The sequence below is a fragment of the Tetrao urogallus genome (assembly GCF_951394365.1).
Source record: "Tetrao urogallus genome assembly, chromosome: 1".
NCBI classification, from domain to species: Eukaryota; Metazoa; Chordata; class Aves; order Galliformes; family Phasianidae; genus Tetrao; species Tetrao urogallus.
The window spans coordinates 162,650,522-162,722,610 of record NC_136813.1 but is presented as its reverse complement, the minus strand read 5'-3'; the positions used below and the strand labels follow the sequence as shown (position 1 = coordinate 162,722,610).

General features: G+C 37.5%; 2 protein-coding genes across 2 annotated transcripts; one reads left to right on the top strand and one right to left on the bottom strand.

Annotated features, from left to right (window-relative positions):
• Positions 1–26,759: 26,759 nt before the first annotated feature.
• On the bottom strand, positions 26,760–40,869 carry RPAP3 (RNA polymerase II associated protein 3; the record flags this gene model as incomplete). The annotated part of the gene is made up of 16 exons (XM_079544268.1): positions 26,760–26,851; positions 27,912–28,012; positions 29,198–29,295; positions 29,936–30,125; positions 31,455–31,666; positions 33,534–33,650; positions 33,815–33,885; positions 34,343–34,464; positions 35,846–35,973; positions 36,807–36,935; positions 37,811–37,881; positions 38,243–38,364; positions 38,730–38,857; positions 39,326–39,448; positions 39,945–40,085; positions 40,717–40,869. 16 exons carry the CDS (start codon positions 40,867–40,869, stop codon positions 26,760–26,762), a joined length of 1,998 nt encoding a protein of 665 aa, XP_079400394.1.
• Positions 40,870–41,968: 1,099 nt separating this feature from the next.
• Positions 41,969–49,224, top strand: ATP23 (ATP23 metallopeptidase and ATP synthase assembly factor homolog; the record flags this gene model as incomplete). Its single annotated transcript, XM_079532759.1, has 6 exons — positions 41,969–42,143; positions 42,580–42,625; positions 42,723–42,804; positions 43,384–43,521; positions 44,723–44,806; positions 49,021–49,224. The coding sequence occupies 6 exons, from the start codon at positions 41,969–41,971 to the stop codon at positions 49,222–49,224; spliced, it is 729 nt and encodes a 242-aa protein (XP_079388885.1).
• Between the last annotated feature and the right edge of the window lie 22,865 nt (positions 49,225–72,089).

Sequence of the window (72,089 nt, the reverse complement as noted above, 5' to 3'; positions counted from 1 at the left end):
TGCAGCGTGGCCTGCAGAATAGTTGGAGGACAAGGGAGGACAGAAAGCTTCTGCAGTGGTGAATGAGAAAAGCAAGCTACCCCACACAAGGGTGGGAGGAAGAAGGAGGGGGAAAACACGCTTCACCAAGATATAAGAAAAGATAAGGACATTAAGACCAATCTGCAAAAAACATCAAAATACCTAGGTAGAGAAATTAAAAATTCAGGATATGTCTAATGAGAGATCCACCGATGCCCACAAATCTTATCCTGAGCAAGCATTGCAGCCAAGTGACTTGGCTCCTTTTTGTTGGAAAACCAAATGATTCCAGTTGTGTAATATGAGATCAACACAAGGAGCTGAGCTCTTCAGATGCCTTCATTCAAATGTCTCATCTGAACATGAAACACAACCAGAATTCAAAGAAAGCAGAGTCCAACAACCTACAAGGTTAATTCCATGCTTTGATGACAAGGCTCAGAGCAAATCTCCCTCAGCTGATTCACTTTGCTTTGCTGAGTTAGTGACACAGTATTCAAGGGTATCTCTGGTGCTCAGAAATCAAACCCAAGCCAGAGTGAAGATCATTCAACCCTCCCCTTCAAAGATCAGAGGAATTGGCTGATGGCTAAATCCCTCTGAAGCTGGAGGTTGGATACAGACACACTGTGGGCAAGGGGAGGGAAACTGCACTGATGCAGATGAAATTTGTGAAACAAAATGTAGGCAATGTTCTGAAACTCTGGTGAAAAGTACAACTTTCCAGTATGGAAGCTTCTTTTCCAGTATGGAAGCAGATTTTAACACTTCCTCATGCTTCACTGATGTACAACAAAAATCAGATAGATGGATTCTAGAAAGAGACCACATCATCATCTTTTCTCTCGGCATGAGCAAAGCTAGATGCCACGACATTCTCTGAGTTAACTTTCCCTTTCCGCTTTTTGATTATATTGATAATACAAGGTAGTATAGAACATATGCTGTCACTGACAGATGCTTTTCAATCTTTCATTGACAAGGGCAAAACTGAAATTTATTTCTTACATAAAACACTTCCATAAAGCTGAAAGAGGCTTAAGATACCATCGCATGTTTAGTTGTTTTTTTTTCAACGTACCATTATGTTGCAATTTTTGGTGGAACTAGACTATTTCTGAAGCAGAGACCTTGTAACATAAGGCATTGTTCCAGGGGTTTAGTCCCCTGTGGACTGCCCAGATGTTTCATGGAAATCACTTTCAGGAGATGTGCAGTACTGGATGGCATCTAGCTGTCTTGTTGCCTATTAGGAACAGTTGTAGCTTTGAAACATTGAGGGAACATCTGGATGTAAGGGGCAGTGGCCAGTGCCTTTAGTACATGCTGACACTGGGCACACGGGACTTCAACTATGGACTTCTGTATGTAAGTCAGGATTGTAATACTGGAGTTGATATCCAGGTTGAGATGAATTCTGAACTTAAGCCATATAAATGCCGTCTGTCTGAACTAACATTTCTAAAGACTTTTACTAGTTCTAGTTCTTCATGCAAAGGAACATGATACATACTATGCAATGCAGTTTGACTCCTCATCTATCGCACTCTACCAAGACAGCTCTGCTATTTCTATATTTTAATAACTCTGCATTTCCATGTCTCTTGTTTGTCTGTACCCAAGCCCTGTGAATTAACAGTCTGATTAAAGATGGTGCCAACTGTATAAATTCAACTTTCACATCCCACTCATGAAGAGAGGGAGGGGTGAACAGCCAAAAATCCCCTCAGTTAGAGTAGGGTGAAACAACACTCAAGGTCCATACATAAGAAGAAACAAAACATCAGCTTTTATTGGAAATTTCTATAAAAAATATTACCCTATATTCGTTGACCCTCCCGCAGTTATATCTACCTAAGCTATGCAGTTTTATAGGAAATTCAAGTAAGTCTTGTGTTATTTAACAAGAGAAAGGGAGAGAAAGATCCCCAGTCCTGAATCCAGCATCAAGCCTACTCTTGGGAGTGTTCCATGTGGTTTAGAATTAAGAAAAAAAGGGAAGGCAGGCCCCCACTAGCCCCTACTTATAGCAACAAGGAAAAAAATAAAAGGGAACCTCTGTAGTTGTAGATGGCTTCACTTGCAGTACTTGTTAGGACACTGGACATCAGACAAATCAAAGGAAGTGGTACTAGGCCTCCTCCTGTGACTTGACCTCATCTCAAGCACTTCTCTGGGCTCTTCCAGAGTGGCTGAGACAGCAATCAAATTAAGGGAAGAGGCACCTGGCTCCTCCCTATAGCTTGCTTCTCAGGTATTATCTGGGCTCACATTAACTGTCACTTGGGGCTCATCCCTTACAGCAAAAGCTGTAATGAATAAACACTCTGGAAGAAAAGGTCAAGCTCCAATAGAAAAATATCCTAAAGAGCTTATTGTGCAAACTAGATAGAGCTCTTACAAATTGCTATAAAGTATATATTTAGACTAGATATGAGGATGAATTTCTTTAATGTGAGGGTGGTGAGAAACTGGAACAAGTTGCCCTATCCCTGGAAGCAGGGATGAATGGAACTCTGAGCAATCTGGTCTAGTGGGAGGTGTCCTTGCCTATTGCAGGGGGGTTGGAATAGGTGTCCCTTCCAACCCAAAATATTCTATATGTTTGACATCCACTCTTAGACTCCTGATTTTATAGACTTCTGCATGGCGTTTCAAGAAGACTGGGAATCTCTCATCAGGCTGTGTATGCATCTAGGATTAACTGCAGGACTGATGATGAAAGACCAGCAATTGCATCTAAAGCTTCTCTGGAGTAAATTCAATGTTTTTGGGAGGTTAGTCGTAAATTTTCTGCAGCAAATTAGAGAAATTATGATGAGAGATACAGTGATGCTGCTATATCACAATAAATAAACACTCATACTTGATTTCCAGTTTCATGTTTTTGTGTCTAAGCTGAAGTTAAAACAGTTTCTCCTACCCTGTTAGGTCAGTAGACTATTTATTCTCTGTAAGACTTTGTGGAATAAAAAAAAAATTCATTTTCTTTGAGAAATGCAGTTGCATGAGAGCTTGATGAGGTCTTAATGACTTAAGTTGACCAGTGTTGCTTCTTGATGAGACAGCTCAACAATCCATTTTATTTTCAGTTCATAGGAGCTAATTAAATTAATTTAAAGACAGCACCAAAATGTAAAGACAGACATGATTGTTCCCAGAGGAGAAGAGATAATATTCACAATGCCTTCAGCCGAACTTTAGAAATATTCAGTTAGTCTTTGATTCAGATCCATGTAGAAATAACTAATTATTTCCAGAAAGTCTCTACCTGAATACTGATGAAGGTGTCACTTTTTAAAAACCTAGTTTTTCATTTAATCTCTTAGTAACTGATTAAAAGTTTAGAAACTGTACACATAATAACAACAGAATCAATAGAAGGGTAATTTATTTTTATTGTTTGTTACTGCTTTGAATCAAAAGTTCTGGTTGTGCAAGCGACTTCAGGCCAAAAAAAATCACTATTTTCTAGTCTGTTTTTTCTATTTACCATAATAGATATGCAAGTAGTAGGTTTCTGACAGCTTGGAAATTCTTGAGTCGTCATTACTGGTCATTGCTTCAATCTAGTTATTAGCACTTGCAGGTCTATTCAGGTTAGTAAATTCATCAAACCCCTTTGTTAGTGAATAGCAGCATAGATATGAAATCAGCATTCTCTCCTAATTTTACAGCTTCTTGTGTTCCTTCTTAACAATGAAAAACCTCCTAAAGTATACTTCTGAGGAAATTACCTCAGCACATTCAATTTGCAAAGAAAGGAAAGAACAATTCAGTAAGTCCCTTCAAATACCCTCTGGAGTGTTTCTGTTATATACATATACCTGACACCACATGCAAAGGCAAGGAGGGATTCTGTTATTTCTTGTGCTTGTTAGAGATCCCAAAGCCAACAAAATGCTAGCTTAATACCCGTTTATTTTGTGCTCTTATGCACAGTGTGCAGTGAAATTAAATGCTGAGTAGGTGGGCAGGTGGTATTTTGAATCCACCTCAAGCAAACGTATGTGATTGACACAAACTGCTATGATTAGACTTTGAATGAGGAAAAGCATCTTACCCCAAGTATCTTTATGATTATAAAGCAAGCAGATGCTATTTTTCCGGAGCCTATTATTATTTTTTTCCCCAGAGATTTCCACAATGTGTTTTAAGTTATTTGGAGGGAAGCCTCTGTAAAAGTCATCACAGGAGAGGATCGTGGTGTGAGTTTGGAATAAAAGTCTGGATCACTGTCTTGAAATATATCAGGAATTCAAAAACAGATAACCAATCAAGATTACAGCATGACTGTGAGAAGTTTTCTCAAATTCTAGATTTAAGGTGATGGCAGAAGTGTATATATTTGCATATTTACTGCAGGGTCAAACTGGGTCATTTACTGCACCATGCATTTGATAGATATTTATTCCCAGTTACACTCAGAAACAAAAACAGCACAAACATGTAATATTTTTAGCTCCATCTAGGTTGGAAAAGACATCCTAAATCATCAAATCCAACTTTCAAACTGATTTGTCTAATCACTAAATCTTATTGCTCTTCATGGCATATTCACCCATCTGTTAAATACCTCCAGGGAGCGAGACCCCACCACTTCCCTCAACAGCCCATTACAGTTCTTCCTGTTCACCAGTTTAAACCTCCAACTGTGCAACTTGAGAACATTTCCTCACATCCTAACTCCAGTCTTCTGAGGAAAGAAACCATCAGCATCCTCACTGCAACCTTCTTCCATTTGAAGACAGTGATGAGGTCTCCCTTCAGATTCCTCTTCTCCAGACTAAACAGCTTCAGTTCCCTCAGACACTCCTCATATCAGTCTTGCTTTCTAGTTCCTTGCCAGCTTTGTCTCATTTCTCTATACACACTTTCTGCTGTCTTGAGCATTTCATGAATTTCACTAGCTGAAGTGCCCCTGATTTTCAGACTTGCTGTTCATACAGCCCTCTGAGCTTGGAAATAACATAAAGTGGCAACCTAAAGAAGGTTCATGGATCCAAAATGATGACTACTTAAGAAAAAATAGATGTGTAAATCTTTAAAATTAAAACCTACTTTTAGTCTAATTAATATTCTTTACAGAAAAATGACTTACATTCTAAAAATACTTCAGTTTGTTACAACAGGTATTTTCCTGGAGCAAATGAGCAGTATATCAGTAAGTAGAGAAAATAACTGCATATAAAATATGCCACCAAAACAGAATTTTCACTATGGAACAGTAAGTCAAGAACAAACAAACTTCACAGAAGTCCTACTAGCAGCAGTGTTTATTATAATCAGTAAGTCAAATATTTACTCAACATCACTGGTGCTGACAATCAGTCTTTTGTCTTTTTTTGCATCTTATGTTTTTATGAAGATTTATTTAATCAAGGGATTTATCCAGATACTAATTTATTTCCCAACTGATTAATTTGGCAACTTTCCTTCATGTTCAGAAGATCTTAATTTTTCATTATCAAGAGACTGTATGATTTCAGTAAAGAAGTACATCTTTATACTAAATGCTTACATAAATAAAAATTAATGGTATATTTATACTTAAAAAGGCCCCAAAAATGTTATCTCTGTAACTTTAGAGAGAAAAAGAGAAATCTTAATTGTGCCTCTTCAGTTAAACAAACAAACAAGCAAAGAAAAGTGAAAGAATGAAGATAATGAAGATGTTAGTTGTTAGTTTTCTGTTGACTTGCAGCTGTCAGCACAAGGGTAGCTTTTTATCACTGGCTAAGTCTTTTAGAACAGGAATGTAGCCATCTAATTTTGGGTTCCATAAGGTTTTATTTAGTACTTCATGGTATTCTATTATCAAGCCTGTTTCTTGTGTCAGAGATAAAATGCTTTACATATCTTGCAGCTGTGTAAATCTGTTCCATTTCTTAGTTGTGTTTGGACTAGATATATATTCATAAGTTAAAAATGTAATTCCCCAACACTGATGTAAACAAATGTTGAAAATGTATTCTGGGTGGCATAACCAAATATTCTTATCAGGACGATTGTCTTAAGAAGATAAAAGATAATTATACAATTATACAAGAAAAGGGTGCATGAAATGACTCACTTTCGTGGATTTTGAAGGTTTAAAAATTAAAATTACCTGCATATCCACAGCCTTCATGAATAAAGATAAATAACCTGCAAATTAGCAAAGTTTCAGAGAAGTGACTGAGTATTGTTTAAACATTTCAATGAAATGGTGTGAATTGGTTGTCTTCGCAGTAAATAGAATTCCTAAATTCTAATCTGACAAATACCCTAGTAAAAACTTGATGAAGATTAAAAACAACGTAGCAAACTAATATCTATATTGCGGCATCTTAAACTGTATGAGAGCAACACAATTCACAGTTATTTAAGTAATGACAGCTTATTAAGGGAAAGATGCCATTCTCTTTATCACATCTTTGCTTGCTCCAGAAGTGTTAAGGAACTTATTTAATGTTGACACAGAGCAGTAAAAATAAATCACAGTAGAAAAGATATCTCTGTCTGAACAGGACTAGGGTTTTGAATGAAGATAAATTTTGCAGAGCTGTTGTGTGTAGTGGAAGTACAAGAGTGAATAATCACAATTTTAGGGAAATAAAATCTACCGTTAGATCAGTTCTATAAATAATGGCTTTTGATTTTTTTTAATTAATGAGTTTAAGTCATGACATACCAGTATAGATACAACCCATCCTGTATGCTGATTTAACTCCCTGTAAGAAAAATGAGCCCGTTCCATGAGAGCCATGGAAGGCTTTTGCTTCCTGTATTACCATTACCAGGTCTTCCATGGAGCTAAGCACACACTTCCAGTGTAATTTTTTCTTCTTTTTCACTTGACTCTGTGCCTGTGGCTGTCAATTTGCACTGCAAATAAGCAGATAGAAATGAGATGGCTGGCTGCCTACCACCACCTCTCATGGTCATGCCATCCCCTCTGTGGCAAGTGATCTACGTGCTTACCTGAATGAAGCTTCTCCTGAGATGTATCAACATGCTATGTTTTAAGCTTAAGATGTTCAGGAGTTATTTCATGTATGATTACATACTTCCCTTGTAAGAAATCTTAGTTTTCTAGTTTCTGGACAGATTCTAGCCATTCTCAGTATCTTTAGACTCTTCATCTAGAAAACATACTTGTTTTTTAAACCTTGCAGATAGCTTAATGAATTATATAACAAAATTTTAGTTATCACAGCAAATTGTCTCAGTTGCTCAGTATCTCTGAGTCTGAGTCTCAAACTATCTCATTTCTGAAAAGTTCCCTTCCCAAATTATTTTTCTAAGAATTAATTTGGCCATGAAAACATCATAGAGAGGAGGTGGTGTTCCTCTGATATGTTTTGGAAGATGTAAATTCCACTGAGCAATATGAAAATTGTTCATGAAGTGATCTAGATATCACTACATAAAACAGGAATGCAGAAACACTTAAAATGGGTAAATTAAAGGCTGTTGGTGAAGAAGATATAATATTCAGATTTGATGACAAATGTGAATCCATTCTCTTGTTTAGTGATCTGTTTTATTTTTATACCATTTATTTCTTGACTTATGGCTGTTGTTCTAAATTATACTGTTTTAATTAAGCAGAGCTTTCCACCAGAAACAGAGGGTCCTCAGTCTTCCCCACAAACCTCAGCCCTAAAATGGCTTACAATACATAAGCATGACAGGCAAGTTTTTTGTTTTTTGAAAATACCCCTATGAATGGAATTTTTTTGGTGAGATTTTTTTTTGTCTAACCATATGTATATGTCTTAGTGAGAAATTTGCTCCTGTGTAGTGTACTTCCAAAGCCTATATTGTGTTCATGTGGAACATCTGGTTTGGAATGATCACTCCAGCTTAGTTGCTTTTCCACAGTATCTAGTACCATACCTCTGGAATAAACTATCCTCAGATTTCTCTCTTTTCAAGAAGCTGTGCTTAATGACGATAGATTATATTCAGTCATAAATTCTGGCAATGAAAGTGAGCCTTGGGTAGAAGTGAGGGACATAAAATTATGAGAGCTAGCTTCTTATGCTTCTTATTCAGCTTCTGCTTAAGAGCTCTGTATTTCTCACTTCTTTGGTATTCTCATTTGTTTGGGGCCTGGCAACTAGATTCTTGACACACTCAGAGATATCTCAGTCTAAACAGTTCTGAGTGCTTCAGTACATCTTTGCTTCAACCCTAGTGATATTTACAAAGTTCTGTCCAATCTGTCTTCAGGCCATGTTCCAGTCAGGTTGGGATTAGTACAAAAATGCACTTTATTTTATTCAGTGAATATGTAATGAGTTCAGTCATCCGGCACATGAAAACTATTCCTTCCTCTCTCTGAGGAAATTCAATCTAAGGATCTCGTATCCCACCTGATCACTAAACTGTGAGGAGAATAGAGAAAAAGGCTCACAGTCTCTTTTGTTGACTACATCCCATTTCTGACAGGATAATGAAAGCTTTGTTTAACAAGAGGAACAAAGACAACTAGAACATTGGTCTGGGAAATATTGTAAAATCATAGAATGGCTTGGGTTGGAATGGAGCTCAAAGTATGAGACATGATTTTCAGTTCCTGCCTCCGAGGCCAAAGTAAAGATTTGAATTTCTCTGCCTGTGAAGCTGCTCTAGTCATTAAATAATTGCATATTTGCCTTTGGCATATCTTGTGGGAAAACTGGCAAGACTCCTGGGCCTGTGGGAGATTTGGGAATATGAGTCCCAGACCTTCAGATGGAGGAGAGGAGTTCATAATGGAAAGCTCTCCTTGGTCTTTTCATTGCCTTCTGACCAACCCTGGACACCTGTTCTTTCACACTACACTACGCAATAAGCTCTAATTAGGAAGAGGCTGTAACTTTTTCTGATCTTAACACAGAACCCAGTAAAGTGCTGTCATTTTCTGGATTGGTTTGCAGCATCTTTATCTGTATGCTGTTTAAATGGCACAGAGTGTGTGTGCCTTTCTTGTATTATTTTCAGAAGGAGATGATGAAGGTTAAATTGCCATTTGTCATATTTCTTATTTTTTGAATTGGCAAAGTTAGGGTTACTAGAAATGTGCAGTCAGTGTGCAGTTTTTGTGTCTCACTTAGTATGTTTCCAGAAGGATAAGGAAATTGCCAAGGAGGAGGAATGTAAACACAACTTTGGCTTTCACAGTGCTCCCGAGAAAGACACAGGAAGAAGTCAAACAAGTCAAGGATGATAATGGAGTACTTAAAGCAACTTCCACTTGCTAACATGGTCCAAACTGAGCTCCTGACTGAGCACAGCTGCTTCTTCTCAGATGATTTTCCAGACTCAGGAATGCCTATTCACAAACAGTCAGCAGCCACCCAGCTCAACACTTCCACATGGCACTGTACAGCCAGTTAGATGTCATTCTGAAAGCTGTGTAGCCTGACAATGTGTTGCCAGCAAAGACAATGAGCTGGGATGCAAAGCCAGAACTGCACAGTTCTGGCATTTAGCTGGTCTCTGCTAATACAGCGCTTACTGCCTTGCACTGCACCTGAGTGCAGGGGGATGCTGGAAGCCCATTCCAGACAAAGAAACACAATGAGATTTTGCTGCGTGGGAGACAAGTTCGATGCGCAGCACACATAAAGGGCACAAGATTCCCAGGACTTCTCCACCCTAGTGTTATGCTGATACACATGTTTGAACAGAGGGAGGCACTGAAAAGGTAAGATTTACAGTAATCTTGAGGCTTTTAAAGTCAAATGTATAGAAGATGCTTTAAACCTTATACCTCATTTTATTTCTCATCTATGATTACTGATAAATTGGCTAAACTGGCTGCCTGGGTCACAGTGCCATGCTTTTTTTTGTGGACTGAGGTGGAATTTTTGAGTGGCACAATGCATGGATAGTGCCTGGCTTTGAAGAAGGCTCTTTAGATGCCCTCTATACTTTAAAAAACAAACAAACAAAAAAAAAAGATAAAACTAAGCTTGGATTTATGTTGTTTATAACAAATAAATAGAGATGTAAAAGCCAATTCAAGGTGTGAAAATCTCTTGATTATTTTCTGTGTTTGGTTGACAGACCGAATTTCACCAACAACTGTGTATGCATCTAAAGAGGTTGGTCAAGTGGTGTAGGGCAAAAAGAGCAAGAGGCGAGGGGCTATTGCCACTTGTATAGTTCAGAACCATTCTCCTCTCCTTACCATGTCATACAGGCCATGGATGACCAGAACATGCATTTTAACTAGGAAAGAAACTATATTCTTGGCTCAATAAATTCACACCTTTTAAATTCAAGCTGCAGTCTATGTCTAAGAGATTAATCAAAAAGATGAAGTAGTTTTAGCATTCATTCAGGAAATACTACATTAATCATTGATTTTCTTTTGCATTACAAAATGAAATTATCTGAGAGGCCTTACTTCAGGCAATCAAAATTCTATATATTTGTTTCTAACAGTCTAATAAAAAGTCAGTAATTGCTTCTTTTGTTTTGCTGCTGTCCCACATTGGTCTATTTCTTCGAGGCTGTTTCTGGCTGATATACTTGATGTTTAAGTAAATATTTTTAGTTTCATTTGGCTTTTGAAATCAAATATTCGACATGTTCTTCTGTCCAGAACAACTGCCTCAGATGCTTCTATTAAAATATTAATGCACGTATAATATTTTGTTGTAACTGTAACTTTAGTCTGCATTTTGATTCTAATTAAAAACAGTAAATCTGTCAGAAAACTCATAACTAACTAGGTATGAAATGTTCCTGTTTTATGGTGATCCTGAAGGTGTAGAATTAGAGTTTAGTATTGTGTCATTATGTTAAGGATTCAGGTTTTCTGTTGCATCCTTTCTCTTCTGAGTTCCTTCAATCATAAAATCATTGAAAAAAATCAGATTGTAAAGGATCTCTTAAGGTATTGAAGAAGGACTGGTTTTGTACTTAGGTGAGGTTGCTCAGGGCCTCATTTGCTCCTGCTGAATATCTCTTAGGACAGAGCTTTCAAAAATTTTCTGGGCAACTTGCTCTGGTGTTTAACCAGACACCTTCATTCTGATTTTATTTATTTATTTATTTATTTATTTATTTATTTATTATTTTTAATATCTTCTACTGTAATTTCTTTTGTTACAGATTGTGTCCACTGTTTTGTACTCTACCAGGAAAAAGTGCATTTCTGTACACTCGTGAGAAGACTATGGCACTCTTTTGCCTACAGCTAATTATTTTTGTTAGCTGAAGGCAACAGTGAAGTCCTTATTAGCATTTAGAGGTCCTCTGTGCTGTCTGTCCTCCAGGCTGAACATCCAGTTCCCCTCCTCACAGGGCAAGAGCTTAAACCCCTGCTAGCCTGGGGTCCTCTGGTTAACTTGCTCCAGTTTGCTCATGCCTTGCTCATGCTTAGCAGCCCAAAACTGAACCCAATAGGACAGATAAAAGCCTACAAATAATAAAGAGAGGGGAAGAATCATCCACTTGTTCTTCTGGGTGTGCTCTTGCTAATCCCTTATGAGGCAGGCTTTCATCACAGTGGCATAGTACCAGCTTAAAGTTCAACTTCTGGTCCATCAGGACAACAACTCACAGGTTGTTTTCTGCAAAGATGCTTTGTAGCCACCCAGTGCACAGTCTGTGCTGTTGCATAGGGTTATCCCATTCCAGGTGCAAGATTCTAGATTATTTCTCGTTAAGTTTACTGCCAGTCCATTCTTTCATCTTGGTGAAGTCTCTTTTAATAGCAGCTCTGCTCTTAAGTGTGTCAACTGTTCTTCCCATTTCATTCCGTCCACTGTCTTGTTGATGGTACATTCCACCATGTTGTACAGGCATGCACACTAGTACTAGCCACAGTATCAGCCAATCATTACCAGCCACCAGGTAGCTTTCAAATGACTGATCATTACCTCTGAAACCTGAAAGTTCATCCAATTATTCTCCTACCTTGTGGCCTACTCACCTAGTCTAGGCATCCTGAGTTTGGCTACAAGTAACTTCGTATCCTGGCTTGAAGAAAAAGAGTGGAAATTTCCTCCTTCCTCCTTTATTTCTCTTATTCCTTTGTCTTTACTGCACATCTCCCACTGTGGGTATGTTGTAAATTCCCGTGCTTACATAAAAAGTAAGTAGCAAGATAGCTTTTTGTTACAATTGTTTGAATGAAAAAGACTAATTCTATGCTCTTGCTGTGAATACAGTGAGGTCTAAGTATGCTTACTGTAGTAAGAAAATATGCTTGCTGTGCTATATTAGAGCTGGTGTTGAGACTCTTCCATGCATTCATCATAGCACTGATGCTATGGTGTTTTTTTTATCTGATAATCTATGTCAGAGCATGGCTTCCTACTGCCTAAAAAACAGACTGGGCAACACAATGGGTGGTGTCCTCAGCACACTATCCATTTTCCATCAGTGTTTTTCTTATTATATTATCAGAGCTAAATGTGAGTGTCTACCCCGGGAATCTGGTCTTTCTGCTACAACACAGGTGGAGAACTCAGTGGTATCCCTTAACATGTAACTTATTTTATTAGCTTAAGAGTCTCCCCCATGTCAAACAGCAGAAGATCACCACAACCTAATTCTGGGATTAGACCATCCAGAATAGGGAACTACCTGAAATCCACTGTATGTTCCTTTTGCCGTGAACCTGACCTGAGTTTCCATTCCACAGGAGAAAGAAGGAGTAAAATAGGAAGGGAAGAGGATGTGATACGCGCCCAAGCCAGAAAATGAGTGCACACCAAGACTGTCTTTTGCAAGTACGCCTTATACTGCGAAGCTGATGTTGTACAGATAACAGTGTGGTATTTATCCATCTGCAGTCTCAATTTGAGCGCAGGACTTCATATATGTCTGGCCTACATGCTGGAGATTGCTGCTGCAGCAGTCAATTCAGTATGTACGTAGTTAGTTATGAACTAGTTATGAAATCTTCTTATAGCAGCTTAAAATCATAAATCTTGATATTCTGCCAAGCTTTTTTACAGATTTTCATAATAGACAAAAATCTATGTAAGCAAGTGCTTGAGGTGACTGGTATTCCCATTTTCTTGTAAGAGTTAATTGTAGTGCACAATTTCCACATGTAGGCAGTCTTTTCTCTACTGTTTAGTACATGAGTATAGATCAGTGTGTTTCCTGTCCGGATAACAAGAGAAGAAAACCTTGAAAAATGATTATTAAAAAGCATAGAAAGAAGTACTTACTTGAAGACAGCACTGTCCCCATTTCACTTGAGTGAAGTTCTTGTTTCTAACCAGGATCTGCTATCATTGTTTGCTTGCTTGATGCCTATAGAAACAAACTCGTCGTAAGAGATGTTTCTTTGTCTAAAAAGAAGTCCATTAGAGTAGGACATCTTCTGATGTAATAAATAAGACAACAGTAAGGGAAAACATACCTGGAACAGTATAAATAATTAAATAGTATTAAGAAAAAATACCTTTGTAGAATTTTCAGAGGGATTTTGGAGCCTCAGGATGCTCAAGGCACTGGCTTGAGCTATAAGGATGGAGACATACTTGGACCAGAACTTCCCATTTGAATGCTCATCCATTGGGATCATAGGGAGTGTACAGAAGCATCAAGTTTTTCTCCTAAGACATGGTTCAACTAAAGGATCGGGCTTTATCTGCAGGGGAGAAAATGCCCCCACCTGGTTTCAGTACATTTGTCTTGCATCCCTCTTTGCTGCTCAGGCTCTGCAGGTACCCACTTGCAAGGAACTAAGGATGTCTGCAGAAATTCTGTAGGAGAAATTGGTGTGCTGAAGAAATGTTACTATTTGGCTGCTACCTCTCCAAAAACCCTGTCTCTCCATAATTTGTGTAGAGGAGTGTGTCATCATGGCTGATGACAATGTAGGCTTCCTCTACCACTGATAATACGTGTGTGTTCACATCACCACTGCACTGCTGCACTTACTGAATGTACATTGCAATTATTTCAATAATTAAACAATAGAATTATAAAATTATTTGAGAGCCTCTAGCAGGAATACTTGAAATTTTAATGCCTTGTGATATACAGCTCTCTTAAATGAGAATATGCAAAAGCAATAACTGTTGAGTACATCATATCTCACAAGTGCAAGTTGAAGAAATCAAAAAGGCCAAGGGTAGAATAGCTTGAAAAAGGAAAATTACACTTTATTTGTAACCTAATTTACTTTCAAAACCTGAGCTTTTGGGCACACTGCACTGTGCTCAGCCTGATTTATTATCTTTGTTGCTATTTTCCTGGTGTCAATTTCTTCTGTGGGTGTTTTCTTCCCCATTTTATTTGGCATAATAGAGTTTGTATATCTAGTGATCTTAAAGATGATTTAGAAATGAAACAATCAGTGAATCAAACCAGGGGCTACAAACGCATTCACAAAACTGGCAGTCAGATTCTCCTGACTAGATGCTCCTGACCGTTTTTCTAAATCAGGCTCAGTGCTGCCTTTTGCAGCAGCCTAGTAATCAAACAGAAAGTCACTGTGAGCACACACTCTATTAACTACATTCCTCTTTTTTCTCTGCAACGAAGACATCTTTTGATGCAAGATATTCTATAAAGAAATTCATTACTTTTCTTTTTTTTCCATTTATGTTCACTGATAAAGAAAGTTTATGAGGAAAAGCAGTATTACTGTAACCTTGTTTTACTTCATGTCACGAACAATAAAACTGTAGTGTGAAGTCCAAAGAAGTGCTGGAGAATCATGAAAGATTCGTACTTGTCATGCTTTAACAAAGTAGATTTAGCTGAGGAAAAGCTGTTCTAAAATCATAGAAGGGAAATTTATGTTGCATATGCTATTGGATACTCTCAGCTAGTGAATGTGTGACATGCAGCTCTACGACTGAAAGCAGGATTTTTCATTCATTCTTTGTGTTCAGCAAACTCACTTTTTTTACATTGAAAACTGCTGTGATTTCAACAAGTGTGGGGAAGCCAGACAATGGTGAGACAGCAAACACAGGGCTTGTACCCCACCAGCATACCCTTCCTTCTTGCTGCATCTCAACACATGCACAAGGCTGTCCCTGAGAAATGGTGTACCTGGGTTTCCTCTGAGCTCAGTTCTGCGGGCAGAGGAGAATGGAGAAATTTAGGTAAGCCGTTTTTCACCTTCTATGAATCTTTCATCCCGTAGCTTTCTCTTAACCTGTGCCTATTTTAGATATTTTACATTCATTCTGCTTGTTTCATTTAGCCTCTGGGCTAAGTACAGTGTGTAATGGTTGGAGTCAGTTGAAGACTGTTCCTTCATGCAATAAAACTGCGTTTACTTCATTTGCCATTAATGGTAGGCAAAAAGTTCTCTAAATCAAAAAGTCTTTTCCTCTCTGTTACAGAATTATTCATAACAACAATTTTATTTGGTATTATATTAAAATATTATAATTTCTTCAAGACTGAAGTCCATTTCTGTTTCTCTTTGCTGTTACTTTTATTTATGTTAATATTGTAAGAACAGTCCAAAACAGGGCAGTTCATAAAGAAAAGGAAGAAGTGTGAACCAGATGATTTCTTCCCAATGCCATTTTTTTTTTTTGCCATTATCCTGAAGAATGTAAAAATGCTGAAGAGCACGATGCTATTTTGTTTGTGATTGTACTTTCAGAAGTAGAGATGGAGACAGAGCCATCTTACTTGCTGTCATTGTGGCGGTGGTGGATCGACAAATTTCTCCCATTCAGCCTTTTCCCAGAAAAGAATTAAGCCTCCCTCTCCATTTAAAAGCTTCCTCTGAAAGTACTCACACACACCTTCAATTGCACTAACTCCACACATTCCTGTTGTGCTGGCTGCTCTCTGCAGTATTTTCCTTACACTCTGCACTCAGATATTATTCTCCTTTCTGGCAAGTCATGCATTTTAAGACAAGATTGAAGGTCTTCAGGTCCTCAACGGTCCCATCCATGCAGCTCACAGCAAGGCATGTACCCCTATGACTCTGCTACAGCCAAGTTCCAAAGCTCTCACTACTCTCAGGCTTTCTCTAATTGCTCAGCATCCACAATTCCTCAAAGGCTGTTAGATGGAGACTCTCTCCCTGTCTGCCTAATACCAGATGTGCTGGGTTTGGCTCAGCTGAAAGTAGTTCTTCCCATGTCTTTTGAGGTGCTTTCATAAAGCTCAGGGCTCATTCATTAGCAAAGGATTATAGGCACAGTTAATTAGTTCTTATTAATTAAAAAAAAAAAAAGTGTAGGAGGAGAAATAACAAAATCAAATGGAAGAAAAATAGTAAGATTCCTTAAGAAAACACCTGAAATAGAATCAAAGAATCATCAGGGTTGGAAAAGACCTACAAGATCATCCAGCCCAACTGTCCACCTACCATCGATATTTCCCCACTAAACCATGTCCCTTAGTACAACATCTAAACATTTCTTGAACACCTCCAGGGATGGTGACCCAACCACCTCCCTGGGCAGCCCGTTCCAGCTCCTGACCACTCTTTCAGAGAATAAATTTTTCCTAATATCCAGCCTGAAATATTAATAACATGTTTATTGATGCTGTAGATTTTGTCATTATTTTTCATTGCCTGTCTCTCCAACTTAAAGCAAATGCTGTGTGGCATGAGGTCCAGTTGCACCAGAACATACAGGCCTGTACCTTCTGGTCATATGGATGCTTTTCTGGAACCACATAGCCAGGAAACCAAAGACTACTACAACAGGGAAACAGAATAACCATGTGTCTGGTTGCCACCTATGCTATCATGAAATTTTTAATAACCAGCTGAATCAAAGCTACATGTCTTGCTTTGCTTACCTTCCTGTGGCTGCAGCTCATCATTAGATATTTTTCACAGCTACGTTGAGAAAAGCTGAAAAGCATAAACTGTGCTGAGGAAGTGACTGGCTGCCGTCTTGACAGCTAACTATGGGCACCAGAAGCCTTTTAGGAGCAAACCTATCAACTTTCAGTAAATGCCCTGACTGCTGGAAGATAAATATATTCAGGGCTTCAGGGCCTTGATGCAAGAAGGTAAGCAGTTGGGTGTAGCATGTAATTAAAGATTACAGCACAGTCTGAAAAACACATATATGAGCTGAATAAAGGTTAAGTATCACTTAGGGCATAATTAACTTTTTATGCCTTTTTTTTTCTTGAATTTGTGATTCTACATTTACTGTTTTTATGGCAGAGAGCTGTTTCTGTGATTGTAAACACAAATAGTCCAGCTGGCTTAGCACAGTCAATGAATACTATTTACCAATCAATACACACACTTTATGCTTTCAATGAGAATGAATCAACGAGCAGAAGAAATCTTCAAATGAGCTATCATGCCATCTCAACACATGCAGGACAAATGAGCCCAGAAAAAGCAAGGAGTTGTGGCAAACTTTGCTATTTCTGTCAGAGCAGAAGGTCATGACTTTTTTATTTCCTTTGACTCTGGATAGTGCTAGTGAGTCATTTCAAGGGAGAGAAGCTGCCCTGAGCCAAGGGTTGGCTACTGCTGTCTCTTTCTATCTGTTTATATTGGATTTTCACACCCTCTCTGTGTGCCTAGAGGTCTTGTGCTACTCTTTTTATAGCAACAGCAATGTACCAAAACATGTTAGCCTGGAAGACTATTTCCAGTTCGGGCGCTAGCTGTCAGTGGTTATCATTTTACCCCAGATACTGGATTTTGTGGCAATTCTGTGTAGTTCCAAAACTTCCTGTCAAAACTCACCTCATCAGCAGACTGTCGGGTAAGAAGGAGAACAGAACTCATTGTTAGCATTAGGCTGACAAGAGAAAAGCAGCCATGATCCTGTGTGACAGCTCAGATGATCCAGGTCTGGGATATAGGAAGCGAACTTCAAGCTGGGACCAAAATAATTGAAGACCTGAAGGATTTCTTTGCCAGCAGAAATAATTCAGCGGAGATAAAGGCCTTGTGCTCTCTTTCCCTTCCAGCATTTCTCTGCCCTCAAGCTGGGTCAGATTCAAAGCTTGTCAAATAAATTAAACAAATCAAATACAGTTCATAGCTTTCCCTTCACAAAATTCACTTTATGAATAGTCTGTGCATATTATCAAATCATTATTCCAGCTCTGTAATTATGAACAGGAAAAGGATATTTCATGCAAATTTCATCAAACACAATCTTCAATGAGTAGCTGCAACGTGAGCCTAGAAGTTGCTGTTAGGCTTTTTTCACTCCTAAGTCTCAGTTTTCATCCATCTTTTACAAGAATCTCCTGTCCTCCCAAGAGCTGCCGTGCACTTCTCCCTGCCCTCACTCTCCTACAAACCTAGAGCTGCCTTCTCTAGTAGGATAAAATATTTTGCTACAGACGAAGACAATCTCATCTTTCTGCTACAGCAAATTTTCCTAACTACCTCTGAAAAGACTCTGATGCTCCACCTCCTGGATAGTGTAGACACTCCAGCTCCACCACTGCTCTGCAATTTCACACTTTAGCAGTTTATTTCATAGACAGCAGTGACTGACAGCACATGAATGAGGGAATGCGAGAGAAGGGTTCACAAGAAGTGACAGGAGCTTCACATCAGCTTGATGCCCTTAACCTGGAACCTAATCTGAAGACTTAAATTTGAGATTGCAATATTAAGGAAGATAACTGGGTATGTCTGGAGGTGATGAGTCTAAGCAAGAAAGCTCCAGGGAAGAATGGCAACATACATGGAGGAGGTGGGAGACAGGCTGCAAAAGAACTATTAGAGAGAAGAGAATATTTATGGAAGTATTAATTCTCCTTTTTCCAAGGAAGAGTATTTATAAGAAAGTAGAAAGAAACACAGCAAAGTCACCCATGAGTCTAACTTCAGCCACAATTACCTGAAAAATATTTCCTGAAGGAAAATGAAGTTCTCTCTGAATGTCTCAGCTCATAGATAACATGTGGAAATTTTCTTGCTTTATTTTTGGACTGAGACATTGGATAGAGAAAACAGAATGTTTACATTAAAACAACAAATACTCAGTATCAGTGCTTGTAAATTAGTTCATTGAACAAGATTTTGTAGGTAGTAAGGCAGGAAGGTGATGGCTAATTTCTTATAGGGAGATCTTCTGTTGCAGAGTCTTTTTCTTCCGATATTCAGAGGCAAATTATGTTTAATTGTCACTTGTTTCTTTAACAACCTCCAGACAGATGCTCATCTCATTAAGCTTTGGAATTTGTCTGTGTGCAGTTTCTGTACCTGGGGCATTCTCAACACTGGGAGGTGGAAGACATTGAGGCGTGTGAAAATGCTGCTTTGGTCTATTGTTCAGAATTAATTTGCTGAATTCAAAATGTCCTTAAAGTCATGCTCTGACAGGCACATGGGCTATATTCAGGCAGGAACTGGCAATAAGAGCAAGCACTCTGGAGGATGGAAAGCATTAGCCCAGAGTAAATCAGCAGGGAAGAAGGGAATGAGGATTAGAACAAGCTCTGTTCCATGCATTAGGCAACTGGAAATGATAAATACACTTCTTTTATCTAGCTCTAAGGTTTTAGAGTCTTAGGATGAAGAACCCCACGTTGTCATACCTGGAAGCTGAATAACAACAGGGCCCATAGTATCTGAACACAATGGATTTCAAAGCTGATCCCTCCAACACCATTTTGCATCAGTGTTGCTGTAGCTGGAGAACTAAGCCTTATTAAATAATTTGAGATTGGATCTCTGGCTGCATGGTAAAGTGGGTTCCAGTTTCTATTAGTGCAAACCCTGTTGTAGAGCAGCTGAAGACTCCTTGGCTGTTTTATATGCAGCACGCAGGTATCCTGATCAAGACAAATTTCTTCATTGCTTCTGAAGCAGCAGAATTTTTCTGACTAAATCTGATAATGGGAACACTGACGGCAGGAATCCGTGCTTAATACAGATGGCTTCATATAAACCTGATACATAAAAGGCAAAAGCATGAAAGGACAAAGTACAAAGAGTAATTCTGAGAGGAATACTGGCTGAACTTATTAAAATAGACTGTGGGTTCAAAGTGGGCTGATAGGGTACATTCAGTTTCCAGCTTCTCCAGATTTTGTATAGAAAATACTTAATCAAATAAATTTTTTTAAAGTTTAATTTTATTGAAATAGATGTGTTGAATATTGAGTTTGAGACTAAAATATCAGAAGATTAAAAAAAAAAAAAGCTCATTGTGAATCCTGAAATGGAATTTCACATCTCTCATTTTTCAGCCTGACACTGAGCTCCTACATTATGCAGAGAACAAGCACTCACACAAGTACCATGCATCTCTTCTGTTTCCTACGTGATGTGCAGTGCCAGCTGACAGCCCTGTCTCCATGACAGCTCAAACATATACAATCTCTTCCTCCCTCTTAGATGAGACCTTTTCAGTCCACTTCAGGAAAAAGGCATCAGCTTCACCTAGCTGTAAAAGCCAGAAAGACAATCAAAAAGTGAGTTTTCTACTTCAAAGCATGCAATGTTGTTAGTTTGAACAAAGCATGCAAATCAAACTCCAAAGTATGTGTTTTAGCCAGAAATTGTATTTGGAATGTAGACAAAAATGAAGCAGATGATACTCCCAAGCTTTGTAGTGCAGTTGACATGCCTGAGGGATGGATGACATCCAGAGACCTAGACAGGCTTGAGCAATGGGCCCAGAGAACATTACAAGGTTCAATAAATCTAAGTGCAAGACCTTGCACCTGGGTTGTGGCAACCTTATTAGCATGAGCTGGGGGATGTAAAGATGGAGCACAGCCCTGACCATAGGACTTGCGGGTGCTGGTGGATGGCAAGCTGGACATGAGCCAGCAATGTGTCCTTGAAGCCCAGAAAGCTAACTGCATCCTGGGCTGCATCAAAAGAAGCATGGCCAGTAGCAGAAGGGAGAACGATGCTGCCCCTCTACTCAGCACTAGTGAGATCTCACCTGGAGTAGTGCCCAGATGTGGAGTGCTCAGTACAGGGAGACACAGACCTGCTGGAGCATGTCCAGAGGAGGGCCACAAAATTGATTCAAGGGATGGAACATCTGCACTATGAGAACAGGCTGAGAGAGCTGGGCTGTTCAGCCTGGAGAAGAGGAGGCTTTAGCTTCCTTTAGCTTCCTAGCCTACCTGAGAGCAGCCTTTCAGTATCTAAAGGTGTGACTTAAGAAAGAAGGGGACAGAATCTTCACGGGGTCTGTAATGATAGGATGAGGAGAAAAAAGAGGAGATGTAGTTTGGACATAAGAAAGTTCTTTATAATCAAGGGTAGCGAGACACTGGAGCAGGTGGTCAAGAGAAGTGGTGGATGCTCTGTCCTTTGAGACATTCGCAAAGGACTTGAAGCAACCTGATCTAGCTGAAGATGTCCCTGTTCATTGCAGTCTAGTTGGACTAGATGACCTTTAAGGGTCCCTTCCAACTCATACACTTCTATGATTCTCAGAAAAGCTCTAGGTAAGTAAACCCTCACTTGCTGTCATCTGTATCCATTTTCAGCAGCACTCTTTCAAGTACAGCTGCAGGTGAGAGACAGAGCAGAGGCCCTCTCATAAGATCAATAGAGCTTGAAGCTTCAAAACTGTTCAAGGAGTGAATCTTCTAGTTCCTGCTTTTAATTTTAGAGTTCAAACACATTGTGGCCTTATACTCAACACTGCTGAAAAAGTAATTCAGATTTCAGAAGCTAGCTGAATCCCAGTGCTGCAGATACTTACACCATCTGACAGAACCTGGCTCTTATCAGGAGAAAATGAGATCGCAATGGGCCAGGCAGTGTATGCAATGCTAAGGGCACAGGGATGCTGCTGCAGTGTGCTGTTCCTTTCTTTCAGAGTCTCACTATTTCTGCTGCTTGGCTGTCCTGTGCTCTGGGCTCAGTTATGTGACCAGCTAAAGGAGCCTGAAACCCAAAAGTAGAGAGCTGTCACATTCCCAGTGCAGGAAATACAGGCATCTTATTAGAGGAGAGTGAAGTGACCGAAAACAGTGCTTCAGTTAGCAAAGCATGAGATGTGACAGGCATGTTTTCACTTGTAATACTGCACATGAAGTTCTCCCTTAGTTCAACCAATGCTTGCAGATCTTTGGGTGACAGATGCCAGCTTTACCACTCAGACATTCTTGTCTATAGAAGAATGAAGCATAAAACAGAGGAAAAGAATTTACCAGATATCTGAGGATTAAGAATTTATTTAATGCCTTTTCATTGCTACAGATTATAAGGAAATATACCCTGTTTTCTTGACAATATTGCATTAGTTATTTAATACAGTGTAACCCTGTGACAGCCTAATTTTCACAACTACAGGAATCCAATCACAAAATACTAAGAAATCCCAACTCCAGGGACAGGACTGGAGCCCTCAAGGCTCATGTTCTGCACAGTGTTACACAACACCTTCAGCATACAATAGAAAGTGAGACTTCAGATGATACCTGTAGGGGTTGAGCTGCTTGAAACCAATTACAAAAGAGGGAAGGCAGCAGAAAAGACAATGTTCTGAACCTGTCTGAAAACCAAGACAAATTCAGAGACAGATTCAGCACAGTGTGACATGTAATGGAAAAAAACTCAGGACATAAAAAGGAATAGACATATATAGAAAACACATCTTCACTGTTGCAATCTGACCAAACCGAGTGCTTAAGAGAGATTACAACAGTGAAAATCAATTTCACCTTTTATTCCAAAAGTTTCACTTTCCCTTATCATAACCAAAAAGCAGGTAAAGACAGACTAAGCACTCACGCAGCTCCAGGACCTTTAGCAGACTTGTTACTCACGTTAATGTTGAATGAAGACTAGGTTTAAACATACAATACGTTTCTGAGGAGTCAGGGTAGTTTTCTGCTCAAGAATAATCAATAGCAGTGGCTTTTGCTTGGTAAATTTTTCAACTGAGAAATACACGTTGAGAATGTGATCAAAAGATCATGTAAACACGCAATACCATCGGTTCCGTAAGATCAGAGAAAGAAACATACGAGATCGTCAGCTGCTACATAAGTTCCATCAATCAGACTTTACAATAACATACCTTAAAAATCAGCTGAGGCAGGCTCTATAGCAGTATTAACAGTTGTATTTGAAAACTGGCACACAGTCGACGTCTGTTTTTAAACAGAAAGACAAGGGAGAAGCATTGAGGACTTCAAGAGCAGAGTTTGAGAGCTTCAATTTTTAATTCTAAAAGATACTTTTGAACAAACACTCAAACAGTTTCTCAACAGTAACTGACATCAGTTGTCCAAAACCAACTTACATTAAAGTTATATTTTTCCAATAGTAATCTAAGGCTAGTAGTAATTAAAATACTTTGATGTCCGGCTATCTCAGGACGTTCTTATAAGCAAGACAGGGAAACAGAACTCAGATTAAACTACTACTATATGAATGCAAATTATCAGAAATAAGCAAAACAACAGTCTACTGTCAAAAGAGAAAGCTGGAAAGATGTAATGCAAAAATATTTTCTAGGATCACTTCCAATTCTCACTCAGTGCCTAGCTGACAAAATAAATAGAAAATATGGAATTTGGATGTCTCCCAGACTTACTGGAGAACAATATTCAATATAAAAATGTTTGCAATAAGAAGTCTAGAAAAATATTCTTTTTACTTATCAGCATTAAATGCTAAGCTCACACCATAGGCCTCAAAATTTAAGTCTGAATCAGCTACTGCAATGGATAAGACCCCAAATTTTTGACACATTGGATACTACAGCATTCTAGCATAGCACAAGGCTATAAGCTATTCCACAGAATTTAGTTTTCTTTAGCTGCATTAGGCATTTTCCTCTACCAGCAGAAAGCAACCACTGAGAGGATTAATTAATAAATAAATACTCTCTCCCTCCAAAAATAATTCTTTACTTGATTTATTTCAGATCTCTTTTTTTTTTTTTCCATGTTTCGTTTAACTTTTCCATTCAGAGATTTAGGAATAACTTTAGCAATTTAGAAGGTAAAAAAAATACTGCCATCTCCTGGAGAAAGCCAATCTTGCAGATCTCTGAATGCATTCTGCTGTCTATCTAGCATTTCCACGCAACCTCAGGCACTTAGCAGGTTACTATCAGGCACTGCATTCAGAAATGCCAACAAAAACTGGAGTAGAATGCAATCTGCAATATACATTCTCTAGCCCAAAGTCAGTAGCAACGCGAACCAGGTCTTCCCATCCACCCCAACAAATTCTACATGTGAACAGATTCTTTTCAATCAGCCCTCCTTATCATCATATGAGTATCGAAGATCCACCTACATAAAAGTGGAAGAGGGACCAGAAACCAAACACAACACTTTGTTCTCATTAAATGCACAGCAGACTGAATGGAGCTGTGGGATTCCTGACCTACAGTTTTCAAATCTTTCCAGTATCATTTTGTTTTCACTGTTAAGCATCAGTAGATCCATTACTTGTTTTTCTCAACAGCCTTCAAGCAAGAGTTTCTGAGAACACAACAAATGCTCTATGAGCATACCCTAGTCAGGTAGGCATCTGTGTTCCTGGATCATTGAACAGCTCACATGACAAGAATATCAGTCCATTAGAGAATATTCTATACCTACAAAGGCACATAAAAGTTTCTTCTATAACAACTTTCATTGCTATTTAAATATACATATATATTGCTATTATTAACAAGCAACATTCATGACACATTATCAGTAATGATTTACAGTGGGGAGAAAAACAGCTACTTACCAAGTAATTGGGGTCACACCTGGTAACAAGAGTCTGTGTTGTAGGTAGGCTGCAAACTGCATTATATAAAGGCTCATCCATTTCCTTAACAACGCTGGCTGTTGTCCTTGTGCTAGTTCTGTTTCAGAATAAATTTAAAGCTACCTTATGAATCAAGTGCTCCACTTGTTTCAGCTACACAGGCCCTGCCTGTATACAATCCCCAGAATATATATGAAATACTACACAGCTGTTAATGCTTTAAAATTGTTCTTCTAATACCAACTAAACAGAAAATAACATTCATACTTCTGTTAATTCAGCTTGGAGCAGGCGTACAAGTAACGTGCCTGTATTCTTACAGTGGCAGGGAAGGATACTGAGAGGAGCAGGAAAACCCACCTTATAAACACATGGCTGAGAGGCTGGTACAAATGCAAGAATTTTGGGCTCTTTGATCATGGGGCGGTCTACTCGGCACCTGGCATGAGGTCTGCCAATGGGTATCACCTATCCCAAAGAGGGAAACAGATCCTTGCCCAGGAGGCTGGCAGGTCTTGTAGAGAGGGCTTTAAACTAGCTATGAAGGGGGAAAGGGATAAAACTAGGCCCACTTGAGATAATTAGTTTGGGGGAGCGGTAATGGGATTAGGGGTGAGGCGAAGGGCTCAGCTGAAGTGCATCTATGCCAATGCATGCAGCATAAGCAACAAACAAGAATAGTTGGAAGCCATTGTGCGGCAGGCTTTGACCTAATTGTGCCATTATGGAAACATGGTGGGACTGCTTCCATGACTAGAGTGCTGCAATGGCTGGCTGGCTCTTCTGGAAGCATTGGCAAGGAAAGAGGGGTGGCAGCATGGCTCTCTATATTAGAGAATGCTTTGATGTTACTGAGCTTGTGGCTGGGGATGATAAGATCAAATCCCTATGGGTAAAGATCAGGGGTAGGGTTAGAGAGATTTAGGCTGGACTTCAGGAAATACTACGTCTCTGAAAGAGTGGTCAGGCACTGGAATGGGCTGCCCAGGGAGGTGGTGGAGTCACTGACCCTGGAGGTGTTCTATGAACGTCTGGATGTTGTGTTGAGGAATATGGTTTAGTGAGAACTATTGGTGATTGGTGGATGGTTGGACTGGATGATCTTGTAGGTCTTTTCCAACCTTGGCGATTGTGTGTTCTTGGAAGTTTGAACCCTTTTTTTTTTTTTTTTTTTGAACAGAACATATCAAAAGGATGAAAAAAGTATTGGTCAAGCATAGAAAACAGGAAAATTTTTGAAAGTAATATGTTACTACTACTCAAGCAATTAAAGTACACTTTGTAAGAGATGTTACTTTCATCCTCTATTTATGTGAACAGTATGAAAAATCTACAATGGCTTTGCCTGATGTTATTTCTTATCTAAGAATTTAATGTGATACCATGCCTTTCTCTTTATACTGATTTGCTTTCTGAGCCTTCTTGACAGCTTTAGCTGGTTAGGAACAAAAGATCCCAAAGATAAATTTACGATTACTTTAAAAGTACTCTCCAAAGACAAACAAACTGTTTTCCTTACACTTCTTTTATTTCATGGTATTTGGCTTGCTTTTATTCTGCAATTATATTTGAAGTTCACAGGAACATCTCACATGTCAGTGCTTTTGGACGAACATAAGTAGAGGAACTGTGGAATGTTTGGCCATTGTCCCTCAGTTTCACTTTGCAAATTATACATATTGGTGTGCTCTATCCTTATTAAAAAAAAAAATAAAATACAACGGACATGATATTTTAGCTCAACATTTATTTTATTTTCTGAAATAAAAAAAAAAACAAATTTCTTACACATCATTTGATTCTTACCAAAAGAATGTTCATAAATATAATTTTTTTCTTTTTAATAAAGATCTCCATCTGCAGTTGCAATCTGGAACACTATTCATCATTTTTTAACAGATTCCACTGAAGTAACGTAAATATGTATTGTTTCAGGTGCTGGAAAGTAAATGTGCCTGCAGAACTAAGAAATTCTCTCTCCAGGCACTGGTCATTTGGATGAATTAACTTTAAGAATCTAACCACATATACAAAAGCAACCAAACTCCAGTCTTTATAGGATTCTTCAGCTGAGTTCAACATGACAGAAGCATGGAAACAGAGCAATTCACACATGTAGTTGTCAGGAAACTCACTAAGAGAATACGGCGTATTTCTTCTCCAGTTCTTCAACAGAAGCATCTTTCAATCCCATGTGTTTCACATGACTGAATAGTACCTGTGTAACTGTGAAAAGAAAATCCCAATGTAAACTGTTATTTCTGTGACTGACAGTCATAATGTAAATTAGTCCAGATCTTTCCACTGAGAGTAGTAGTACTACATAGCTGAAATATGTTTTCATGATTATTGAGAGGGTGAAGAAAAGTAGTGAAAACCTTGCTTCGTTTTGATGCTCATGAATTGGCTAACAACACTTCTTCAAACAGCTATACAATCCTGACAACACAGATAGATTTTATTTTACTATCTTGGCACTACAGCATTAACTGCAAAGGTAAAAGTTAATGCCAGATGGCAAATAAAACTTACTTCAGGTTATGGTGTTAAGGCAATTCGTAAGTGGAATTTACTTGCACTTCAGTGAGTCAAATAAGTAATCTTATTTTAACTAGAGACACATAATATTTTGAAAGTATAATGGTTATAAGCAAAACTTAGTTGTAGATAGCAAAATTAGCATTACTTGGTCCTAGATAAAGGTTTGGTTTTTAAGTGTCTCATTGTTACAGACTGGAAACATCAGAGGAAAAAAAAAGCCACAGTTTTAGAAAGCAGGAACTCAAGCCAATGCCTACCTAAATCATAAACCAATCTAAGCAGTGTCTTGAGAACAAGAGAAGCAGACTCAGAGGTTTAGAAAGTGGCAAAAATGAAGCAAGTCGGAATTGCCACAAAATGGTCTTAAATTGTGAAATGTTAGCTGGTATACCTAGACCTCAAATTTAAGACTTCATACAAATCCATAAACTTGTAGCACTATGGAATGACAAGCTGAAATGCTAGTGAGGGCTATTTTATCAGATTAAAATGAGCTGGTATAATTGACAAAACTACGGAGAATTTAGCTGTAGCTTTTTGAGTCTTAACCAAAAGATTAAGAAAAATAACAACGCTTCCCACATTAACCCCTAGAACAATTAAAACATTGAACAAGACAAGTAACTAATCTTTAATAATTATTTAATGGAATAAACAACAGGAGAAGCACTGTATTTTACATTTCTTTTGCTAAATTTGGCAGTATCATGGCCTATGTTTAAAATGATAGTGCTGAATTACTTACTTTTCTTCTCTGATTCTGACATAAACATTACTGCCATATCAAATCTTTTTAATTCAGATAGCCTTTGGAGGATTTCAAGGATGAGTGATGGCTCCTCTTTCCTGGAGAAAATTATTAGAAACATAAAAATAACTACTGCTCATTAGAAAGATTCAGTAGCTGCAAGCAATATTAAAGATGTCAGGAACAAGAAATGAAAGGATCTTTGCTTTTCATCTTTCTTGTTCATTCTTCCACTGACTAAGCAAAGAGACAAATACTCTGAAATTTTCACGCAATTATAACACAGAGCAAGAAAAGAGAAATACAGAAAAAGAAAGTAATGGACTGATGCAAACAGATTGCTCTTGAGGCACAGAACAGTTTTATGATTTAATGCTTACATCTTGCCCCAAGAAACATGACATTAGTTACTGTCATTTGTTCCCATACAGTAAATTCTTAGACAGTGTGAATTTTACATTCTTCTGGATAACAACTAGTAGTAAGCAGTCACTGTCTTCACTGCAAATACTAACAAGTATTTTTCTTTCATGACTTGTCTTTCTCCCTCCAGAAAAAACACCTTTAACCTCACTGCAAAAAATTTAAGCTTCCTAACCTTTATAAATCTAATTACAAACATAGGACCATAACTCTTAAAAATGTCATGTTTCACACATATTACATATGTATTTTCAAAGAAATTGAAGGAAATCCTACTCTTTATTTACAATTACTTTTCTCCATAAAATGACCTGAAAATATTTTGTATGTGGGATCTCAGAGTTTAAGAGGAGTGGCACACTGCCTCCAATAGACAAAAATCAACTTTAGGAAATCAAACTAGATAGTAATTTCAAAAATAATTGCCACCTCCTTTCTTATCAGAACATCTAGGTCCAAGGAAGCAATTAAAACTCACAATGTATCACAAGCTTAGCACAGAAAAATGACTGCCTGCATTTCTTATACATAAAAAGTTGACATTGTGCAACTGTATGTGATAATGGAACACACATACAAAAAATTACTTTGTACATGTCTAATAAACATTTGCTAGTGCTACACAGCAGAACTTTTCGAAAGACTACGTTCAATACAGGCTATTTATTCCTTTAACTCTTTTCTGAATTTTCAACATACGTTTAATTTCTTATTAAGAAACAATTAAATCATTCCAACTCCATAAGCCCAAAGAGAAATAACTCTGCAAGAGCAAATGTAAGGAGAAGGGAGAAAACAAGCAAACAAAAAAACAACACAGAGTAGAAAGAAATGAAAGACAAAGGAGAAACCAAGCTTACTCAATGTAGAAGTCATGTAGAATTCTCATTATCTGGTTGAACAAGTCTGGATCTAGGGATTTCTGGAACAGTTTTGGATAAATCGAAGGCTCTATTTGCTTTGGAAAAATTAAAAAGGTGTCATGTTAAGGAAAACAGAAAACAGCAGTTCAGTCATGAGAATAAGAAAGGAGAGTCTTTTGGATGTTTTGGGCAATGTCAGAAGTGCATACATGGGAAAAATAAATTTAAAAATTACTGTTGTATATTTTGACTTTCAACATTACTTTTGCATGTCTTTATTTTATCTTGAGAAATGATTGCTAAATTCTTTAAAAAAGGATTTTAAGCAATTTTTTTAAACCAAAATATATATATAAGCAGAAACAAACGTTAACAAATCAATGCGTTTCACATATTTGTTCACTTTAAAAACAATATCGCTCTAATTAACCTAGAAGCATTAATTTGAGACATAAAAATTTAACATGGCTACTAATGTATTCAAGAGCTTATAGACTTAAAACCTATGCTTGAAACAAGACAGGTTATATACAGAGACTGTGCTCTGAGGCAAATGAAAGGGCAGGCACACAAGAACTATTCAAAACTGGACCACGATATCTATTATGTAAACATACTTAGAGAAAGGGATTACTGTACCTCATTCAGACAATCTAACATTGCTACCCATTTCACCTATGCCTGCACCGTTGCCTCAATGTTAAAGAAACTGCCACTAAATACTACAGTTCATACCTTCAGGTACAAGTACATTTTTTCTGGGCACTCTTTCAACTTCCTGAAATCAGATTCAAGCTGGAAAGAATTTGCAGGAATGGCAGGGACTGGAGATGCAGATCTAAATGATGTTTTGCTTTCTCTATCTATCTGTTTGTTCACAGATGGATGCAATACTGATGAAATTCCTTTGACACCAGCAGGAAGCCTGCAGAAAGATGTTGAAATATGTAATCTATAAAACATTTACAGAAGTTTTTGAAGTGCAACCTAACTGGAGACCTTTGAAATCTTGAAAGATCTGCAATACATTAATCTGTAAAATTAAGATGAAAAAAAGCTATAAAAGTAAAAATTAAAGTAACATAAAATAAAACACAAATAAGAAAAAAACAACATTCAATATACAAAAGACTTACACTCATTTAATCTTTTCAAACACAAATATACTCATAAGTTCCCTATTTTTTTGGTAATAACTGATAGAATTCTATAACATAAAAAACGCAAACACAGCTGCAGAAAATACTACATTTTCTGCAATTTCATAATGCAAAATAATATCTGTATGTCTTGGTTCTGGCAGGGATAGTTAATTTTTTTCACAGCAGCTGATACAGTGCTAAAACATATTTAGGGTAAAAACAATAATACACTAATGTTCCAGTTGTACAGCGCTGAAAACTTTTCAACATGTGCTGTCCTGCCAGTGAGGAAGGTGGAGGTGCACAAGGAGCAAGGACAGTTGACCCAAACCAGCCAAAAGGATATATGTGAAGATATATTTTTATCCCATATTTTGCCAGGTAAGTAAATCTGTATTTTCAGCAATTTACTTTTTCCTTCAACACCTCACAGTAAATCAATCTGACCCAGCTGAAAAGGCAAGGGGAAATGGTTCTCACAGAAGTCTTCAATCTGGATTCCGTAAAAGATATTAATGCAATGAGATAACAATGGTGCATATGCACTTTTCTTAAGCAGACAAGCAGAGTTTCAACACTTAGCTGGGATAGTTGTCTCTATGCTTCAGCCAGACTGTCTATCTAACACAATGAAACACAGGAACCATGAGCAAAGCCAAAGGTATCAGCTGTCTGCTAAGAGGAAAAAAGGATACCATCTCCCGTTCCTTTTCTCTCAATCAACTGGCTAGCAAAGAATGTTGCAACTCTACTTAAGAATACACTTTGAATTGTTAAAATATAAATCATTGTTAGGAAAGAAAGCACACATGGAAGAAAATACAGCATAAAGGAAAATACTATAAATGTATTCATATTCTAAAAAAAAAAAAAAAAAAAAAAAAAAGAACACTTACCAGTCGTTCATCTGACACTGCACAGGTCATATTTGTTTCAATTACTATGCAATCAATGAGGGAGATGTGTAAGAACTGCATGTTTCTTTTAACGTTTTTTAAATTCCAATTCTCCAAATTACATTCTATACTCATCACACGTAGAAATCTCACAATGAAGATTATATTTCAACTACATTTACCTTTTTAAAGGAGGATCAGAAATTTTATACTTACTGTGGTGACGACACATCTGTGATTTCTTCGATTTTCAATTGCTTTGCTTTTGGAATGTCCATTGAAGTTAACTGATTGTCCTGATCTAGATGCTCTGTTGTTTCAATATTCACTGAATTCTTCCAGTTATGAACTAAAGAAGAAGAGCTGGAGAAATCACTACTCAGCATGTCATCATCAACTTCTTCAACGGCTATTCTCCGCAAAGGCTTCTAAACAGAACACATACTTGATGTCACATGCATAGAATTTACATCAGTGCAAACAGAGGCCTGGATAAACTGCTAGGACTAATTTTAAACAATCCCATGACAATCAATTTCATCTGCGTTGGTACACATGGAAGACTTTCAATAAAGATAAATTTCCTTCAAAAAAAGAAAGCTTCAGCGTGTACAAAGTATTATATGATCATTTCTCCCTCAGTAAAACCAATGCACCCTTACTCTAGAGAATCTCAGAATCTGCACTGTCTCTCCAATAAAAAATACAAACAAACAACAAAACCATACCCATTATGGTGACAGCCGCCTCCCATTAAGGTTGAACTAGCCAGGATAGCTTGTATATTGACCAACGATGTGATCAAACTTTGCAATTTAGCTGAACAAAGAAGCAACCATCAACATAAACCTTACCTCTTAACATAAAATTTTGAGATTATAAATATTACTAACTCAGGCCTCCTGGCTGACCAAGTTGTATACATCACAAGGCAGTTAATCCTACCACTGGAGGGTATTCCAAGTAAATAAACTGCTTCAGCTTGTTTCATCTCTGCACGATCGCCATAATTTCTGAACACCACCTAACACCACATTCATAAGTCCTATGAATCACTAATTAATGGAACTTTGGAATTACTGAGCTGAATATATAGTCTAAATTGTTCTACAAATATAGGTGCAAACATACACAGTTAAACATTCAGCAATTTAGGCTTCCATAAACGTCAGGTTTCCATCCATTTCTAAAACAATAACACTGCAAGCCTTCCTAGCAGTTTGCAAACTGCTACAAGTCATGTAAGTTGTCTGTTGCCCAATTATGAGATGGCCTATTGTCAAAGCAAATTGTACAAGTGTCCACTGGATATGAGATAAGAAGTTATATTTCTTCTGTGGGGAGTATAAAGAACACAGATGATTGATCTGTACCTGTTCTACCTGGAAAGAAAACTAACTAACTGGAAAGAAAAAAAAGCAACCTGGTATTGCCTCTTAATTTAGCAGACAAACTGAGAACTTCATAAAATCACCTACCGTATTTCAGCTGCTACGTAATAAATTCTTCTGGGTTTCTAAGGATAAAAGTATCTGACTACAGAGAGCATATATCAAAGAAAGGTACCACAATAATTATACATTTTCTATCAAAACTAACCGCATACTTTGAACACGTTTTGTATTTACTTAAAAACACAGACTATGTGCCTATCATATTGCCATACGTAACTCATTAATCTGACTATAACCATTGATAATTCATACTTTAGAAATACTGTTTCTTCAAAAATAGCATCCAGATATATCACAGTATATGAGGATGAAACTGATGGCTCAAACTTATTGCAGTAACCCCGTGTGATATCAACATATGAGACAAGTAGGTAATATACCCTATTGCTGTAGGAACTGAATACAGCTGTTGAAAAGGAAGAAGAAGTTTATCTGGAGCTTTCTCAGGTCTGCAATCAAACGTGAGACTCAACCACTTCCCCTTCGCTCTGCTAACTACGATGTTAGATATAAATCCAGGAGAAGGTTGTGAGCTTGCCTCCCCATTTCATATTACTGATATATGCATACACCATGCTTCCTATGCGGCACATTTTACATTGTGGCTAATACTGAACACACACACAGAACTGCAGAAATTACATTTTTGATAAAAATATCAAAAAAAGTCTATCTTTGAACTTTAAGCTGTCCACATGCACAACATATCTACGAGAAGACATACAAAAGCAAAAACTGTATTTTAACTTAAACTCTACTTTTCCCATCATTATAGACAGCAATTCACAAAAGCAAAAACAAACAAACAAAACAAAACACCATCAAAAAACATCTAACTTACTGTTGATCTCTGATTTAATGGATTATGAATGAGTTTCACTACATTTTTTATTTCGGATTCTTTTATCAATTCTGGAGGATATTCTTCATGACATGACTGTTCTTTCTCAGCTAATTCCTGGGGAAAAACAAACAAACAAACAAACAAACCGCACAATAAGTAGTCCACGAAGATTAAATTAAAAAAAAAAAAAAAAAAAAAAAAAAAATCAGAAAGAATTATGCTAAAATTTACATAATAAAGAATGAAAGCACTTATTCTAGGTTTACTGGTATACATACATTCCTTATTTTAGTGAGTTCATTTATTGCTTGCTTATTTCCAGGTTCCAGCTTCAAAACAGCTTCAAAATCTGAGGAAAAAATAACAAAATAATCTGAGCGAAAACCCCAGGCAATTTACAAAGTACTCCTGGCAAATTATTAAGCCTTCTGTTTCTTTTTATGACCATAAATTAAAGACAGGTAAGTAATCCCAACATTTGTACCATAATTTTGCTTCAAACACATTTTTGAAACTATTTCTTACTATTTATAAATAGCAATAGTTGTAATTTCACACAAACCTGTTTTCCTATCACGTAAATATCAGAACACTAAAGTTGTATACATACTCAATTTAAAAAAAAAACAACCATCCATCTCAACTTTTGTACTGATAACCTCAATTAGTCAGAAATGGTAATTGATATCAGAAGATTAAAAAACAAACAAACAACCAAACAAAAAACACTCAATCTTGTTCTATTTATCTATGTCGTCTTCTTTTCTCCACCTACCCATCACACTCCGGCTAATTCAAAGTCATACCTTGCATAGCTTCTTTTAGCTTTCCAAGAGCAACTCTTGCAGCTCCTCTTCTAGCAAAAGCTTTAGAGTAAGATGCATCTAACAGAAGAGCTTGTGTACAGTCATTTTCTGCCTCTTCATATCTCAGCAAAAGAACAACACAAAATTAATAATCAGCTTCAAAAGCAGCTATCAGTTTAAGCAGAAGAGACAGTTATTCAAAACAGTGAAAACATGAAGACCCTCATTATTTATACACAGATAAATACAAATCACTGGGACAAAATACAAAAGAAAAATAAACCAAGTAATAAGGGGCATATGATTTTTGATACCATTAAGAATAATTTAGTATAGCCACCTATTATGGTCATTTGCTTTCGTTGTAAGATGAAATTTCCTCATTACAGTTATGTTTGATTATGACTTCACTACGTGCATATTATTTTCATTTATTCCTCCCCTCTCCTCTTTCAATTTATCATTAAATTTGTGGAAATAGTATTTTCTGCATTTCTCATCAATTGTAGACATTTTTGAGAGTATCAACAAACTTTTGCTGCATTTCCTGGGTCCTCATTTCAAAATGTGAAGACCCATGACACTCTGATATCTTAAAAAGTCAGTTTTTCTGCTTGGTCATTTAGTTAAAGTATTATTTTCTCTAATTCACTGACATTATTTGCACTATAATGTCTTCCACAGCCTCAACCCTAAATTGCAAATCTTATATCACAGAAATAGTGTGTAACTTATTTTATAAACATAGAATTTGATATCAGCACATTATCTCTACACAGTCAGCCGTATCACATCAGAAGAGATCACCAACAAAATATTCAGATCTCTACTTTCCATGCTATCAATTTAAAAGGACTACACTTTCATCTCAAATGAGATGAGAGAGGAAGTCAAAACAAAAAAAGTAGTATTTGACAATTTTAAAAATGGTGATATGGAATTTCTCTCATTTGGTATAAAGCATTTCCTACTGTTAATGGATTATTTCAGTAAAGAGTAATTAAAATTAAATACACTGTATGTACATGTCTTCATTACTAGCATTAGAGAAATATTTTAAAAGATGACTCTTCTCTGAAAAAGCTCCTATTCAACCAAGTTAGAACCTACTTATTTATTCAGTGCAATATTTAGTAGCTGACTATTGTGTTTTTTTTTAAATAATCAGTAAAGACTAAGCTAGGGGTATGCTCTTGGAAGAAGATAAATATGTAGAATTTTACATGTGAAAGAATGAAAAAAAAAATTAAAAGTCATTTAGTTTTTGCTATAATTTCAAACGGATGACGTTTTATTTTCTCAGAACTTCTTTCCTGTGAGATACATTTGAAGATCACACATTCAGTTGTTTTCTTTAAAAAAAAATCCTTTACTGCTTTCAGCATGATTTAGACTGAATAATAGGAAGATTTGGAGTGACTGTAATGAAACTTGGGGGAAAAATCATTATTTCTTCTGATTCACAGAAAAAAGTAACAGTATGGTGCATACAATCCTACTTACTTCTGTATCTTGAGATAGGCCATGGCTCTGTTAGCTGGCAGAAGTGCATTGGTGCCATCTGCTGCTATACCACGTGTATAACATTCTATAGCAGCCTCATACTTTCCTTCTTTGAAATAACCATTACCCTGTTATATTTAGAAGAAAAAGTAACGTTGAGCAAGATGCAGTGCAATTGGCTTTTCTTAGACAAGGTCACAATATCAAGACGACAAACAATACACAGGTTAAAGCAGGCATTTATGGTCTGCTTACTTTTATACAATCTGTGCAGACAGACTACAAAAATCTACTTTTCCAGTACTTCAAGGACTAAAGCAAAAATGCTACATGTACAGTTTGAGGTGATTAGGGGCATACATAAGGTAGATAAAAGGAACAAAGAGAGGTGACAGAAAAGAAATCTTAGTTTAGTGAAGTGCAGCATAGCAGAGTTGAATGACTGCTGGTCTGTGACTGGCAACACTGAACTTGTCAAGTCTGAATTGCAACCTTTCCTTTTTTTGATAGTGAAAAGAATGGTAGTGGAGATGACAGTTCTTTACTCTTGATGAGCAATACAAGCCACTCCCTACTGAAAGTTAATAACATAAAGGGTGTTGAGGCACTGCAAAAGGCTGCTGGGACAAGTTGTGGATGCCCCATCCCTGGATGCACTCAAGGCCAGGTCAGATGGGGCCCAGGGCAACCTGACCCCCAAGGCAAGGGCTTGGAACTACATGATCTTCAAGGTCTCTTCCAACCTAAGCCACTGTATGATTTCTTTATTGTGGCATTGTTTTTTTATCCTACCTACAAAAATGTATGCTGTAATTTTTTTTCCTACAGTGCATACCAACCACCCTGTATTTAGGAAATTCAGGACAGAATCAAGTTTAAATTTGCACATTTGTATGATTAATAGCACAATACAACATTTTACTTTGCTAGTTCATCTGTCTAATCAGAAGATGCAACTTACCAAATCTTTTTCTGTAACAGCCTTCTGCTTGAGCTGCTCTTCCTCAATGCACCTTCTGTCATTGTCTGTTAATTCTGATTTGGCTGCTGCTTCAAACTCTTTTTGTTTTGAGCTTTCAGATGATAGAGCCTGCAAAGGTATCATTGTTTCTCAGTATGCATTTCCCTCACTTATGCATTTTCAGAACAGAAGTTAGAGTATTTCCAAACTGTAAAAGTCAGCCAAGCATCTTAACACTAGTTCAACTTACAGTAAGAGCACAAATTGAAGAGATCATTCTAAACTGTTCTTGAAGTTGCATTTTTATGTGGGCTTCTGAATAGGAATATTACTTGGTAAATAAAAGGAATATAATTTCTGAGACATATTCCAAACTCACATGTCACTTATTTCTTCCATTATTGGAGATTCTGGGTCTTCATTTTGAAATGAAATTTTCAAAGAATTTTCAAGACTACAATTAAAGAGGTAATGCTAGGTCATCTTCTGTTTTACTAAGTTCATCACAATCAACATTCTTTCCCTCTTACCGAAGAGGGAGCAGAATATTCTGTTCCACTAGGCTTAAACTCACTTTCTAGTTTGGCACAGCAGCCAGTGGAACTATAGGCAGGATAGGCACTTAGGCTTTAATCTATAGACAGAAGGATATGTAATATGTATCTCTTATATGTACTGCTACTTTGTACCAAAATGCTATGCATGACTTAAAAGAAAAAACAAGAGCATTAACACAAGAGGTTGAAAAAACACCAATGGAAGATGATAAAGCCACAGAGCTCTCTGTGACAGCTCAGTTCTAATCTGCCAACCCAGCATTACAACAACTTACACATGCACTCCAAAATTAGATGTAATTCAGTTACAAATTTCGACTTCAATGATCTTCAAATGTTAGAAAAAGCCTGTGCAATTTTGTTGAATTTGGTTCTTGTTATAAGTTACTAACGATACAAAGTGAACAGGATGAATTAATTTATGTTAGAATATATCAATCGTATTACCTGTTCTATTTTCTTCAGTTCATTTTTTGCTTCAAAGTTGTTGGCATCCAGCTCTAAAACTTTTTCATAATCTATCAGAAAATCAGAAAGCAATACTTCAGGTAGGAATAAGAGGTTAGCAGCAAAAGCATAAAATAAAATTCCTTTGAGATAAAGTTTTAGTTACCTAAAAACCCAGATACTGCAAACCACGAGATATTCAAAGATATTTAGCGCCGAAGTATCATGTAAGTATTGACAACTACAGCAATTATTTGGACTCGCAGCTTGAACTTTACCTTGAAATAAAGATGTGGTATGGTTTATTATTATTTTTTTAAAAAGGAAATGAAACCTAAATTCCTGCACCAAATATGCATGTCATATAAACTTTTGCCAAGCACACAGGTGAATACTGTATGTTTTTTAAGGAATATGTTGAAGAAAACCCACCTTCTTTAGCACCTTGAAAATTTTTCAAAGCAAAACGAGCAGCCCCTCTTCTGGCATAAGCCTTTGTATAATTTTTATCTAAAGCAAGTGCTAAGTTGCAATCAGATTCTGCAACAGAAAACCTAGCAAAGACATGAATGAGTTAGTTTGCACGCATTTAGATAAAAAAACCCACAACCTTAGGAAGACACTTTGAAACTTTACAGGCTCTTTCTCAAGTGAGAATCTTGCAGGCTTCTCAGGAGACACAGCACAAGTGTTTAAACAACTTCTGATTCAGAATACATCAAATCAGGAAAGGAAAGAAGATGACAACCTACTGCAACAAAGAATATAACCAACTCCCTCATACCCTTTCCTCTCTGAAAAGAAATTAGAGCCTTAGAAACAGAGCTGATAGAAGCTGAAAGGTAAACTAGATGATAAAGCCACACAACTGAGGGTAGCACGTCAAAGAAAAAATATGACTTCACAATAAAATTCTTACTTTTTCATTCTATAAAAAGCAGATGCTCTGTTTGTAGGCAGTACTGGATTGAATGGATCAGAATGCATCCCTTTAGTGTAGCACTTTATAGCTTCATCAAAGTTTCCTTGTTTAAAGTATTTGTTACCCTGTGAATAGAAATAAAGGAGTAATCTTAGCCAATTATTGCAGATATATTTTTTTAATCAAAAATTAATATAAGTCAATACTTGTATTTTAGAATGCTCAAATGTTTTTAATATCTCTCAGACGATATTGCTTTACTATGAAATAATTCTTGTAACTAAAATAGCAGTTTGATTCATGCAGGAATTCTATAAAGCATTCAAATTTCTTAATATAAGAACACCAATATATTGACTGTTATTAACTGTACATTAAGTAGAACATGCCATCACCAGTGATGATAACAGAAATGCAGTCAGAACTTTAAATGCTGAAACAATGGGCCAGAAAAAAGACTTCAAAAAAATCTGAAGAGCAGGCACATTCCAGTCTTATCTTAGGGAGCAATCTTTAAGAAGCAATTATAACAGCTCCTGTGTTTAAGTTGTTTTTTCATAGATAATTTGTAGATAGTAAACACTGGTATTAACCTTTTCCTTCTCTGCAAGAGCCTTTTCTTTATCTATATGAATTCCATCTTCTTCAGAGTCTGATTCTGGAGATACAGAATCATGAGTACTATCGTCTTTATCAAGTTCTTCCAGTATTTTATCCTGAAAATAGATAAAATAAACCATTATCTTTATAATAACTTCAAAACACAAAATAAATCAGGTAAAACTTTAGGAAAATGAATTTCATCTGTTTAAGAATCTCTACCACTAAAGTCCTCTTCATTGAGAAGTATTCCACACACCACAAGAAAAATATCTATTTTCTAACACCAACAGCAGAGTTTAGTGTCATATTATACTAGAATTATAATCTTTTAATAGACCTATTGTTAAAACATTTTTGCTCCCTGAAAGTCAAATGCAATCTGCTGGATGAAAACAGAGAGAGAGAGAACTATAGCATTTCTCATTATTCCAATGCATAATCCTTTGTAGGGAAAAAGCTATTTTCTTTGTCCATAAAATCTCCTGTAAAGTAGGATTCTGACCTCTAAATGTAACTCTCAGCACTATTAGAAAATGTGATTTAAAAACAAAATCAACTAGGGACAAAAAAGAAAGCAAACCATGTTAACAAGCAATTACTCTAACTCACCACATCGAGTTTTCCCCAAGCTTCATAATCATAAGACTTGATCTTGTTTTTCTTGTTTTCTTCAGTGGTTGTCTTTGATGGGACTTTACTTTTGCTTTTCTTCTTTTTCTTAAAAGTTTTGTTTCGAATGGGTGGTAAATTCTATATTGAAATAAGTACTTAATTATAAAAGAAACAGAGATTCAAAAGTTGCTTGTACTGAATAATCTGTAGTACCTATATGTACACATAGGTATCCCCATCTACTGCCTACTTTTATTTCATAAATCCATCAAGAAAGCTGTTGTCAGGAATTCTACAAGAAATTCTACAAAAAAAGATAGCGAGCATAAATCTTTCCATATATAGCAATAACAAGTATTACATGCATGATATAATACTGAGTTTTAGAAGACAACTTTCTGCAAAGTATCACTGATTAATACATTAACAGTGCACAATAAATAAGTAATATTGAGGCTGCTAACAGAAATACTGTATTAGATCTATCAGGAACTGATTAAACATTTATTGGCCTCAAGCATTCATGACCTCCAGGCTATGGATTCAAAGCTGAGTTAGCAGAATAATTTGCAGCGGGATCCTTGATCTACTTCAGATGAAGAACAAATCAGCTCTTACCATCTACTCGTATTTTAATTCAGAACATAATTTGATGAAGTTAACTGTGTTCTCTGAAATAAGACATCTGCAAAACAAGTATGTTTTTACAGCACAAACACTGACATATCTAATAAATAAATAATAATAATCACAAGTCCACTGATTTTACCTCTTCTGGGATACCACTCTGTTTCCTTAATTCAGAATCAACTTCTTTAATATCCTTTTCCCAGCTCTCCAATTCTCTCATAAAATCCTGCAGTTCTTCAGCATTTTGCTTTATCTGCAGCTGAAGCTCCAGTGCTTTATTTGATGCAGTCATTGTAACCTACCAAAATACAAGAGATCTTCCTAAGGAGAATTTGTAAGCACGTACTGAAGGAAGCTAGCAACTTCAAAATAAAGAAATCTGACTTAATTGGTAGGCATGCTTCTTAAATAGCATGGCAAAAGCATTAAATATTAAGAGACTAAGAAACAGTTAAATACGTTTGTGAAAACATAAAGTCAAGATATTATTTAGATAAAATAGAACAGAAAATAAGTCATGCACTCCTACTTAAGAATAAGTTATGAGATTCAGTAGGTCAAGAAAAATCCAGGAAATGATGATGCAGTCATCTTAGTTTAAAGCAATTTCTGGAGCATTTCCCAGAAGACAGAACGAGGAAAACAATCAACGTGTTCACACTAAGACTCAATTACAGATTACAGATGTACACACTACTTTATACCCGAGTAGAAACAACACGCGTGACAAGCCAACACTGAAACACACTTTCTGACAACATAAGCACGCTTAAATACGAGTACTTTTTTTCCCACCCCGAGGCGGCTCTCACTACCTCCGTCCCGTTACAGAGCGAACAAAGCAGCACGCCTCAGGAGAAGCCCCGTGAGAACAGCGGCTCTGGGTTCTGCAGCCTGCCGCCATCTCCCCACCTCCTCAGAGAAGCAGCACCGGGTGCCGCCCACCCGCCCCTCACACTGCCCACCATCCCCACACGGGTGCCAAGGAGACGCGGTCGGGCGGGCGACAGGCCCCCACCGCACGAAAGCAGGCTGGAGCAACCACCACACCGCCTACACGCACGAAAGGAGACCCCGCTCGTCTCACCCCGGCCCGCCCTTCACTCCGCTGCCCGCCTCAACCTCACCCTCACCGCCTGTCGCTGCACAGCCCAATCTCCTCCCAGGCTGCAGCACGACGGCGCTCCGACGGCGCCGCGGCAACGGACAGCGCACGCGCGTGAGAAGACGCCTCACTTCCGCTCCGGGCCCGCAGCCGCGGGCACCGCTTGGCCACGCCCCCACGTCACGTGGCTGGAAGCGGGCCCAGCGATTGGCGCCGCCGGCACAGCCGCCCTTTGCCCCGCAGTCGAGGACGGTGGCCGGCAGGAGCGAGGAGGTGGTGAGCGGCCATGGAGGACGGGGAGTCTGCTTCGTCGCCTGGTGCTGACGGTGGGGAGGAGGAGGATGACTTTGGATACCGGCTTTTCCCCGATCGCAAGAAGGAGCCGCAGAGCTTCCTGGTTCGCAGCCTCTTCACCTTCCACAACAGGTGCCAGTTGATGCTGAGGATGACTCTGGAGACGAGTAAGCTCTCCCCTGGGTCGCGAGGTCTCCAGCCGCCCCGCAGGGCTGCCCGCCGCCAGGTGCCGGGCGCTGCCCCTCTGGAGAGTTGCGGCGGCAGGATGGGGCCTCGGCAGCCGCGGGGTTTGGGAGTTCACGTTTAGGGCTTGATTTTCACTCTGTTGTGTTGCCTGCAAAGACCTTGTCCGCTATCTTCATGCCTGCTACTTATAAAATGACGTCAGAGGTGACTTCACTTCTCAGTAGCTTTGAGCGCGTTGCTTTGCATAGCCTGAGCTCTGGCACTGAGGTGTCAGTGATTGCCTGAAGGTTGAATAATGCAAAGCAAAAATTTGCGTATGCAGTGCATTCTTTCTGTCATTACGGCCTTTGTATTCTGATTGTAGATGACTTTCAAAACTTTTGTCTAGTGAAATTGACTGCAGCAATGTTTTTCTAGATCCGTATGCCCAACTGCTTATTGCGGCCATGAAGCAGTCTGGCTGGTATGTAAACTACTTCATCCTGTTCTGTGTAGTTACATCTTCATTGCAGGGGATTAGCAGGCTTTCTCAAGTTCTTCTCAAACTTTGTACCTTTTAGCACTGTTTTCAACGATCGACACTTTTCTTGTGAAAACTGCGATGGCTGTGTCAGCGGAGGTTTTGATTCTGCCACTTCTCAGGTAGGCACTGAACTAGATATTGTCAATACAGAGCATTCAAGCAGGAGAGAAATCAACGTTTTACCCAGGTGGATGGTGATAGGACAAGGGGGAACTATTTTAAACAAAGAGAAGGGAGATTTAGTTTAGATGTCAGGAAGAAATTTACCCAGAGAAGTTTGGATGCCTCTTCCCTGGGGGTGTTTATAGCCAGATCGGATGGGGCTCTGGGGAACCTGATCTAGTACCTGATTTAATGACTGGCAACCCTGCCTGCGGCAGCGGTGGCTGGAACTAGATGATCTACAGGGTTCCTTTCCAAACCAAGCCGTTCTATGACCTTTTAGAGGACTAGGTTTTTTAATGTTTTCTTCCTTAATGAAAAAATGTACTGATATCTGAGTTACGGTCATGAAAACAAGGCATGTGAAAGTTGTTCTCCACTATTGAACTTGCATTTCTAATATACTGATGGGGCTACTAATGTTGAAAAATGATGACCTAAAGAGTCTGTATGCTGTAGATTTTATGCAGCAGGTCTCTCAGAAGTGAAGGAGATGTTGAAACTTGATGAAAAATCTACCTGTATCTCTTCTGCAGATTGTTCTGTGTCAGAACAACATTCGCCACCAGTCCCATATGAACCGAGTGGTTGCGCATGAATTGATACATGCTTTTGATCACTGCCGTGCTCATGTTGACTGGTTCAAAAATGTCAAACATTTGGCCTGCTCAGAGGTAAGTTCAAATGATTCTGATGTTATCATTGAATTCATTGCTGATTGTCGCTAGGGTCATTCAATTAGACATCCTGTTATATTAATTTGATTTAGTTATTGCTCTTGAGATATTTTGTTCTTTCTATCTGGTCAACCTAACCAGTTTTTGTACAGAGAACAAACCTTTCGTTTTCACAAATAGTAGTAAGTCAGTGTTATACTAAATAGAATGTAGTCCCTGTGGGTGGAAGTGTAACAAGACGTGGTTATTTCCAAATGATAATAGTTTGAGATTAGAATACATTCACATCTTAATTAAATATTTGTACTGTTTTTTTTTTTTCCTGTCCTGCAGTTTTTTGTTTACTGAGAACTATGCTAACTTGCTTTTCATTTAGACTTTTTGTCTTCCATAGCATGCAATTTTTGATTGTAATGTTGCTAGTTGCACATTTTACATTGTATATATAATAGTACAGTATTGTTTATATAGAACTGCTTATTCCTATACGTGGTACATGACTGGGCTTGATCTTGCTCTTTTTGAGACTGTTTTCTCCAGTTCTTTTGATACTTATTTTATATTATTATAGTGTTTCCAAGTTTTATTTAGTCAATATTTTAATTTTTCCATTTCATATTTTCTCTGTATTTGTTTTCACTGTGGTGTGTATTTGTTTTCACTTAATTTTAGGCAATTTAGTTTTGTCTGTGCTTTTTAACTCAGGAGTTAGTGGAACAGTTGACAGACAGAAGAAATTGTACTGCATAGGACATGAGAGTTAACAAGCTAAAGAAGATGTACTCATTTAAATGTGTCTATTTCTAAAGAGCTTGGGTTACTGCTATGCTAGATATTGCAGGTGGTAGTCATTCAAAGGTGCCTGCTTTTCTTCCAGACTCCTTCATCAGTTTCTAAAATAGATGCTTTTAGGATTAACTTAATTTCTTTTAGGAGTCTACATTTGTTTTCAGCTCATTCATTTAAGCATTGAGAATAGGTGAACTTTAATCCTCAGAGAAACCTGCAGGCTGTATAGTATTACTTTGTAATCCACTGGAGTGGAATGAGCAGTTAAAAAGGGTATTCTGTACTTAGCAAATTGAAAAGGAATATTTTCTGCCCTCAGCCACCAGGAAGAAAAAAATTAGTTACTTTTTTATAAACTTTGTACTTCCGCACTTTTCTTATCTTGTGCCTTTTTTGTTTCCCTCAATAGATTCGAGCTGCTAATCTCAGTGGAGACTGTACACTGATGAATGAAATAGCTAGGTTTAAATTTGGACTGAAAGGACATCATCAGGTAAAGACTGTAGATATTAATGTCTTCTGATTAACAAATGAGCCTTCTTTACCAGTTTGATCTCTGCCTCCTTTTGTAGCTAAAAATGTCACAGAAAGAAGTAGATGGGAGGAATAATTGCATGCATCAGTACAGGCTGGGGGATGAGCTGCTGGAGAGGAGCTCTGCAGAGAGGGACCTGGGTGTCCTGGTGGGCAATAGGTTGGCCATGAGCCAGCAGTGTGCCCTCATGGCCAAAAAGGCCGATGGCATTCTGGGGTGCGTTAAAAAGAGCATGGCCAGCAGGTCAATGGAGGTGATCCTCCCCCTCTACTCTGCCCTGGTAAGGCCTCATCTGGAGTACTGTGTCCAGTTCTGGGCTCCCCAGTACAAAAAAGACAGGGATCGCTTGGAAAGAGTCCAGCGGAGGGCCACGAAGATGGTGAAGGGCCTGGAGCATCTCTCTTATGAAGAAAGGCTGAGTGAACTGGGTCTGTTCAGCCTTGAGAAAAGACGACTGAGAGGGGATCTGATCCAGGTCTATAAATATCTGAGGTGTGGGGGCCATAGTGGTGAGGCCAGTCTCTTTTCAGCGGTACATGGAAACAGGACAAGGGGAAACAGACATAAGCTGCAGCATAGGAAGTTCCGCACAAATGTGCACAAGAACTTCTTTACAGTGAGGTGACGGAGCACTGGAACAGGCTGCCCAGGGAGGCTGTGGAGTCTCCTTCTCTGGAGATGTTCAAGACTCGCCTGGACGCCTACCTGTGCAACATGGTGTAGGGAACCTGCTTTGGCAGGGGGGTTGGTCTCAATGATCTCCAGAGGTCCCTTTCAACCTCTCCAATTCTGTGATTCTTTGATATGTCTGACAATCCTTAATACCTCTGTTCAACTTTTATGTACCCTTCATTTTCCTCTTTGGATTTTATTCTCCCATTGCTGAGTCTCAATTTGTGCTTGTTTATGTCTGAAATTTCGTCAGGGCCCCTGTTATTTTTTCCTCTGTAAGTTTTTCCCTTGGATGTGTACTTCATGATCTGTTAATTGTGCCTACCATCTATATCCAGGCTGCACTCATTATTTCTTTGTTGTTGTGCACATTCCTCTATTTCCTGCAGTCTTGTTCATTTTTGGCTTGCATTCTTTGCATATTTCCCATTCTTAAACCTTTCTGCTAGTGAGAAGAGAGCAGAACGCAGCTAAACAATCTGCATATTCCTCATACTACTCCAGTTGGAGTATGTTCTTAACAGGTAGGCTGGAGAGGGGGGAAGCATAAGGAGCTTAATCTTGCCTCGTTTATCCAGGAACCTGCATTCGCATTCTGGCCTGTCCTGCGTTCTTGCAGGTGACTGAATGTTTTTCTGCAAAGCAACAGCCTCCTGATATTTAGTTTTCTGCATTATTTTTTCTTCTTCCTCCTCCTTACTCCTACTGTTGTACTTCCTAAAGGAAGTTTATTGTTAGTTCATTCCACTGTTTTACAGATGTAAGGTACCAGTCAGTCCTGAAACATTAGTCTATAATTTAATTTCACAGTTTACATGGTCACTTGTACCTGCCGATGTGCATGTAATAATAGCATTCTTTTTTGATGGTTTCTGATATTTTTCATCCACATTTTATAATACTGTTCATCTCTCTGTACTACCCTGCAATTCCATTTTTGGAGAGCAGTAGTGTGACAGGACCAATGCTCCTACATATGCCATGGATTTTGCTGCTTAATTAACATTTGTTTAATTAACTTTTAATGGTTCGTGGTTAGTTTTGTTTGTTTGTTTTTTGGTTTGTGGAATCACAGAATTGCTCAGGTTGGGAAAGACCTTAAAGATAATCAAGTCCAACCACAACCTAACCATACTACCCTAACTAACAACCCTCTACTAAATCATGTCCCTGAGCACCACATCCAAACAGTTTTTAAACACAACCAGGGATGGTGACTCAATCACCTCCCTGGGGAGCCTATTCCTGTGCTTAACAACCCTCTCTGTAAAGAAGCGTTTCCTGAAATTACCCTGGCGCAACTTGAGGCCATGTCCCCTCGTCCCATCACCTTGGTCTCACCTGTCACCAGTGAGAAGAGACCAAACCCGCTCTCGCTGTAAGCACCTTTCAGATATTTTAAGAGAACAATAAGGTTTCCCCTCAGCCTCTTTTTCCCTGGACTGAACAGCCCCAGTTTCTTCAGTCACTCCTCGCAGGGCATATTCTCCAAGTCCTTCACAAGCCTTTTTGCCCTCCTTCGGACCTGCTCCAGCACCTCAATGTCCTTTCTGTACTGAGGTGCCCAAAACTGAACGCAGTACTCAAGGTGAGGCCTCACCAATGCCAAGTGCAGGGGCAGGATGACTTCCCTAGTCCTGCTCACCACATCATTCCTGATACAAGGCAGGATGCCACTGGCCTTTTTGGCCACCTGGGCACACTGCTGGCTCATATTCAGCTGACTGTCCATCAGTAGACCAGGGTCCCTTTTCATCCAGCAGCTTTCCAGCCACTCCTCCCCAAGCCTGTAGGGTTGCTTGGGGTTGTTATGACTAAAATGCAGGACTCGACACTTGGCCCTATTGAAACTCATGCAGTTTGCCATGGCCTATTGATCCAGTCTGTCCAGGTCCCTCTGTAGTGCCTTTCTTCTCTTAGACAGCAACTTGGTCTTGTCTGCAAACTTATTGAGGGTGCACTCAATCCTCTCATCAAGATCATTAATTTAAAACACTTTCTTAATTATTTTTGTTAGAGTTAAATACCAGAATACTTAGTCATATTCTAAAGCATTGCCACTGATAGTGGATGGTTAATAAAAACTAAACAAAAACAGGATTCACAGGAAATGTAACAGGATTATTTCACCTACTCCAAAGGGTTAAAACTTTTAAGGGTTTGAAAATTGGAGGAAGAGCTATTGCAACGGGTTTAAATAATCACGTGTCACCCAATGCTGCTGAGGACAAGCAGGTTGTTTTAGAGATCTTTGGAAGAATGACAGCTGGTTACAGGGTTTTGATTGTAATTAAAGATTTATAATTACATAAAATGTTAGCAGTCAGCATTGGTTGTTATCTACAATTTCTGTCACTTAGTGTAGCTTACACTTAACATACAGTTTCTAGAATTCTTAGTCACACAGGTTTTTTCAGTCACCTGGACCCTCTGCAGATTGGGTCAGATTCTTGTTAATCAGTATGTAATGCACTAATCATAACCTAAACTCTGACTAAACAAACGTGAGCCATTCACTCAGTCCTCTGAAATGAAGATGAGGCACCAGAGGAGTCATAGGTTTGATCTTACAGCAGCAGTTCTGGTTTGGCTCCCACTTGGTGCTTGCTGCTGCTTGATTTTACAGTTTCCAGTTCTGTGTCCCAAATCCAAGTGCTCTTTGTGCTTCCATATTATGTGAGGGGTGTAACTACATCCTTATAGTGAGCCAGCACCTGGGCCTTGATAATGCAAAAGGACTTTACCCTGTGAATGGACATCCTCACACTGTGATGCCAGAGAGGGGGAGAGATAAGGGGGAAGAGTGGTACATGGCCAGCCCACTTGCAATTGTGAATGTTTGCCATATTGTTGGTTACAGTAACCATATTACCAGGGTTAGGGAGCAAAGTTGCACCATGTGCTTCTTGAAGGAATTAATTTTTTTAATAATAAAGACTACAGGTTTAGTCCCGAAGTCCTTAGTCTTGTTTACTCCAGAGCAGCAATGTGCTGGCTCCAGCATTTGTAGCTGGAGATGCTTATGTTATTCTTATCTTTTAGTATACAAACTGTGTAAGCAAAAGTAGGCATAAAGAAACATATCAAAACAAAGGCTAATAGAGGAATTGTTCCTTTTTATGTTTTAGAGAATTTCAATTGGAAAAGTACTAATTGGTATTTATGTCTGTTTATTTTTGACATATTTTGTGCGCAAGTCAAATTATACACATATTCAATACCCACAGCAAATCTAAAATTTTTTTTTTCCTGTTAAATGGAATATCATTTTCTTTTCTGAAGGTTTATGTACACAATGGAAAACTAAAATACATAGTCAAAACAGAATTGAAAACTACGTATTTTAATGCTTAGTGGAGACATTGCTTGACTTTTCTGTGATAAAAATCATTGTGCGTGTAGTATAAGTTAGTACTTGACAAAATCTTTTTTGAGGAAAAAAGAATGTATTCTGTTTTTTCAAGTAATGACAGATCTTCTTTATCTGATTTTCATTTTAGACCTGTGTGCGAGACAGAGCAATTCGCTCCATTCTGGCTGTAAGAAAAGTTAGCAGGGAGACTGCAGAAAAAGCTGTGGATGAGGTTTTTGATGCCTGCTTCAATGATCTGGAACCATTTGGGAGAATCCCGCACAGTAAAACAGATGCAAAACGTGCTTATAAAGACTTCCTGAATCGAGATCGCTACACTGCTAATTTGTAAAAGAAAAGCATGAAAAACTATGTTAATAACTGGCAGTTCTGTAACATCTGGAGTTACAGTCTACACACACAGTGCTGGTGGAAAGGGGCAGTTCTTTTGAATGTATCAATTCATTTTGTAAGTTTTTTCCAGGAGCCATCTCCTGTTGAGGTAAACGAAGTAAATGAACTGGACTAAAAATACTGTCTTTCCTCACTTGTTCCGGCAAGGTCATTTAGTATATCAAATTACTTGGCAAATAATGATCTGCGTATTTCAGTGCACATTTAATTCAGTTATTGAATAAATTGTTTCATAAAAGTTTTCCAACATCTTTGATACATAGTCATAAATTTGATTATGGTTATCATCCTGTTTGAAAAATTGGGTATGTAACTACAGCTCTATATGTCTGTTTAACAGCTGAAGCTAAATCCAAAATGATCCGCTGTGTATATCTCAGTCAGTCTTTGAGCATCTCTGAAATCACTGGAATTCCACCTTGTCTGATGTCAGTTGTAACATACAACCCTTTTACATATTAGAAATTTGAAAACAGTCAAATTACCAGGCTTACCAGATCAAACCTACAACCTGGATAAGCATTATTAAAAGAGTCTCCACCAACCAGTCTTACACAAAAAGTTTGTGTGACTTCCTACTCTAAGGCAGGTAAGCTGATCTCTTCATCTGAGAAAGGCAGAAGCTCCTAACTTCACCTTAAATGTTAGAGAAGTTGTCTCATTCTGCTTTTATTTCCAAATGCAGGGTATTATATTAATTGTCTTGCACCCTAGAAAGCCATTTTCTTCTTTTTCTTGAAATAAGAAATAAGAGTCTACCACAAGTACAGTACAGTTCACTGAAAGAATGGAGATGTGGCTCCTCAGTCAAAGGGCTTGCTGGTATAACTGCTAGAAGTTACTGGGTCAAGACTGAAGTGTCATACTTAGGGACCTAAAGCATCAAACAGTCCTCTGATTATTATTGTTTCATACTGATTGCCAAATATCTTAGGCCTTCAACTTGAAGTGAGTGGATTTGTTTATTTATTTATTTATTTATACTGGTAGTATTAGTTCTCCTCAATGGAATTGCTGAGATTGGAAAACTGATGGAGGCTATCTTCAACCACACTGTATAGAGCAGGGTAAACTATGTCAGGTTTTTCAGGAGCAAGTTTAGTTGGGTTTGTATGTGTGTATGGATGGAGACTTAGAGTAATCTTTTCCAGTATTTAATAGTGCTTGTAGGTACGTAGATATGTATTGAATATTTAAATGGAATTACCATTATTTCAGTTTTTGCTCATTTCCTCTCATCCTTGGGCACCACTGAGAAGACTGGCTCAGTCTTTATTTCCACCCTTAGAATCATAAAATGAGCCTATTAACTACACATTTAGAAACTTAGATAGTTCTTCCTCTGCTGTGGATAAGTGTGTTTTTGTTTCTCACTGATCTTAGAGACCTAGGATTTCTGAAAGCTCGTCTTACTAGTAAATACTGAGTCAATGAAGTCATCTAGTCTTTTTCATGTCCTTTGTCACCAAGTCCACTATATCATTCAGCACTGGGCTCACATTTTTCTTAGTCTTCCCTTTTTAGCTGATATTCCCGTATCCTGTGTTGTTGCTTTCTATGTTCCTTGCCAAGTTCAACTTCTTATCTATCTATCTATTTATTTATTTATTTTCTGGTCTTTCTAATGCCACCCCTGCATGCTCAGACAGCATTTCTGTAAGTCCTCCTGAATCACTCAACTCTGCTTCCACCTACTGTGCTTCCTTTTCACACTTGAGTTTTGTCACAACCTCCTCATTCATCCAAGCAAGTCTGCCATCTTTTCTTAGCTTGCACATAGAGATTGATCATTTTTTAATTTTTTAATTTTGAGGATGCAATCCTTATAAGTCATCTAGCTGTCATGGGCCCATCTTCAGGACATTGTTTCTTTTAAATAGATCTGAATAGATCCCTTATGAGGCTGAAATCTATTGTCTTGAAGGCTTTAAACTGAAAGAGGCGAAAATGATTTTAGCTGTTAGGAAAAGATTCTTTACTCAGAGTGGTGAGTCACTGGAACAGGTGGCTCAGAAAAGTTGTGGATACCCTGTCTCTGGAGTGCTTAAGACCAGGTTGGACAGGGCTGTGGGCAGCCTGATTTAGTTGGTGGCAGTTGCCCATGGCAGAGGGGTAGAAACTAGATTGTCTTTGAGGTGCCTTTTAACCCAGGCCATTCCATAAGTTTGAGAGTTTTAGCCATGCTTTTTTGCTTTGTTCCTATCATTATAAAGGATAACTTCTCTGTCTCAGCCTGTCCTTCTCAAGGAGCCTATCAGCACTCCTGTTGCGTGAGCTATTCCACTACATCTCTGTGACCCTAATACAATCATTGCACTGCAACTACATTCAGATATCTAATTCCTCATCTTTTAGCTTCATTCTTCATAAGTGTGCTTTGTATATACAGGACTGCTAAAAAGTCCCTGACATCTTAAAGTTATGGAGTGGTACAGATAGATTACTGTTGTATTCTCCAAATTATTCCTTTATTCATCTAAGCACCTAACAAATACTTCTCTACAGGTACTAATTTAGTTTTAAAAGCTGATTTCAGATCAGTCTTTTTGTGCAGTGGCTAGATGTGAATCAACAAAGGAACAATATGTGATAAAGTTCAAAGTCTTTTCATCTGTATTTCAAATATTCAGCCCCTAATGTGGAAGTAACCAGGGTAATCATCAACCAGACACCTGTAAATAACATAATTCAATTCAATGTAAATAGCATAATTCAGTTCCTTGAACTGAATGATGTTGACGCTTCTGAGGAGAGAGTTGCCATTCAGGGGGACAACCTTAATGAGCCTGGGAGGTGGGCTCATCTGAACTTCATGCAGTTCAACAAAGCCAAATGCAAGACCCTGCACCTGGGTTACAGGAATCCCAAGCACAAGTGTGGGCTGGAAAGTACCTGGAACTTGGGCTCTTAGCACAAGAATTTTCCAGTTGTGTTTTTTTCACAGTGAGTTCAGTCCGGCAAAACAAAACTAACTAATCAAACAACTCTCTGTCATACTACCTATTGAATTAAAGCTATCGAGAAATAGCAGTAGAATGCCACCTGCTTCCTGGCTGTGCTTAGGCAACATGTAAGGTCATACACATTTGAAGTTCACTCACTTCACCCACTCTCAAGAGAATGTCTCTATCACGGGGTCAAAATGTTGTGGTTCTGCTCATGCTTTCCTTGGCTATGTCCATTTTGTTTGCTTTCGTTCTCTCTCAAGGTTTGGAAAGAAACAGAAAAACTGGATGAGAGTGGAAGTAATGACTATAAATATATTATCACAGAGAATTTAAGTCATGTTATAAGGTAGAATGGTTATGAAATGGCCAACATTAATTTAATTAGAAAATTAGAAAATGAAGATTAAAGGTATTCTAAATAGAGGACAAGGAATGTATATTTTTTATACAGGAATGAAAAATATAGGGAAAGACTTGAGCACAGAATGAGAAATGTTAAGCGTTTGAGTAAGGAATCCTTGAGGCTAAGGTAAAATCAGATCATTGTGCATTCGCATTTATTTATTTATTTATTTATTTATTTATTTATTTATTTATTTATTTATTTATTCTGGTACAATGCAAGGGAATTGATATATTACAGCCTGAACTGATGATTGAGGACCTGGTAAAGAGGGTGGCTGGCCCAGGAAGCACAGGTGCAAGCAATTTACCTGTACTTCCCACGTGACTGGAAGGGATGAACCATGAATCTGCCCCTCCCTGGGCTCATTTAAGGGCTAGCCTCTGAAGAGAGACTGTCATCTGCATGGAGGCTACTTTCTGAGAAGGAGTGTTTGAGACCTAGGGAGCCTATCTCCAGTTAGATGAGTCAACTTTTTCCCTATATGTGATTACTGATGTTCCTAATGGCACCTTGCCTGATATCACAACTAACTTAGCAGAGAAAATTTCACTGATTCCAAGTACCAACATACAGTAATCCTATGTTTTAGGATTGCATTTGATCATTTGTGAAGTTGTTTTTTTTTTGCCTATGTTTTTCTTCTTCAGATCCCAAAATAGGTTGCTCTGAAAGTAAAGCCTCCTAATTATTTCCCCAGAAAGCAATAAGCCACAATAACACTATACAATAGAGCAAATTATTGTTTACAATACACTGGTTTTCAGTATAGCCGCTGCCATTACCTATGCATTTTTGCCAGCAATGAACAAGAGCCTGCAAGTTGCGGCTGTAAAAATCTGCACCAGTGGAGGTGACCTGCTGTCACAGCTGCTGAAATGCACTGCCTCACTGTGCTTGCATCCATTATTTGATCTTTATAAATGTTCAGCAAATGTTGACGAATGTCAATGGTGCAATTTTCTCTGCATGAAGGAATTCAATGACACACCTTTGCTTCTATGTCAGATGCTATTTTGCCAGACTGCCCTTTTGTCTCGTGGCAACAAAATGTAATGAAATATCAGCAGGAAGCTTTAGTCTTTACTTCCATACCATCAACATCCGATCCTGAGGTCATGGACCAACATCATCAAATAGGAGGCATTACTTTTGGAGCAGCCCTCATATATAACTTTTATTTCCAGTTTTTCTATGTCTTCCCCTGCAGCACTAGGGAGGCTGCAATAATTCTTTTACCCATATTAATAAGTAAGTGATTTAGAATGAAATGATGAGTTTTAGATCTTAAACCCAAGTGGCACTAAAAGGGTATTTTACTTGCGTGGTCACAATTAAACTAATCACCAAACCTGTTATCAGGAAGGAACTTTCTCCCAATTAATTTGATAGGGATGACTCTCTTTCCTTATTCTGTAGTATGGAGATTGAAGCAATACTCTGAAGGCTGAAAAAAGGAGGTATTAGTCACTGTAGCAGTTGCGCTGAAGGAATGATAAGCTGGGCATTGTGTGCATAGGGACACAGTTAAATGTCAGACTAGGAGCAAGACTGTCTACAATCCATTAGAAGCCCAGCTAGAGTCTACACCAGACACCCATGACACTCAGTGTAGGAGATATCACATATAACAATATATAGCATCAACAGAACATACAGTGCTGCTAATGGCTGGCATCTGCATGCATACTTACCATGTCAGCAGAGCAGTAGTGCTTGAGAGTAGACCATAAACAGTGTAGTACAATAGATAAAGACCTAATTAAATGCACATGATAGAGCTGTTGCTTGCTTTGGATTTAAGCAGTTGAGCAGCTGGACACTGTTCTGTGCTTTTCGGTCACTAGTGCACAGCATTATGCTATTATTGCTGTTCTGAATGAAGATGCCTGGGTGGCCTGTCCAACACTTAACTGATCTGTGATGGTGGCAAAGCTGACTCAAGGGGAAGAAGATTTCATGTGCCTGACAGGCTTTCAGTCTGGAAGGGAAATATCCTCCCACTACCTCCAGAATTCAGCAGCCTCAGAAGGGACTATTTTCTGACTGCAGCTTTGGGCTTCTGCAGCCCACCTACTTATTTTACACACCTTTGGATCTAAATGTAATTCTATAATTTTTGCTGGTAAGGATTCAATCATGTAATTAGTCTCAAGCCCATTGAACCCTATCCTCACAGGCTTCCCAGAGAAGTAGTGAATAAATACTGCATCCTCAGAGACATTCAAGGTCAGGCTAGATAGGGTTCTGAGCAACCTGATCTAGCTATGCGTGTCCCTGTTTCCTTCAGAGGAGTTGGGCTAGATGACATCTAATCTTGAATTCTCAAGATTCTATAATTCTAGGGTTCTCATCTGTGTCTCAATAGCAAGCTGCACAAAGAAGATGATAGCAAAGATAGCCACTTCTACTGTGCCCTGGAAAGAGAGTGATGTGTCACCACTTTCTGAACAGGAAATAAATACATAGAAAATATTTGTGTGTAAGCACTGCCCTCACAAAGGAGAAAGCAGTATATCCAAACAGTGTCTGCAATATTTGATCAAGCTTGAGTTGTCCAAGCTGTTTGTGGTGGAATTTAGGTGGACTGCACATATTCCCAGGTGTAACAAGATACATACCTGCAGGTAGCATTGCTTCTGGGGGTGACCATTAATACATATCCCTCAGAAAGTCACTTTGGTTGTGACTTTGGTTGGAGAAAGTAGCATCTTGCCCAAGATTCCAGAAACCTGTACTTTCAGTAGTTCTGCAGAATTTCGCATGAAGATTTCATAATCTTATTTTCTCAAGGTGATTCTATCAGGGGCTGACATAATCGCATGGCTGAATATCCAAACAGGAGAAAAAAAAAAAGAAAAAAAAAAAAAGAAAAAAAAAAAAAAGAGGATATAATACCCTACATACCCATGGAGAAAATTGCACATTGAATTCTAAGCTTCCCATCTTTTACATAATCTAGCTAGACCTTGTGGGTTTTCTAAAATCCCCTGCAGATCAGAGATGCCTTAGAACAGCATAATCTTGTATGTTAATATTCCCTTAACCTTTGCTGTTTTTCAGATCTCCATTTCAGTCAGCATGATGCTGAGTGTTTCATAATACTTCCAACATACATTCCTGATGGTATTTCCTTCCCTTCATTGTATCTTACAAAACAAAATTCTACTTTAATGAATGTGTGTGAGAGTGCTTTGTACTTATATTGCTTTTTGATCAGCATATTTGTTGGATATTTACAGCTGTCTGGGATAAACTCTGTCAACTTTATTAAGAAATGAAGAAAGAGTAATAAAGAATAGAGTACAAGAATACAAACTGCAGCTTCCTTTCTTTATCATTTTTCATAGATTAACACCATAAAAATCTGGGAAATAAAGTATTCCAGAGATGCTTGAAAGAGACATTAGTAGTAAAGAGTACACTGAGATATGTGTAAACATAATTATTTATAAAAAGTGATTGGTATAATATAAAATTGCATAACAAGGATGTGTCAGCTTGAGCAACAGATACATTACAGTTACACTAAGTCAAGTTCAGATGGCAGAATATATGCACAGCAATTCACCAGAAAGCAATCAGAAGAATCTGATGGGCTTCTTGTCATTTTGTGAGAAAATAAGAGAATAATTATATGAAACTTTTCACACACTGTTTATCAATTCAAGCGATCATTTCATTGCGTTAGGCACAATTTTAATCTGCATCATTTTTTTTTCATCAAAACAGAGGTTTGGGAAAAAAAAAGAAAAAGAAAAAAAAGCAAGAGCTCATTGCAATTATGAAAAACAGGAGAAGAGACTAAGCACCAGAGGGAGCTGGAGGAGCGTGGAAAAGCATGTGCTGCAGAAAGCCACCTGAAGCCCACGTGCTGCTGTTGCTCAGTGTGCAGTTTTTATTTAAGCCTGTTTTAATCAAATTTGCATAACTCTAATGTTAAAACAGGTTAAAATTGTACATATTTCAACTGCATTTGCTACCTCTGCAGAACGTATTATTCCTTTCGAGGATCATCTCAAGCCATATATGGAAATGCTTTTGCCATCCGTGACATTCTGCACTGTGACAGTGTTTGCAGGTACAGTTAATAGGTTGGAGTAGGTTGGAGTACATGTTGTAGAGCAAAGCTTCAAGCTATGAAGTCCCATCATCAGTAATAAGGATCATGCAAATCACATTATCTCCACTCATTATTCTTCATGCCTGAATTACCATGGTATTTCCATTTTGTTCTTATTTCTCAATGGTTTGGAAGTTTTGGTTCAAGACTGTACTATTCTGGTTCTGCATTAATTCCACATTTCTAGTGACGTCCTATTCATGGAAGTATCAAATGACAACTGAGCATCCAGGCCTTCTAACATCATTAGAAGTGCTGATGCTTATACCCTCAAGCTGCTTTTCAGTGCTAACTGGGCAAAATATGTATGCAATTTTAAAAAGTGACATTGTCCAGACAGTAAAAAGTACTTATTTTACAAAAGAGAGTAATTTAATAAACAATTTTTAACTGCTTTTTCCTGGAGAAGATACACTAACCATGACACATCTCACAGAATAGTTCCTTGGCAGGTGTGCTACTTTTAAAGTTTGTGTTATCTCCTCCTCAGTTACATGGACACGCACCAGAATTGGAACAGGAGCCTACATGTTTTGACTGTAGTTTTGCAAAACTACTATAGAGAATGGTAACAATTATAAGGGAAGACTACAGAAATCATCAGTAAGAAGAAAAATCATCTATATAAAATGTTACTGAGGTGTTTGTAAGTTTTCAAGACACATGCAGGAAGCAGTAACCCTTGCTAGAGCTGAAGTGTTCAGCACTGAGCTTATTATCCACCAGAATTCCACCTGAATTCACTAACAAGCATTCTTTCTCCAGCTTACCTGTGAACTTGCTGAGAAAGAAAACTAGAAAACAGCTTTCTATCATCTTATTATTCAATAGTTTTTTGTATTATAGTTCTTTAATAGGATGTGAGATACTCGTTGAGAATTTGGGTGAGTGAAACCATCGCTCTTGCTTTTCTTGAAAAGAAGATGGAAAGAAGAAAAAAGAGAAGAAGGGTGTGCACAGAGGACTCAGTGTGCTAGTAGTTAAGGAAAAAATATATGAAAAGAGATCTCGTTTTCAGCTCTTGCTCCACTGAATGTTGAGTAAAAAGTATTGAAGCACTTGCTGGATTTATGCTTGTGCTTCCCACTCACAGGCATAAGCTGAAAAAAAGGCAGTAAATTAATCAGGGCTGCAACACAACCTGGGCAGTGATGGCTGCAGAGGGGGCAGGGGCTTTTGTTAACCTGTAATTTTGGTTAGTTGTCTCCATCAGAGCAAAGTGAAGCAGCCTCCGCAAGAGGGACGTGTCTATGTCTTCCCATTATGTTTCACAGTTGAATGATTTTCCTTCATCTCTGTTTTCGCTGTTTTCTCCTTGTTCAGGATTGTTTCTTGATGAAGGTATTACACTCATTCCACTTTCCTCCTCAACTTCCTTCTGTGCGTGTGTATGCACATAGAGGATGTTGTTTTTTATTTTCCTCTTGTTACTAGTTACTTCCTCTTGCTTCCACTGTGCTTCTCCAGTGCACACACAACAGAAAGGAAACGATATTTGGGGAACCTATCTACTTTGCTATGTGTGCAAACATGAGGGCTATTTCATCCCAATATTCCCTTTTAATTTCCATCTCCTAACTCAACAGTGGATTCATCTCTGACCAATGAAGACTGGACTGCTGGGTCTAATCTGGCAATTCACAGAAGCAGACTGTACAGGAGGAGGTAAATCCCCTTTCCTCAGTACTATTTTTATAGGGCTTTCCTCTTAACTCTTGTCATATGCCTATGTTTAAATATCAGCTAATATACATGCCCTGATTACATCTGCCCCGCTTGCTTCAACCCCCAGCTCCTGACTCTTTCTTCACATCCTTGGCTGCCCTCATCCATACTGAACCATTGTTGGTGCCAGCTGATGCTCTGCCAGGCTTTACTTTCTTGGTTAGTCATTCTGCTGGAATCCATCTGAGAATCTGTTTGGGAATATGCTTCCTCAGCAAAGGTAGGGAGTGGGGGTTACCAGTCAGACATCATGCTGACACTGAGCCAAACTCCTGATAGGGCTGAATATTCTTTTGTGGGTATGCCTGGGTATCAGAGAATGTCTGTCTCTCTTAGATATCATTCTTGCTGCCTTAGATCTGATATGAAGACTAGACCTGTAGTGATGTAATGGAAGAAGCTCACAAACATATTTCCATCTAGGGAGAAGATCAGAAAAGCTAAAGCCGAACATGAGATCAACCTGGCCACTGTGATAAAGGACAACAAAATATATTTTTACAAATATATTAACAGTAAGAGGAGGGCTAAGGAGAATCTCCCTTCTTTACTGGATACAGTGGGGAACAAGACCGCTGAGGGTAAGTAAAAGGTTGAGATTCTCAATGCCCTTTTTACATCTATCTTTAATAGTCAAACCCTTTACAGAGAAACCTGCACAGACTAGATCGATAGGCTGAGGCCAGTTGTATGAGATTCAACAAGACCAATTACCAGATCCTGTACTGTGATCACAACAACCCCATGCAATGCTACAGGCTTGGGGCAGAGTGGCTAGAAACCTGTGTGGAGAAAAAGGATCTGGGGATCTTGGTCAGTGCTTGGCTGAACACAAGCCAGCAGTGTGCCCAGTTGGCTGAGAAGGACAACAGCATCCTGGCTTGAATCAGAAATAGTGCAGTCAGTGGGAGAAAAGAGGTGATCGTCCCTCTATATTAGCTCTGGTGAGGCTGCACCTTTTTGATCTCCTTTGTTGGACTGAGAGGGGGATTTTCTGATGACACTTTCTAGTCACTCACTAACATCTCCCAGAGAGGTCAGGCATGTAACTTGCACACTGTGGTTAACTTACTTGCCTTACTTTGAAATGTGACACCTACTGCATATTCAGCTCTATTTGGGATGCTAATCCCTCTTGAGTCACTATAAACATTTGTAACTTGATTTTTATGTCACATTTTTCTCCATTTAGCAACTAACTCTACTGGAGAAGTCTTACCAATATCCTTAGAACTAATGTTAGTATGAAATAAAACACTTTGCTAGTGGCTGCAAATTTAAAGTGTTCTCTAGAGTTTGAAGTATTTGAAGTCACGTTATACTTTTCCTTGTACTAGACTCACTCACGCAGCCATTTTAGGGAGTAATTACCAGGCTTGTCTGAGTCTTTGGTATTTTGTCTTCAATATTTTGAAAGCTTATTGATATTATTGTGAATCTACTATAGAAATGTTAAAAAAAAAGAAGGGAGAGAAAAGGCAAAACCAGGGTGCAGATCATTCCTTCCCAGGGTAATCTACAGAGATTCCTTCTCTTAGCCTTGGACCGGTCAGTAATGAATTGCAGTGTGGCTTAGTTTCATTACTTTGTAGCTTATTGGTTAGGACTTCTAGTGAGATGATAGATAAAAGTTCAGTATCTTAGGGTACAGATACTTGAACTTAGTCATCTGTTACGTAGATGAGTTATCTAACAACTGTATTTTATAAAACAGCTCATTTCCCTTTACTTCCTACTGTTTTAAAAAGAAAGTATGTCTACAATTTCAGTTTTGATAGAAAGACAGGGTATGCATACAAACTTCAGAAGTGGGTCCGTGTATCTGAAAAACAAAGAAATGAGAGCTATCATACAATCTTGAAAAATGTGAAAATGTGTCTTGGCTTGTGAAAAAAACAGTGACAACACTTTTAAACATTTTCTTTAGATTTCACTCTAGGGTGTACTGCAGTTTAACATTATGACTTTAGGTTGCTTTCATTTTGCTGTGCTGGCCTTTCTGGGTACTTTTTGAGACATGTAACGGTCACCTTTCATTATACATTTAACACAAGAAACCTAACTCTAACCCAAACATTGATATAAAAGACAGCAAATATGGTTGCAGATTTGGGGTTAGGGATCTCTGCGGATCAGCAATCCGAAGCTGTTAAAGATGACGGATGCACCTTTGGGTGAACTTTAGGAGAAGACTGAGATAAATGACCTCCCTATCAAAACCATCCTCCCTTCTGGTAGCTCTCCCTCTTACTTCTTTGAGACCTTCAGATATACTACTCATGTCCTGGAGTCCCATCAGACTGCTGCCAGCTCTGTCCATTACCAAAGAAGTACAACTGCTGTGGCTGCAGCAGCTATCTGTCCTCAAGAATATTTGCCTCCATCTGAGATACTTCTTAAAGCAGTGTTTATGGTAGACCTCTTCCTTGCACAATCTTTAATAGAGCACTGGAAATGTTTGTAGAAATAGGTATCTCTACAGTTAGGTTAATAACTGTAAACATTTTTTAGAGATGTAGACATTTTTTCTGATTTAATTTTTTTTCTGATTGGTTTTAGTCTTTTTATTTATTTATTTATTTTAAACAGATCTTGTCCTTTTCACCTGTAGCTCATAAAGTAGATTCTTGAGGAATGAGTGAAATAAAGGATTTTGAGGGGAATTACCTATTTCCGCCAGTGAAAAGTACCGAGTCCTCTCACTGTTTCTGTTTCTTTTCATGAATCCTTGCTTCCAGATATGAACCTCAGGCTCTCAGGGACACTGGCTCTTTCATACAACAATGCAAGCTCTGATCAATTAAGCACTTATTTACATTTATTCATGTCATATTTACAGACTAAATGTTTGTTTTCTTGTGAACCACAGTGCTCGGCACCTTAAGAACTGTGCACCAGGTGCATCAAGTGCCCTTGGACTTGCTCAGTGAGTTATTGGATGTACGGTCCTTTTAGTACACAAAAGGTTGTTAAACCAATGTCCCACACTTCCTAAGTACTAAATTACCTTCAGTGGTCTTTACATTTCCATTTGAAGTGTTATTGTCTGCATGCAGAATCTTCTTGCTTTATAGTAGCTGTATCTTTTCCTAAAGTGAATGAGACATTTCTGTGCATTGTTTAAAGTCTTTTGCAGCAAGGACTTCTGAAGTTCAGTGGTGAACAAAAAGATTTTTATATATAATTTATAAATTTTTAAAGCATCTAGGGGTTCTTTGGCATGAAGATGCCCTATACAAATGTAAGGTAATTATGACTGCAGCCTGTCTCCTTGGAGAGAGTAAGCATGATGTTCTCTACTCTGTCACTGCTCCAACAAATCTTAGCAGCATCCTCGTCCCATTAAAACCTTAGATTTTATTAATTCAAGTCACAAATTACTGAACAGAAGTGGAAATAATGGGATACTAGTAGCAAATTGTTTTTTTCCACATCATGACTATCAATAAGTTACCTAAGCCAACTTTTCTAATCCAATTTCAGTATAAAAGTTTACACTTGAATTCAATAGAAGAATGATGCAGACTCCATGCAGATTAGGAGTCACTGTCGTACCTTAATGCTGCTCATTGATTAATGCTTAGATCCCATGCCTTAAAATAACGAAGTTTTCACAGAGGTTCAGAGTTAAAAAGAAGGCAGATAACACAAACTCTAGACTGCAAAACCCACAGCAAAGTGAAGAAAAATCACTACTGTGATGAGACATGGTAACAGTAAGATAAAGTATCTGCAGGAAAGCTTTTTCTCTAAGCAAGCTTTGTTTCTAATATATTCATATCCTTTTTTATATTCTTATTTCTATTTCTTTCATTTTTGTTTGCAAAAAAAATCTTACTTAGAATGTTATATTTGTGAAGATACACTATTAAGAAGCAAGATAGATTTAGATGAGATGGCTATCGAAGGTTAGTTCAGCCACTGAAAGAACTAAATAAAAATAATGCATTTTCTGTAAATGATCATAGAAGTTCAGACACTGAAACATGCACATGAAGCAGAGGGACAAAATGTTCACGAGCATCCCTGAAGCAAAGGGGTTTTTTTGCACAAAGCATTTCATGGTGAATTTCAAAGAGAAAACATTTTTTTAGAAATCTGCTGTCTGTTTGCCAGAGTGCATCTTTTTTCATTTGTGACTGCTGATTACTATTTAATTACATCCAAGTACCGACAGAATGCTGTGGGCTTTGGTCTTGTAATGAAATGTTCACCATAAGATCCGGCTTATTCCAATGAACCAAAGATACTGTGGAACTTCTGCTGTCAGTCCTGTCCTCTCTCCTCTATTTCACATTGCTTACATAAAGAGTAGGAGGAGTGGCATGTATTTGATTCTTCACATGACTGTTTTCCTGTTCTTAGTGAAACTGAGGTAAATGAAATTGAGCATTTGGCCTCGCATGCGATTTAATATCTACCGTCAAAGAATTCCCTTTTGAAAAGCATTTGCATATTTGTTGCTACATAGTAGAGTTTACATCGACAAACATTGCCTGAAAATTTATATTCCTTCTCTTTTAGAAAAGAGTGTAGTTAAAATGTATCATTTCTCCTTTTTCTTTATTAAACCCACAGTTGAACAGTTAAAGATACACAACTGTTAAATTTCTCCTGAATCCCACATATTAGTAAAATCAAAGCACAATGAGATTCAAATGGAGAAACAAAGAACTTCATGTACTGATGAAAAATGTACCTCATGATTGTATATTTTCTAAAATCAAAATTATACAGCAGTGATATATCTAATTGAATGTCACAATATCAGTAATTGTGCTATCTATGAAGGAATTTTTTTTCCAAAGTCAAGGTGTCACCTTGCTGTCAAATAATCCTGTAGATTACCATAAACAGAACTGGTGAAATTGTATTGTGACTGGAAAAATATGTGATGTGAATCCTAGTCATTACCAAATACATGACTTCCATTGTAATTATCTGCCTATCACAATAGCTTCCTTCTGCCAGTTCTTGCTTACCTGCTGCCACACAAACTTATTAACATTTTTGTCAATAGAGTACCATTTGTACAGTTAACCTTTGTGCAAAATGGGGTCATTTCTTCATTATGATGGATTCTGTAATACCACAACAACTTGCATTGAGGATTAATATTTCTCTTTTCTTCATTTATGGTTAAATTAGGAATTAATCTAACACCTGGGTTCCATTATAGTGAGTTGTCATGTGAGGAAAATGAAATTTGTTTTTCAGGTAGCATCAGTGTTCCCCATCTAAGAAGGGATTAAACTACTATTACTCAAAGCCATTTTTAAAGGCAGGTAAACTCTTCCACATTTTGGCTGTTCATAGTGTAAAATAAACACATTTTGAAGTAAATTAAAGAATTATGTTTTTCACTTTCGAATGTCAAACTTTTGAAAGTGTGCTTTTTTTTTTTTTTTTTTTTTGGAAACCTGCTATATCCAGACCTTATAATAAAAATGTTACAATCAATTTTTTTAGATGAGATGATACTAGACTTGAGATTGGCTGGCTATTTCAAATTCATAATAGCAATCTTAGGTTTTTACTCCATTTTTATGGCCTGCAAGCACAGCCTCTTGTTGCATTTGTTATACTATTGTAAACTATGAGCTGTTTCTGCAAAGCCCATAGAATATTTCCATAAGTAGTTACTAGATCCTTGTAAATCTAGATTAGAATTATTACTGGCTGACATTTTTAAGATTGAAAGTAAATACATTTTTTAAATCCACCAGTACTGAGAAATATAAAGGGAGGGTTAGTGCTAGCCACAGGAAATCTATCATGTTTCAGATTTTGGGTCAATTTGTAGAATTTCTTGTAGTTAGTATAGGCAGTAAATTTCACATCATGGAGATTAGGCACCTGGTACAGAATATGCTCTATATTTCTCTCGATTATGTGGTTTGTGAAACTGTAGGTTGACACTTCTACAAGTATGAATTCTCTCTCTCATATATACAGACACAGAAATGCTTTCAAGCTCATTACCTCTTCGACTTTCCACCTCTTTTCTGTCTTCAAGTGCCCATTCCTAAAACCTGCTTACTCACTTTTCACATTTTATTTCTGCTCCATATCAGTTTCTTTTCAATTCTTTTCTAAGGTTGCCTTAAATACTTCTCTTCACTTTCCTGAGCTAATTTCTAGTCCCAGCTGATGCTGCAGCAGGGAGGCAGTCTTTTTCAGACTGTGTATTGGAGATAGAAGATAGAAGAGGACTTTTGGCAGCAATGGGGTGTGTTAGGTCAGGGTATGCTTTGAACATTGATCAGATAGAGCTCTGTTAAAATCCAGGGTGTGCAAGTATGCCAGAAATTAATTCAGCAGAGGAATTTGATATGGTGTGTAGTGATTTAAGATGACTGCCATTACACAAAATGAAAATAATCTCTGATTTTTTTTTCATGACATATAGTTATTGTTACAAAACAGGCACTTAACTCTGTGGTCTTATAGACCTATAATATAGCATTGATAGTATTTGGACACAGCTTTTGAACTGAGTTTGCAAGGCCTCTGAATGGAGGCTAGCTTGAACAACAATTCTCCTAATAACCAAGTGGCTGTAGCTCGTGTTCTATTTTCTTTGTCTTTGTACAATCATAGTTTTACTGAGATACAAAAATTAAGTGCTTATTATTTATATAGTGAGCTACCTATGACTGCCTAGGTGATGTAGTCCAGGCAGGTAAAACAGTAGAATCACAGGGAAATTCAGACAGACTGTGGTGTAGATGAATATTGAAATGATAGTTGGGCACAGACTGGCACTGGACACCTCAGGGTTGTGAATAACTGACCCCTGGACTGCTAAAAAAATTCAGATCTGGACCTGGACAAAGCTACTTTTAGATGTAACAAGGAGAATAAATTATAAGTACTGCATGTACAGTTCTTATGAAGAAAGGTTGAGGGAGCTGGCCTTTTTAGTTTGGAGAAGAGTTGGATCTGGGGAGACCTTATTGCAACCTTCCACTATTTGAAAGGAGTAATCATAACACCAAGAAAATGGAGTAGAAACTAAGTGTATGAAACATTAACTGTGTTATTAACATCTCAGAGACTTCCAATAAATATTCTTTTTTTCCTGCAATAAATTAGATCTACAATTAATAATGATTCTTAGATTAGAAATCCTAACCAATTCTGATTAAGGAAAAAAAAAAAAAGTAAAGCAGAGTAACCAAAAAATAAAAGATATATAAAATTATTTTATTGCACAGACAGTTGGAAAAATTTTATAGTTATGAGTGCAAGGGTTATACCAGAGAGCATACATTTTAAATAGACACTGCAGCAATATGTCAGATATGTCCATATTTACATATACTTTATTTTAAATACAAGCCAGTGCTGCCTCATTTATTCCGAGTCTGGCAAGTGGAAGTCAAAGAGGTCAGGTGTACAGCTGGTGCAGGTAACAGAATTCCCATCAGGCAGATATAGAAACTCTGAAGAAATGCGCTGAACACAACGCTCCATCTGTTTGTAGTCTTTTGAGACAAACATACAATTTGCATACTTTAAAAAATAAATACTGGATCTTTACTGTATTTTGTATCTGTACATTGTAACATTTCAATATGTGTCATTTATTTGGAAAATTTATTAATTCTTACATATATACCTAAGTAGTATAAGCTAGTGTATTATGGGGTTTGCCATTCCTGTTCTGCTTATGATAGAGAAAATAGAATACATCATATTGATCTTAATGGATAACCTAATTAAAGAAATGTTGTGAAATATTTTATGGCCATACTGTGCCTGGTAGTTGTTACTACAACCTGTCTAAGGGCGAATACTAAATAAAATAATAAAACCAATCCGAAAAAGTTAAAGAATAATCACAAAGTGTGTAAGAAAAATACTTGCGAGAGACATAGTAGACAAATTTCTTCTCTTTACACAGCCATGAGGATCTTTATTGACATGCTGGTGGTTAGTTTTGCCTCAGAATAGAATTTATGGCAATGTATTCAGCACCTGCCTTAATTATTAACTGCTTTTTTACTCTATAATGAGGAGCAAAGTAACATAAGATGATGATGAAATATAAGAGTTTGTATTGTACAGCAGCTGTTGTACTGCAATTTTACAGTGTGTCCTGCCTGTAACTTTTCAATGATCCTAGCTAGTTTTCCTCAGAAATAGAATACACAACTGTTCTCTTTATGCCTCCTGCCTGCTCTCCTACTAGTTTTAACCAGATAGTAGGTGACCAGCTTAACTTTCTGAGGGAATTTGTCAGTAATGTTTTTGTTGAGATAAAAACCATAAATAAAGTAGACTGTTTATAATGAAGTATTAGTTACCAGGAGTTTAAAACATATTAAGATGTAGTATGGAATATTTGATCCCAAAGCTCTAAACTCAGCACATAACAACATGGCTCGTGTTGTGCTCAGCCTGTAATTAGTTGATTTCTCAAATAAAATTCACATCTCCCTTTATACTACTAATGAAAGTGGATGGTTAGAGTTATCTCATTGAAATTATTAAATGAACTAGGAAGGGATTCAGTGATATTGCTTATCTTGAAGCACCCTTTGAAGACAACCCAATGGCACTCTCTGACTAATCCATTCATATTTTTTCTTAAATATATATAATTTTTTTTCTGAGAAATATCAATAAAAACAATCCTTGCATACACAGAGATGCACAGTATGTATCTCACCTCTGGCAAACGATTCCTGGGAGGCAGAATGCTTTAACAACAAAAGTTTAAGGAATGTAGGAAGTGACAGAGCCATTTCACTACCATGGAACATCTCTGCAGAGCCAGAGGTGGTTCTGGTATTTTCTGTGTATTCTATTTCTTCACCAAAAGGAGAGCATAATCATGCTCATATATATTATATAAATTAGATAAAATGTTCTGCAAAAATGTTCATTATTAGTAAAAAGAAAGTCATACCTGTATACTGAAGATTCCTAAATTTGAAGCCTAAATGATGAAAGAATGAAACGACTGTTGCCTACGATTTCTTGAAGGGTTGCTAGAGGCATATTACTTATAAATTTAAAAGGAAATAAGATAGGATTTATATAATTTATGTAGTATGGAAAAACATTACTTTTAGACTATTAAATATTCTATAAATTTCAGTTTAGAAAAACTAGTTATGAGGAAAATACATCCCAAGATATTTTCAAATGTGCTTTTGGCATGAAAATGTTCCATTTGCTACTTGATTTTCATAAAATTTTGGCAAGTATAGGTGAATGTCAATGGTTGCAATTTTTTTCTCATGGAGGAATGGACACACTTTTGTTTCATCCATACTTCCACGTCTTATGCCATTTATTCAGACTGTCCCTCTGCTGCCATCTGCAACATGACAACAAAATGTATTGAAAAATTGATGGGAAAGTTCAGCCTTTACTTTCATATCACCAACACATCTTTGACTTCATGGACCAATAGTAATAAAATAGGAGTTATTACTTTTGAATCAGTCCACCAGTGTGTATGTACATCTGTATGCATCCAGTTACCTATACATTCATATTCGTATTGCAACACGATCAAAGATCATGTTGGTTTTTTTCTACTACAAGGCAAGCAAGTGTTGTGGAGAGTGACTAGCCAATTTTCAAGAGTCTACATTTGAATTCTCACCTATACACTGCCATTCATATGACATACGTAACCTCCGTAAAGGAAGTTTCACTGAATGTGAAATTTGAATAGTGATAATGGTGGTTATAATATACTTTCAGTTGAGGTGTATGCAGGAGTAAAAGTGTAATGATAAACAAACACATCCTCACTATTTTGAAATACTTTTTCTATTACTTTTAGGAATATGCAAGTATTTCTACTTCATGCAAATATCAGGGTACCTCATGAATCCCAACTTTACATTTATTGTTGTGATTATATGTCAAGAGTTTGTGAACAACTTATGCCTTCTTAGATCTGGGGTGTGAGTAGAGAAAGAATGAAGCTACTCATATTCAAGTGCGTTTCATATGAATAACAAAGTTTTTGAATGTCGTAGAGGACATAAGGGGAAGAGAACAATATGAATAATTTTAGTCTGATATATTCAATTAACTTTTTAACATGTATGCTAACTGAAAAGGATACTACTTGTAATAACTGTCTAGATCAGATGTATCTGAGTTAGAAAAGCCAAAGGTGAAGTGATCATTTAGTTAAATTAGAAATAAAAATTCTCCTGGACTTCAGTGAAGCTCAGTATTTCAGTTTAAAAAAGGGATGACATACCAATCTCATATTATAAAATAATTATAATTCTCATGTGTTAGAACCATATGTAAGATAGCAAAAAAAATAAAGGTAATTTAAGATACATATCCTACAACTCTTGCCTCACATTCTCTCACCAAATTGATCTATATCCTCTATAAATCCATAACTTAATCTGTGGATAATTCATGTATTTAATACCTTTCAGTCTCACTATGAAAATATCTTCTAAATTATAATTTGCAGACTGTTTCGTGACCCCTTCTAATATATTCCTTAGCAAAAAGTTATGCAATTCTCTTGTGATAGAGAGGGAATACAGTTCACATTTAATTGTTGGTAGCATTGCTTTATGTGTCTTTTTGGTCCAGAATAAAATATTATTACTGAGGTATCAAAGACATTTTTATATGTTATATTTATTTCAGTTTCAAATTGATAGTACAATGTTACTATTTTTTAAACCTTCGTGTTCTACCTTGTATGTACTGTCTTATTTTATATACAGACAGGAACACACAGTCTTTCTCTCCCCCACAAAATATGAGAATAAACATATTCACATAAGGTCTTTGGAATATCAAATTGGGAGTTTGATTGAAACTTTATCTTGTAATACTGATGCTGCAAAACTTTGTGCAAGAGCTTTTTTTATTATTATTTTTATATAAAACAGAAGTTTTTGCTAATAGTTTTTACTGGGGAGAAGGGACATTAAGTCAGGGTCTGCCACACAGGATTTTGATCTGAATAAGCCGTTAACGTATCATGAGCATCTGCCCAACTGCTTACTGAAGTTGACACTACCTCCTTGAAATCTGAATATATCCAGGCAATATGCCTAAGAACATTTGCCTTGGCTCCATCCCAGTTGTCGTCTTGTACTGCATCTAACTTCTTGAAGTTAATTTTTCCTTTGGTGAGTCTTGTTTTTGACTTTCTATGGAGAGGAAAGAAAAAAGAAATTGTCCACATTACTCATCAATATTCATCATCCATGGTATTAAATTAATTACTAGCTGCAAAAGATTACCATGATTTTATTCCATTCATTTCTTTACGGTCATAGCACTGAAATATTAAACATTGTTGACATCATTCTTAGATAAATTCTGAATACTAAGTTGAGCAATGCAGGATTAATTAGAACGTAGATGGAATGGAGCTCAATTATTATTTATAGTAGAGGCAGAAAAACAAATGCAAGTGTGGATTGTTTTTCCTGAGGAAAAAAGTGGCTTGATTTGCTACATGTACATGGAAGCATATATAAATCCTGTGTTCCAGGAAGTGCTGACTTTTGCTTTTTTGGATCTTAAACTCCTGTTGTGCATAGAGGTGACACATTCAAAATGCATGTCAAATTTAAAGCCAATTCTCAGATATTTTTCTTGTCCTAAAAGTGAATTTTAGATCAATCTCCAGACTATGTTTGCTCAAATATTGTTTAGCTGACCTTGTTTTGCACATTACTTACCTAAAGATTAAGCTAAATGTGTGTTCATTACAAGGAGTTGCAACAGATAGTCTTAAAATGGACAGATAACCCAGATATCTTGTCATTTTCCATATAAAATGCAAAAATCAAGCCATCATTGAGGTAGAACTATTATTCTGTCTTTACAGTGATATTTGAAGGTCAGAAGTTATGTTAATGGTGCAGTTTAGCACATAATAAATAATATATTGATACTGCATGTATTATACTTTTTCTACTATCTGGATTTCCATTTGCTGTATTTTCAATCCCACCTTTCCATAAATAGTATTGCTTGGGTTTTTAAAATGAAGTAAGAGACGGTGTAACTGTGTTTTCCCTTCAATAATACCAATCAAGTAAAACATAACATTAGCCGTCTTGTTGTGTTTCTTAATTTCTTGTTATAACATCTGAAAACAGAATATTTCAAGATAGACTTTCCAATATAGAAAACAATCCATATATTGACAACATTTGCAGATGTAGAATTTTTGTGAGGCAGTCGCACAGCATTTGATAGCAAAAATGTTGCTGACTGGCAAACAGAGGACTAAATCTTGCAGCTCTTACATGAGGCTTTTCTTTAAATCCACAGCCTTTCTTTTAAAAAAAAAAAAAAAGAGTACCATTTGGCCATAGAATAAATTTGAAGAATAACTAATGGGCTTGATTATTTGTCCTAGAGCAAAAGCCTACCTCCAAGGTTCATGTCCCCAAAATATGTCCTTTTTAGTATACCTTACTATAGCCAAAAGTATGCCCTGTAGTTCTTGTCTAGTCCTTATCTCTGCCCATGAGATCTTTTCCATTGTATTTGTCCCTTTTTCTCTTCAAGGCAGAAAAGTGAAAGAGCATTGTGGTGCAGTTTACCTGCCATTATAGTGAAACCAGCACATGAATTCATTAGGGAGGGACCAGAACTGTACCTCTATCCCTTTTATTTGTGACTGTGTTTGTTTTTTATCTGTGCTCTCTTATAAAAAGTATTTCTCTTCTGATAAGCCTAGTTCCTGCAGATTAAGTCTGTAGATGACCTACAGAGATATATGGAGGTGATTAGCTCTAGTTATTTATCAGAAGCAAACACTGAAGGCATTCATCTTTGAGCTGATTCCTTTGAGTAAAGAGGGATAACTAACATTGTGATGGGGAATTCTGTTTGCAGTTTGAAATCCTGACCATTTGCTTCTGGTGAGACATTTTTCCCTTTTTAACTAGATCAATTACTGTTAGAATCTTTATAGTGATTTTGATATGTCCATCAATTATTTGCAAAATTGCATTTGCTGCTCTTGATTCTGTTTTAGGAATCAGGCTTATTCCTACTATTTCAAAACCCTGCAGTTTCTGGCATTGCTTCACTGTGTCTGGATAGTATCAAAGAAAAAGCACGATTTCATGGTGGGTGTGTGAGAGGAGGGCAGAGGGCAATGTGCCCTTGCAGTTGTAGGTATCTCATGGATTTTTAGACTGTCTCTCACCTGCTTTTTCTTAGTGACTTCTGCTGTCACTCTATATTCAGTAGCTCTCAGCTCAAGACTCAACACTTTCTTTTGCACCTATTTATATAGCTGCTGATAGTTCTCAGAAGATCTCTAGTTAGTGCAAAGGCGGATATACTTCTTTTTCCATTAGCAAATGCATTGTGAGTAATGTACGATGTCTGGACGCTTTTATTTTCTGACATAAATTGCATTTTTATACCTGATGATCTCTCTGTCACATTCCAAAATAATGCTGAGGCAATCTACCTAGAGAGATACTTGATCCAAAATCTGAATTGCAAAAAGAAAATTTACCCTTAACCACATTTACTTATTACTTCCCACTTTGCCTGAGATTTGTTGCATTTGCTATTGCAAAGACTTTCCAAAACACATTAGTTAAATGGAGCTGAAAATCATTCATGCA